Source organism: Chlorocebus sabaeus, chromosome 11 (genome assembly GCF_047675955.1).
Source record: "Chlorocebus sabaeus isolate Y175 chromosome 11, mChlSab1.0.hap1, whole genome shotgun sequence".
Classification (NCBI taxonomy): Eukaryota; Metazoa; Chordata; class Mammalia; order Primates; family Cercopithecidae; genus Chlorocebus; species Chlorocebus sabaeus.
The window spans coordinates 25329949-25402037 of NC_132914.1; the positions used below are offsets into that span (position 1 = coordinate 25329949).

Consider the following 72089-nt stretch of genomic DNA (forward strand, 5'->3'; position numbering starts at 1 on the left):
GTCTAGGGCGGAAACTTTCCCGAGTGTTTGACGATTGATTATGTGGTACCTGTTTTCTAAAAACAAAGAAAAGTGAGAAATGTAAATCTTAATAACTCAAGGCAAAAATCTCAAAGTGTAAGCACAGCTATTATCCACTCCCACAAAGAAAAGCTTCCTCTTACACAAATATTTGATAGCATAGAGCCCAGTAATTAAGAGAACAATCAAATAAGCTCAGGGCTTTGGTGGGGACTTCTAAATTATCGTCTGCCTAGAATTTATAAGCAGTGTAATCATTTGCTGCTTGGATATAACTCTGGATATAGCAATCTAAATGTCCATCCTTAACCAATTTTACTATGCTTTTCTAAGTATTTAATGAGAGAGATGGGTAATAATAATATTCAAATTGCTGGTTCAATGTGGCTTCATCAACTGTGTGAAAAAATTCTGTGTGTGTGCGTGCATGAAACACATTTCCTATATGTTTCCTTTCCTTACATTTTCTCTACCATACATCGGAGCCACTTGCCTATATGGCATAAGAATTCGTCAATGATCATACTCCACATTAAATTTAAGTGTTACTTTTATTCTAAGAGTTCCCGGTGTATGATGAATGGGTTCTTCTCTTTTTGTTGTTGTTGTTGTTTGTTGAGGTTTATTCTCATAATACACATGTAGTTGCTTTACAAAGTTAGCTATGTCAGGCCCAGTTCCTTAAATACTGTGCAAGAAGCAAACGGGGCCCAACTACAAAAAAAAGTTGCCCCTTGCTACTACTTATGTGAACATACTTAACTTTTGAAAAGGGATTCTCATTTACAGTGAACATCCACTGGGTCGTAATCCCTTTCTCTCAGACAACACCCAGGGAAGAAAAAGTCTTCTGGGCACCTGACCGGTAGGTTACGAACCTACCTGCTTGGCCAAACCCCACCAAGCAGAGCAGTGCCACCTCCGCAGATTTGCAGCCTCTACTGCTTCATGAGTGTAACAGTTTCTGGGACCACTAGGATTCCTACTGGCAGCAGAAGGGAAGCCGGAGGGAGAGAAGGCACAAAGGTCCAAAACTGCCTAGTGAGATACTGGTGAAACTTGAATTACACCAACCCCTTTCCTCCTTTCGTTCCTACGGGCAGCATAACTTCCAACCACGTATAGTTATTGAAACCACATGCCCTTAAGACTAAACCATGATCATTATCCAGCAACAGCATAGTTGATCAAAAACTTCCAGTGGGATGTTTGTTTGTGTTGGGCTTTAAAAAAAATACCCTAATTTGTAGTGGGACAGACATATTAAAGATCAACGTTTCCATTTATCAAGCATTTGCTATGTACCAGGATGTTGGCCAAATGCTTTTTTAAAAATGTGTTTTGTCTCTCCTTCTCACCAAAAACTTGCAAGAAATTTTACATCCCTGTTCTTCAGATGAGAAGATTAAAGCTCAGAAAGGTTAAATGACTTGTCCAAGACCATGCAGTTTTTAAGTGGTTGACTCAGGATACAAATCCAAACTTGGCCAGTGCCACGCTTGAGCTTTTTCACTTCACCTTGACGCCATGTACATGTTATATTAGGGCCAGTTTTCAGTGGCAAGTATTATTTCATTAAATAGGAAGATATAAAATATCCAATGTATACTATGTTCATGACAGTTATCAGCTATGTTGCTATTCACACTCATGTCGGTCATTTGATAACTGAAATTTCAAAGAAAATCGAAATGTGCTATATATGGAGTGTGTGTGTGTATATATATATATGGCATTTATATATATATAATGTATATGAAATTGTCTTATTTTGGAGGCAAGGCAATTATGTATTATATATACATATATATGTATCCAGATGATGTATATAATAATGCATACAATATATTGTTAAGTGGCTACAATTTTTGAATTCCTATCATTTTACAGGCATTGTTCTAGGTGCTTTTTGCATATAAATGTATTTAATCCTCACAGCCACTCCATGAAGTACATAATTTTATTATATCATTTTACAGATAAGGAAACTGAAGAACTGAGAGGTTATGTAACTAACTTGTCCGAGGTTATACAAATAGCAGGTGAAAGAGCCTGGCTTCAAACTCAGGTAATCTGACTTCCAGACCCATTCCCTAACCACTCCGCTATACTGTCTTTCAATATTTGCACCCAGATGTGTATACAATATGCATACATAAATTTATGGGCAGATATATACCATATGCAGCTCTCAAAATATGGGGAAAACAAAGGCATATAACTGACCTCTGTATCATTACCATCCTCATATTCTAGTTGCCTCCTAAGGCAACAAGAAATATTACTGATAGGAGAGGGCTTTACATTGCCCACAGTATTCAAGATTCTCTAATAAGTTTTGAGTCCATCTCAATCCCTCCAACATATTTGGAGATATTGGGGGAGTGCTAGGAGATATTAGGAGTGTACAATGTTTGACCTTAGCCTATTTTCACAGGGATCATTTTGAATTTATTTGGTCATACACATTAAAAATAGCAGAGACAAGTTACTTGGGAATCCTAAAGAAGAAAGAGAGGGATCTTAATAAGTATCCTGTGACAGCTGGGTGCGGTGGCTTATGGCTATAATCCCAGCACTTTGGGAGGCTGAGGCACGCGGATCCCAAGGTTAGGAGTTCAAGACCAGTTTGGCCAACATATTGAAATCCCATCTCTAGTAAAAATACAGAAAATTAGTCGGGTGTGGTGGTGTGTGCCTATAATCCCAGCTACTCGGAAGGTTGAGGCAGGAGAATCACTTGAACCCAGGAGGCGGAGGTTGCAGTGAGCCGAGATTACACCATTGCACTCCAGCCCTGGTGATAGTGAGAGACTCGGTCAAAAAAAAAAAAAAAAAAAAAAAAATCCTGTGACTTAGAGGGAAATTTAGGTGATGCAGGAGACCAAATATGTCATCTTAATGGTTATGAATTATCCATTTTTATATTTTTCTAAATTAGGGTAGTTTGTCAACCCTCACTCTGTTACTAAGAGAGTAACATACAATGTTGATTTTAAGTTTAACAATTATGGGCCCAAACACTGATACCCTTCAAAGGAACCTTAAAATACTTCATAAGAGTGCCCGATGAGACAGGTTTATTTACCTGTCTCGTCAAACGCAATGTGCATATCAAATTTTGAAGGTGAGCTTCTCTAAACCAACCAGTGTTGAAAAAGTATTTTGAGATTTTCTTCTCTCGCTTCTTCTCTTCTAAAATATATAAGGGATTATCTAACGAAGGAGAAATAACTGACAATAATCTTCCTTGGGCATTCTTAATCCCAGTAACACCTGAGATATAGACATCGAAACTATTAACTTTCCTAGGTCTACTGTACCTCTTCAAAAAAACTGAAAAAGACACCCTATACCTAACAGATGCCACACATTAAGCTCCTACTGAGAAAAAAAAAAAAAAAAAAAAAAAAAATTTTAAAGCCCTATTACAGATACATATGTTTTCATTTAAAAACTACTATGAAATCGAGTGTTCTTTTATTTAAACTTTCCCCTGTGGTTCTATGAATTAAGAATCGGTAGTACTATATTAACAATGGAAAGCCAGACCCAACTGAACTGGTGAAAAACAGTTGGTAAAACTGCCAACACTGGTTTTGTTGCCGACGTTGACTGAAATGGGAGGCAGCGTATATATTAAAGAATGAATTCTAGTTTTTAAAACTTTCCCATTTTGGTATGCATTTAGAATAAACTTCTCTTTAGCCACAGTTTTGAAAAGTGGAAATAATGTATAAAACCCAGATACTTTGCACAACCAAAACCACAGTCACATTGCTCTTATTATAAGTGAAAAGTGTTTATTATTCTGATTGTTAAATTTTTTTCCTTCCCGGGACAAAAACCAGACAGAAAAACAAAATTGATTCTATTCAAGTGAAACAACTCACAGTCGCCACATCTTGTCTCTTAATTTACTGTTTTTCAGTTCTACGTCTCTCCTTTAATTTTAAGTAATGAGTATATAATATGGGGGAAGTAGTTTTACACGTATACTTTTTTTTCAATATGTGCATTTGTTTCAGACTTAGCTTACACAATATACTCTGTGTTCTCAGTTGCTGTAAAATGTTATCATAAATATATATAAGAGGAGGTTTATATGCAATGAGATACCTTGATTTTATTTATAAAGAAAAGAGTAATGACTCATATGCTTCGCTGCTTCAAAACTGGTAACAGAACTAATTGTCAAGCAAGGAAATAATATTTTAAGCATGGGTCCCAGTAGGGTTTAGGTATTTGGATCTGTGAACTCATGATAACTCCTGTTTCTGTTACTTCTTTATAATTTTTGGTACCAAATACAATTTTGGTGGTATCACATTTTTGCAATTTGGTATCACCAGTTGCATTATATAATATGTGAAATATGGTGAACAAATGAAAGCTCAACAAAAGCACATAAAACAAAGAGGGTATTTAAAAATATCACTTAAACAGATGTCCTTCTTATTCGAATCTCAGAAGACTATTTGAAACCCAAATAGATTTTTAGTCTCTAAGTATCTGGGACTTCTGATCCCCACTTTCTTATGATGCTGATCAAATTTAGAACTTCATTCATAGGTTGATTTTTTTAAAAAGAATAAGTTAAATGTTTCCATTCAGACTAAACTATTTTGCAAGCACAAAATGGCTACTATCCAGGTAGTTTTTACTCCAGGACAGAGTAATCAACTGGATCACTACTCCACTGACCAGATTTGGTCATGAACCAGTTCTTTTATTTCAGCCATCTCTTTGACCATGCAATCGGTCCAGTAAATTTTCAGCTATATTTAATATTTTTTTACCTAAGCAAGTAAATGATCACACTCTTATATAATAAAAAATATATTTATTTACCTGTCTGAATCCTGCTGGCACCTTCTGAGTGCTGAGTGTTTACCTGGACATAGGGGCTAACAATACACTTTTCTGCCTTCCTATGACAGGAAATTGTAACACAGAAAGCCTTGTAAATTCTCCAATCCAAAAAAAAAAAAAAAATGAAAGAAATAGTGACAAGATTTATCCAAAACAAGATGAGGGGCAAGAGACATAAATGATAGGGACATAGACAATACCACGAATGAGTATGTATTGTCTGTGGAAATAAAAGTTGCTTTAAGTTGGTTACCCAATAATATACCTAGCTGAAAGGTCTAAGAATGTTGAATTGGCTTGAAAGAAAATGAGAAGAAATCCTCAAATTAACATCTAATAAAGGCTATTTTTGCAAGGTCTAGGTCTACATGCACAAAACACAAGAGAATCTGGATTACAGAGAAAAACAACAAAACTGACTAAACCATTGGAAGTAGAACCAACAAGGAAGGAGGAGACAGATGAAGGGCGATTGAATGACTTCTTTGCAAATCGTTTGAGATAAAGGTATTAACCAGCTGTTCTCCAACTTCAAAGAGAATAGAACTAGACATAATGCAGAGCCCTGGAATAGAAGGTAGAAGACTCAGAGATGAATTCCAGTTTATTAGAAATAAGAGTTATGGATCTTTGTTACAATTTTAAATGAAAATAACTGTGAAAATGAGACAGAAAGATAAGACATTGGGGAATAAAATGGAGCCACAAAATGTACATCTCACTTTAAAATTCTGTATTCTTATTAACACAATTTATGGAAGACCTACTTGTGCCAGGGACTGTGCTAGATTTGAGTCACACATTTCACTTCAACCTCTCTAGCAGCCAAAAGGAAGAAAAAGTGTCCATTTCAATATTTACAATTGTTAGGGAGAAGCCCAATTATTCCTGAAACAAAGACCAAACCAGAACATTTTACTGGGGGCCTTCTCAAGGGCACTGAGTAATATTAACACAAACTTCCTATCAGTGAAAACAGTAAAGAGTTTCTGAGGACCATTTCTTAGATTCCTATAGGGAGAAACACTCCTCTATGGGTGTCGCCTGCTGCTGCAGGTCATGCCAGGTAAGCCAAGAAGCAATGACCTGATCACTCTTTACCCAGGCCATTTCTCAGGGTTATGTTTGCAATAATCAGACTTGGAGGGATGATATAATGTCTCCCACCAAAACAAAGAGTGGGTGTATTTACTGCTTGCTATAAAAGTATCAGATTCTCCAAGCTTGGCTATTCATCTGCCATGTGATCCCACTGTGTGTGTAGCTTGTAATGCTTACCATTACTTAGCATACCACATTTCTCTTTCCCTGACAGCAACTCTGGGCCATTCTGCTTAGTCCATTCCTTGGGTGCAGCCCAATCAAAAGTGGGCCTAGGGGATTCAAGTTTTAATTCTGCTGGGAATATCTCTTGGGTTTAACAAGGTCATAGATCATAAGAATGATGACCACTTGGTTTAGTACACTGTTCACTGAGCTCCCCTACATGGCCCACATGGGTCAAAATGGGGAGCATAATGGGTCTCTGTAAGTTTTGTGAAAATGCATTGTCTCATGTGTACCTCTTCCTTCTAAACAAAAAAAATCTAAGTCTGGATCAGAGATGATTAGAGAAAAGGAAAGCTCTAACTGGTAGAGTGGACACATCAGTTTTGTGGCTGGAAAAGAAGAAGAATTCCCACACTTGGAGAGGGAATGGCCCAGACATAGAGAGAGAACACCTCAGACCAGGAAAGGTGCTAGGTGTGAGGTAGGAACAATTAATGCTCTCCTTGTCCCAGCACCACAGCCTTGCAAGTAATCACATGGTCTGCTTGAGACAAGAAGCTAAAGCCAGCAATATGACATGCTGCTGGTTCATCATCCCCATCTCTATGCTATAAAATCAGAGAAATTCATGAGGATCTGGTTGGCCCCAAACTGTTCTGCCATCAAGAGAACCTTCAGGCTGGGTACAGTGGCTCACATCTGTAATCCCAGTGACTTGGGAAGACAAGGTCGGAGAATCGCTTGAGCCCAGGAGATCAACACCAGCCTGGGCAATACAGGGAGACCCTGTCTCTACAAAGCAACAACAAAAAAAATTTTAATTAGGAGGATGTCGAGTCACATGCTTATAGTCTTAGCAACTGCAGGCCTTAGCTGAGGTGGCAGGATCCCTTGAGCCCAGGAGTTCGAGGCTGCAATGAGCTATGACCATATCGCTGCACTCCAGCCTGGACAACAGAGTGAGACACTGTCTCTAAAAAAAAAAGACAAGAAAGAGAGAAGCTTCAAACATAGACTCCTCTTGAATATGTACAAACACACAGATTGATACAACCTTGTTTCATTCTGGCTGATAAAAACTCATCTGCTTCTCCTGGTGCCCTAGCATCCTAAGGTTATGCCATGAGTAACATCAAGGCTGCAACTAGTTGGTAACACTACTCAGGTGGCTTAAATGAAACAAGGCATTGGTGATCCAAATCAAATTTCACAACACATCCCTGACTGCAGTGATCTGTGTTTTTATTCAAGGGAAAGTCAGCCATGAATGTCTCTCCATTACAAATGAGGATTGTTTTATTGGTAATTCCCTGTAGTTATGGACAACAATACCAAAGATCATTTAAACTTCTGTGAGTAATGATGGATAATTGACTGAATTTATACTACATCCTGGCCATCTAACATAAGACATACTGGTCCCCCTAAGATTTACTCACAGCTGGTTGAAACTAGGACCCTCTGAGGCTCGGATGAGATCTATAGAGAATTCTGGTTGGCCTCATACTACTGCTTAAAGTTTGGTAATAGAACCCTGTATTAAGTGCCATACAAAACAAATTGAACAGATTTGTTCCCAACTTCTGTAGGTCAAGTTTATCAGAGTGACCAACAAAGTGGTATACTCTTATAAAAATTCACTGGAAGCTAAGACTACGTAGGATTGAGGGATGAATTGCTTTAAGAAACAGTCCTCCTATAGGCTTTTGCATCCCTGCTCATCTTGTTGGGCCTGCCAAAAATGCAATGCCCTGATTGCTCTTTACCCAGACCATTACTCAGGTTGTTTGCAGGCAGCAACCTAGAGGATACGTAATGTCTCCCTCCTGGACAAAAAGCAGACTTGCTTACTGCTTTCTATTAAAATGGTGGATTCCCAAACTCAGTGTCTCCCCTGGGGAACCAGTGCAAGCATGATGATGCTCACACTGCTTGTTCTGCCATGGGGGATAGTCCTTTGTCTGACTCAGGAATCTCATATGTTCTGTGGCAACATCCATGAAACCATGGTAGGCAGACATATCAGCTTGTAACAGGAGGGTGAGATCAAATCCCAGTCCCTTAAGAAATGTCATACCAGAACACAATCCTGCATCATCAATTACTAGGGTTCCCACCCTCCACCCCAAGTACTTCCTTTGTGTTGGTCCCAGGTACTTTGTAAGCCCCAGAAGTTGTAGTCATTTTTTACTGTTGTTGTCACCTTCTATGAAAGCCATCTGTGAATGATATTTTTAAGGAGTCCTGGAAGTAATTTTTTTTTTTTTTTACCCTTTCAGCCAACCTTGATTGTCTGGCATACAAGATAGAGAGGCACTACTAATTGCCTACCCAATATCTATGTTCCTCTTTTCATTAAGAGTCATGATTTGGGTCAACAGTGTGTCCAGCTAACATCCTATATTTCCAGGCCTCTCCCACAGCTGGAGATGGTCAAGGGTCACAATTCTGGCCAATGAAAAAGTCTTTAAGTTGAGTTTCTATTAAAGCTCTTCAAAAGGCAAGCAGACTTAGAGAGCACATGCTTTTGCCCTTCCCCTTCTTACCTGAAACATGGGCATAATGTTGGAAGTTAGAGTAGCGATTTCATGGCTAGGAGTGACAAGCGCACGCTAAGGATGGCTCAGAAGGAATACGGAAGTGACCTGGATTCTAGAAGTGATTAGAAAGTTTTCCAAGACCCATTGACTGCCTACCTCTGGACTCCTCATTATGGGAGGCAAATAAAACCCTTATTTTGGGGCCAATATTTTGCTGTTTTCTGTTACCTGTAACTGAATGTCGTTATTAAGCTTTATAGATAGATATATATTTTTCTTTCAATCTAGCATCTTCCTCATCTTCTGAAAATCTCTCTCTATTTTTTAGGGGAGTGGGTTTTCCCACTACTTTGGTAGTATGGTCCTTTTCTTTCATGTTCTTCCTTGAAGATAGTGATTGGTTGAGGACTGAATATAAGATCTAAACTTATATCTTCAATGGTATGGTTCAATAGTATAGTTGCTCACCCCCCAGGGCAAGTGACTGAGAAAGAAGTGGACTCACAAAATAAACTGGTCAATCAGAGTCTTTGCTGGTTTTTGTCTGTCTTTATCTGTAGCTAGAAGAAATAGCTTTTTCTTCCGCTCAGGCCCCAAGCCGTGAGGATGTAAGCCCAGGAGCTGCTGTCAGCCATGAATCCAAGTTTATGCAGGCAACCAACCTAAAAGAATGAGTCAGATGCACAGAAAGAGAGAAAGAAAAGTTCCGAGGGCATTTGAGCCTATTATTCCAGCTCAAGAGGTCATCTGAGCTGCCTTTCGATTGTTCCTTTTTTGGTTCTTCCCTTAATTTTGATCCACTCTAGTATCTTTCCAGTAGATTTCACGAATTTTATTTGGCTCCAGTTAGCTCAAGTTCAGTTTTTGCCATATGCTAAAGAACAGTAACCAATATAATGGGGAAATGAAAAAATGATATAAAAACACATAGAGAGAGTACCTAACTCAGACTTGGTAAGAGCAAGGAAGTTTTCTGGAAGAAATTCTATCCATGCTGGGAGATGAAGGATGAACAGGTGTGAGCCAAAGGAAGCAGAGAAAAGGTGAAAGGAAGGAGTACAACTCCAAAACCCTGGATCCGAGTACCAGATGTGAACATGGTCTGCTCATTGGTGGAACTGCAAATAGGTTGACTTAGATTATGGAGCCATGAGGAGTGGCAAAGGGACAGGCAGAGGAGTAAGACTAGAAGATAAGTCCTATAGACATCTTTAAAGAAGTTTCTTCATCCTGCAAGTGTAAGCAGAGAAGGAAGGGATGAGATTTGGAATTTCTGAGGATCATTCTGGCTGCAATGTGGAGAATTGATAGAAAAATTAAAGGTGTGGGACTGTAAAAAGGCTGCTGCAGTGACACACAGAAACGCAGATGGCCTGGAATATGGTGCTATGGCAGATTTGGTCCTCCAAGAAGCAGATGCTAAGATGGAATTAGACATGCAAGAGATTTGTGTGCAGAAATGCCTGTGAGGGATGTGAGAACAGGTTTAGGCAGGCAGTGATGCAGTGTGATACCTAGGAAAGGAGAGAGGGAAGGAAGCAGGTTGGATGGGAAGGGCCTTAGATGGCACTGTGACTCTGAGAAAATCTTGTCTGGCTTGGTCAGTGTATTATCTGTTCTCACACTGCTATGAAGAACTAACTGAGACTGGATAATTTACAATGGGAAGAGGTTTAATTGACTTGCAGTTCTGCAAGCTATACAAAAAGCATGGCTGGGAGGCCTCAGGAAACTTAGAATCATGGTAGAAGGCAAAAGGGAAGCAAGCATGTCTTACCATAGCAGAGCAGGAGAGAGAGCGAAGGAAGAAGTGCTACAGACTTTTAAACCATCAGATCTCGTGAGAACTCTCTCACTATCACGAGAACAGCAAGGGGGAAATCCGTCCCCACGATCCAGTCACCTCTCACCAGGTCCCTCCCCCAGTATTGGGAATTACAATTCAACATGAGATTTGGGTGGGGACACAGAGTCAACCATATCAGTCGGGATTTGAGTATCCTGAATAAAGATTGTTCATAGAAAAGTTCTGTGTTGGGAGTAGAAGGGTTAGCTGTAGTAGCCCTACCATGCTCAGTTGTTGTTTGAAAGCAATCCAGAGAGACCATAGTCTCAGCAGGAATGCATGGCAGATAAGCAGTTTCTACTGCTGGAGGTGATCAGCCAACTATACTATTTAAAGCAGGTTCTCCCATAATTGCCACACTTGAGGACAGAGAAAGTGAGAAAAACAAACAGAACTAAGAGAAATTTAGGCATTCAGTGATCAGACTTGGTTGAATGAACAAGAGGTTTTTATATGAACAACTGAAATTATTCATTAAAGATTTTTGAGCAAGAGTTTTATAGTCATCTTGGCTAAGGAATTACAGCAAGCTCCCTGAAGATCAGCATAAAGATCATTTAATAGACACTACCCTTAAGTTTATTCATACCCAGATCTGGAGCTGATGTTGCAAGGAGAAATACTTTCGGAGCACCTACCATTTGCCATTTATCATTCTAGGGGCTAGGGACTCAGTGATACAAAAAAAGAAAAAAAAAAAAAAAGATCAAGTATGTGCTCTAAGAAATCAGGAATTCTAGAGGAGAAAGACAGATGCAAAGGAAGTCAGCAAGTTAATAACATCCAGAAAGATCAGACCAGCCTGGGCAACATAGCAAGATCTTGTCTCTGCAAAAAAAAAAATTTTAAAAAAGGTAGCCAGATGTGGTAGCTACTCCCAAGTTACTTGGGACGGCAGGAAGATCGCTTGAGCCCAGGAGACTAAGGCTGCAGTGAGCTATGATTGTGCCACTGCACTCCAGCCTGGGCAACAGAGCGAGACCCTGTCAAAAAAAAAAAAAAGATTGGAGAGTGGTAAGTGCTATAAAGAAAATAAAAGAAAGTACAATGATCATGATCAGCTAACTAGGGGGGTAGGGGATTACTTTGAACCAGGAATTAATTTTATTTAGGAAAGACCTTCCTTAATGGTGACTAATGTCGTTTTTTCCTCCTACTTCAGAGTCAGTTCTATGCCTTCTGGAGTACGCTACATTTAGCAATTTCTATGCACCCCTACTACCAAAAATTGGGAGCAAACTTGATCTCTTCTTTGGAATGAGAATCCTAGAAACATGGAATGCAAAATCCTCTGTACATCTCACCAGGAGACATCAGACCCTTATGTAAAAACCATTCCTAGAAGACTGCTTTGATACTCACAGTTCTAGAAGAGCACATGCATTTGGCTATTCAGGATCTAGCAACAGCTGCTTGCCCTTCCCTGCTCACTCATTGTTATAAAGATCAAATGAGGTGACAGCTACAAAAGGACTTCATAACCTTAAAAGGTAATTACATCAAGTGCTATTGGATTATTAAAACAACTGGTCCAAATTAAAGATGGTATACACTCGTAGAAATAACCAAGAGGTATTGAATTCCATTGTTGGATGTATTAAATAAAAGCCTAGAAAACCATCATTCTTGGCTAGACTATTAGCTTGGAACGTACTAGGTAGACAAACCTTTGCTGTCCCACTAACAGCATTAAAGCATTGAACAACAAAACACTTATATGTTTATGAAACTTTACCATAATTTCAAGAGAAAGGAAAGATAGTATGAAAAGTAAAATAGACTCATGGAATTGAATGTAACAAAAAAGTGTAAGAAATTATGACACAGAAACTGGAACTCTTCTGTCTTCTACATATAAATGCAAAAAACCTGCCTATTGGAAGTTCATGTAAAGACTTTTTAAGATTCAGTCATCCTTTAAAGTTGAATTTCTTTAAATGTGCCCGGTTAGCACTGGTGTTCATCATCATTCAGCTCCACAGTTTTCAGGAGAGAATGCTCCTCTAAGGCCATTGTCAGAACTTCCAGACTTGGTCCCTGCTGTAAATGGAGTTTTAGAAATGAGCTTACAGTTTTGAATCATGCAAAATCTTTTTTGAAACTGTTCACCCCATCTTCCTTCTACCACCAATACCCCAATATAATACAATACTAGCAAAATTGAGAGAGGATTACTTCTTAAGAAAATAAAATTAAAATACACCAGTTGAAATCTTAAAATACAACATTTCTATGATAATTGAAGACTAAAAATCTTCTTTTTTTAAATTTCGAAATGTTGCAAAAGACTAGCAAACTAGAATATTTAGTGCCTTTCTCCAGGGGCCACTTTCATATTGAATTGATTTGAAGCAATTGTCTGTGCTGTATTATGCTGCTGGCTGTAGGAGGAGAAAGGAAACTTCAGAGGAACTAATTCAGTGAACTGTGGTCCTGGCACACAATTAGGATGATGGTACTTTGTCTGACCAAGTTCCAGTGTGGTCAAGTCCATGGCTCCTACACTTAGCTGCCAGCTGCAGGTCGAAGTGAAGAAAATTCTAAAACAAACAATCCAGAAGTAACAAGTGAATTTTTGAAAAGAATTTTTAACTTTATTTTTTCTATTTGGAGAATGAGATTGACAATAAAAGTGTTAATAAGGAATTAATGTGTATTGAGAACTTTTTTTTGTGCCAGGTATTTATGGTGCTAAGCTTTTATATACATTATCTCATTTAATCTCCATTATAATCCTAAAAGACAAGTACTATTAATACTGTATATTACCAATGAGGAGACTGGAGCACGAAGAGGATAAGTAACTTTCCCAAGGTCACACAGCTCATATCTGCCTCATAGAAATGCCAGGAAAGGCAAAACAACAATAAATCTCAGTGGTATGCATTGATATTCAAGAAAATGGGACCAGATATGTGAAGAAAAATTTAAACGATTGTTGAATATTTTAAAGAATTTTTAAATTTGTTATTATAAATAAGCGGAAAATTAGATTATGAATAAATAATTAAAAATAACTCCAGATAGGTTTCTGGTTTCAGCTCTGACACATATAAAGGTTAGAAGTCATCACTCCAAAATTCAGTGACTTTTCTGGGACCCATCAGAAAACAGGTCTCAGGGCATACTATTACTCTAAAATCTGGAGAGCCAGGCACATCCAGAGAATCACAGTCAAGATGTGCTTACCTGAACCAGAAGATTAAGGTAAGCCATACATTTGCAGAAACATTTAAATGGTAATTTTGATGACTTGCTGGAGGCTGTGTGTGAACTAGGATGAGAGTTACAAATGTTCTTTCTTAAACAGCACCCGCCCAACTTTGGATTAGTATGAGTTAGAAATGTTCTGTCTTAAACAGCACCCACCCAACTTTGGACTAGTATGAGAGTTAGAAATGTTCTATTTTAAACAGCACCCACCCAACTTTGGACTAGTATGAGAGTTAGAAATGTTCTATTTTAAACAGCACCCACCCAACTTTGGTGACCCAGGAACCCCACCAGGTTCTCATGATGAAGATCCATATTCTCCTAGCTCTGGCAAGGTAGTAGATAGGTAATCACTGTGAAATAGCACACTCAGAGCCTTCTCCATAACAAAAGTCTATTGTACCAGGGCCTTATTCCTGCTGGGAGAAGGACATTTCTCCCACTGCAGTCCGCTCTAGCCTTGTGGTCTCATCTATCTCACCTAAGAGGGGGAAAACATAGTAGGGCTTCAAGGAAATGGATGGGGAACCCTGCAGCCAGGAAAAGGAGTGGGGAGCTAGGGGACAGGGAGCGACATAGGGAAACTATACCATAGGAGAAATGCTTGTGATGGTCTCAGATCCAAGACACAGGCCCGCTAAAAAACAGATTTCATCAGATTATAGAATGTTCTCCCCTCACCCACACTTTACCACCACCATAATAGGGTGTTTAGTACAATAACAGTGGATTATAGTGCAAGATAGAGATATTTCTCTGGGAAGAATATTTAGAGAAGCCCAAAGTCGGGAGAGACGAAAGCAAGAATGCTAGAAGAATTTAAAGCCTCTGCCATGTACAGCTACATCAAACACAGATCCAGCCTGACTCCTAGCTATATTAATATAAATACTCATGGGACAGCCCTATTTATCTCAGTTCCTAATATCCAGTACAACCTGCCCAGCTCTTAATAAAAAAATTACAAGGCATGCCAAAAGGCAAGAAAAACTCAGTCTGAAGAGAAAAAGCGATCATTAGAATTAGACTCTGATATTAGAGATTGAAATGATCAGATGGAAATTAAAATAGCTACGATTAATATGCTAAGGGCTCTAACAGAAAAGAAGACAACATAAAATAACAGATGGGCAATGAAAGAGAAAAGGGGAAACTGTAAGAAAGAATCAAAAGGAAATGTTAACAGTCAAATGCACCAGAACAGAAATGAAGAATGGCTTTGATGAGTTCATCAGTGATTGGATGTGACTGAACAGAGAAATAGTGAACATAGGTCAATAGAAACTTCCTAAACTGAAATGCAAAGAGGAAAAAAAAAAAGAATGAAAAAACAGAATAGAACATCCAAGAACTGTGAGATCATTTCAAAGATGTAACATATGCATCACTGGAATACCAGAAGGAGAAGAAAGTAAGAACAGGCAGAAGAAATAGTTGAAGTAATATTGGTCACGAACTTTCCAAAGTTAATGACAGACACTGTACGGGCTTGAAAACTGCGCCACCCCAATTAATTTCCACGCAGAACCCCAGAATGTGACCTTACTTGAAAATAGGGTCTTTGTGGATGTAATTAGTTAAGAAGAAGTCATACTGGATTTGGGTGGGCCCTAAATCCAATGAATGACATAGACACACACAGAGGAAAGATAGCCATGTGAAGATAGAGGCAGAAATTGAAATGATGCAGCTACCAGCAAGGAACGCCAAGGATAGCCAGCAACCAGATGCTGGAAGAGGCAAATAAGGATTCTCTCCCCAGAGAAGTTTCAGAGGGAGCATGGCCCTGCTAACAGCTGCATTTCAGACTTCCAGCCTCCAGAACTGTGAGGGAATACATTTCTGTTGTTATCAATGGCTCAGTTTGTGATAGGTAATTTGTTATGGCAGCCCTGGAAAATTAATACAGTTACCAAACTACAATTTCAGGAAACACAGATAACACCAAGATGAATAAATACTTTTTAAAACCCCTATCTAGGCATACCATATTCAAACTGCAGAAAACCAAAGTCACAGAGAAAATCTTTTAGAAGAAGCCAGATGACAGGAAATAAGCCAGAAAAGCAAAGGTACGAGTTACAGTGGACTTATTAGAAACCAGAGAAGCAAGAGAGTGAAGTAAAAAATTTAAAGCATTGCAAGAATAAATTCCACCATCCTGGAATTCTATACCCAGCAAACTTTGTCCTTCAAAAGTGAAGAAGAAAGACTTCCTAAGACAAACAAAAACTGAAGATATTCATTCCTAGCAAACCCGACCTACAAAAAATATTAAAAGAAATTCTTCAAGCAGAAGGAAAATGAGAAAGGTCAGAAACTTGAGTCTACTATGTAAAGAAAGGAAGAGAATTAGAGAAGTAATAAAAGAAAGTAAAATAAAGTTTTTTAATTATCAAGTGATCTAAAAAAATAATAGTTTGTATGAAGAAATAATAGTATGTTATTAATGTTTTGGGTGATTATAGCAAATGGTTAAATTAAATGAATGGCAGCAATGTCACAAGGGACAGAAAGGAAGAACTGGGAATACTCTTCTGTAGGGAACCTTCACTACATTTGAAGTGCAATAGCATTATTTGAAGGCAGACGTAGATTATTTTAAAACTCATATCTTAAAATATAGGGAAAACCACAATTTTTAAAAAACAGTGTGATTTATACATGAAGAGAGAAGATAAAATGAAATCATATAAAATGCTCAGTTAAACCAGTAAATGCAGGAAAAGAAGCGGCAAAAAGAAATAAGAACTTCAATAAAGAGAAAATAGTTACAGATATGGCAGATATTAATCCAATTACAGTTGACTCTTGAACAGTGTGGGGGTTAGAGGCACTGTCCCCACATGCAGCTGAAATTTTGTGTATGACTTTTGACTGTGCAAAAACTTAACTACTAATAGCCTACTGTTGACTGGAATTCTTAACAATAACATAAAGAGTCTATTAACACATATTTTGTATTATATATATTATATACTGTATTCTTACAATAAAGTAAACTAAAGAAAAGAAAATATTATTAAGAAAATTTTAAGGAAGAAAAAATTTATTTACCAATCATTAGGTGGAAGTGGATCATCCTAAAGGTCGTCATCCTCATCATCTTCACGTTGAGTAGGCTAAGGAGGAGGAGGAAAATAAGGTAGCAGTCTTGCTGTCTCAGGGGTGGCAGACATGGAAGAAAATTTGTGTATAAGAGAAGCCAGGCGTGCAACTCGAAAGTGGACTTCTGGGTCAGGGCAGAGCCGGCTTTCACGTGGAGGCGGGGAAGTTTGGCCCACCGGAATGATCGCCAAGACACAGAAAGTAGACCTGGGCCCTGGGCTCCTAGAGAAGAAAAAGAAGAAAGTGGTCAAAGAACCAGGGACTCAATACTCAATTTTAAATAATGATGATATTTTGCCCATGTTTCTCCTATAAAAGCCACAGCCCCCTCTAAGAGTGGGTCCCCACAAAACTGCCACAATTGCTTTGATTATCCCATTTATGCTGGAGGTTACAAATTATTTTGTGTGAAAAGTCAGGTCTTAGTGATCACCTGAGATGCCTCTAGTGAAGAAAAAGAAGAAGAGAAAGGTGTCAGCACCCTTTGCGAGGAGCACGTAGAACCTGAGACCATGCTGCGTGCCAGATGGACAGAGAAGTCATCCAGCCCAAGGAAGCAGGTGCTTGGCCACTTGGAGTTCTTCAGTGGGAGAAGAAAAAGAAGTCACCTCTGGCCATGTCCCATGCCTCTGGGGTGAAAATCTCCCCAGACCCAGCCAGAGTGAGGAGGAAACCAGAGTTGGCAAGAAGCTCAAAAACATAAGAAGGAAAAAAAGGGGGCCCAGGACCCCACAGCTTTCTCAGTCCCGGACCCTTGGTTCTGCGAGGTCTGGGATGTTGTGGACACTTGCTCAGTGGGGAAAGAGGGTGGGGAATAGGTAGCCTTGGGGCAGAAGCGGAAGCAGAAGAGCCCCAGGGAACACAGTGGGAAGGTGAAGAAGAAAAAAAAAAATCCACCAGGAGGGAGACGCCCTTCCAGGCCACTCCAAGCCCTCCAGGTCCATGCCCTAGGAAACGAAGTAAAAAGAAGCCAGTCAAAGCGGAGGCTCCGGAATACATCCCCATAGGAGATGGCCCTAAGGCTCCTGCGAAGAAAAAGATGAAGTCCAAGAAGAAGGTAGAGCGTCAGTCATTGAGGAGCCGGCTCTGAAAAGGAAGAAAAAGAAGAAGAGGAAAGAGAGTGGGGTAGCAGGAGAACTTTGAAAGGAGGAAACAGACACGGACTTAGAAGTGGTGTTGGAAAAGAAAGGCAACATGGACGAGGCGCACATAGACCAGGTGAGACGAAGCACCTTGCAAGAAGAGACTGATCGCGAGTCAGGCAAAACGGAAGCTTCTGAAACCTGGGAGTAGACGGGAACCCAGTTTGGCCAATGGGATACTGCTGGTTCTGAAAACGAGGAACAGAAACTGAAATTTCTCAAACTTTTGGGTGGCTTCAAAAACCTGTCCCCTTCGATTAGCCCCCACCCCCACCCTCCGGCCCCATCCAGCCCGATTGCAAGGTCCAACATAGCCCTCAGCAAGAAGGTGGCCGACACCCTGCAGCAGAGCCTGCAGCGGGACTACGACCTGGCCATGAGCTGGAAGCACAGCCGCGCAGCCGGCCTCAGCTTCTCCACCACCCCCAGCTTCTCCACCACCCCCAACAAGATGTTTTATACTGACAGGAACGCTTCCAAGTCAGTCAAGCTGGAAGATTAAACTCTAGAGTTTCGTCCCCCTAAAACTGCCACAATTGTTTTGATTATCCCATTTATGCTAGCGGTTACAAATTATTTTGTGTGAAAAGTCAGATCTTGGTAATGACCTTGAACAACAGTAGGATATAAATAACTCCAATAAGCTTAGCGTTCCAATAATGGAACACTAGGCATAAGTGGGTTATTCAGTTGTGCAGATGAAAGCCATCTGACAGTTGGCTCACATTGAACACCTGTGGAGATTAAGGACAAGGACAACTATCTTGATAGGCTCGGATGAACTGTGGCTAGGCAGCTCACGTTTCGGGAGCCAGGAGAAGAAGTAAGAGGCTAAAACCTCTTGTTTTCTGTGTTAAAACATTCTGTCCCTGTCTGAGATATCAATGTGTACAGATAACCTTTGGTGAGTGTTTAGCAGGTGCTAGGCACATACTGGTGTTTTTCTTAATGTATTTAATTTTCATAATGATGAAATGGGTGCTATTATTATCCCCATCTTATAGATAGGCAACTGAGGTTCAGGGATAAAGTAATAAAATTGCCTGGGGTCACCCAAACACTAAAAAAGAGAGAGAGAGAGAGAAACCACACAGTTCAAACCTGTATTGTTCAAATGTCAACTGTATATCAATAATTCCTTAAATGTGAATCGTCTAAATACACCAATAAAAGACACTACTGTCATAGTGGATAATAACAAGATACAACTATATGTTATCTACAAGAAACCCACTTTAAACTTAAACACTCAGGTTAAGAGTAAAGGGATGGAAAAATATATAACATGCAAAAGTAATCAGAAGAAAGCTGGAGTAACTAAATTAATTTCAGACAAAGCCAACTCCAGAATGAGCAACATTATTAGGAATAAAAAGGGGTACCACATAAGGATAAAGGGAACAATTCTCCAAGAAGACAACAATCTTAAACATGTAAGCATTACCAAGAGCGTCAAAATACGTAAGACAAGACTAATAAAAATGAAAAGAGAACTAGACAAATCCATTGTTAGAGGTACAGACTTAACCATCCCCATGTCACTGTTATGGGTGGAGAATCCCTTTGATAGAGCCAGTGGGAAAAAAATCAAGGCTATAGATGACCTGAGCAGCATTATCAATCACCTTGATCTAATGACATCTATAGAATACTCCATCCAACAGCAGAATTTACTTCATCTCAAGCTTCTGAAGAACATTCACCAAGTTTTGAATGAATAAACACCACGTTTTGACCGTAAAACACACCTCAACAAATTTAAGAACATAAAGATTATACAAAATGTGTTCTCTGACCACAGTTTAATTAAAGTAGAAATCAATAGGAAAGATGTCTAGAAAAGTCCCAAATATTTGGAAATATAAATATTTAAAAAGCATACCTCTAAATAATTCATGGGCCAAAGAAGAAGTTTCAAGAGAAGTTTAAAAACATTTTGAACTAAATGAAACTGAAATTATAATTTACTAAAATTTGCGGGGTGTAGCAAAGAAATGTTTGGAAGAACATGTATGGCATTAAATGCATATGTTGTAAAAGAAAAATATCTAAAATGTGATACTTCAGCTTACCTTAGAAAATTAGAGAGGAGAAAATTAAGCCTAAAACAAGCAAAAAAGTTAATATTTCATCAGACATCAATAAAGTTAACAGAAAAAAAGGATAACAAAGAAATACTATGAAAAACTATATACCAATAGATTGGATAACTTAAATGAAATGAACCATTTTCACATGGAAAACACAGACTACCAAACACCAGTAGATATAGATAGCCTGAATAACCTTAGAGCTAGTAAAGAAATTGGATCAATAATTATTAACCTTTTAAAAAGGAAAGCAGGAGGCCCAGATGGTTTCATTGGTGAATTCTACCAAACACTGAAGGAAGAAAAGAACATCAGTTCTCCACAGTCTCCTTTAGAAGCCGAGGGAATACTTCCTAACTCATTCTATAAGGCCTTGCCCTAATACTAAAATCAGATGGAGACATTACAAGAAAAGTGACAGACCACTGTATCTTACGAACAAAGACAGACAAAAAATCCTCAACAAAATATTAGAAAATCAAATCCAACAATATATAAAAAGAATTATATCCCACGTCCATGTAGGAGTTACTCTAATTATGCAAAGCTAATTTAACTTTCAAAACTCTATCAATGTAATCTGTCACAACAACAGGCGGAGAAAACATTGTATGATCATATCAATTAATATAGAAATATATTCTGCAGAAACCATACTTAAAACAGACCATAATGTGGAAAATACCTTACAAGTTTTAAAACCATAATTTAGTTTTAGGCCTCTTAATCAAAAGTGGATAGTGAATTTATTTTCAGCTGTCACAAGAGCTTTGCACCTGACTTTTGAAATTAACATAGTCTACATATCTAAATACATGCTAAAATATTAATTTCTTCTGTTTTTATTATTATAAAATTGTCTCATCTGTTTTTTAATATATGGAGGTATACAGCAGTTTGATAAAAGCTATGGGCCCGAAAACGCAAACATACAAAGAATGTGCTCATATTATTTCAGAGTTCTGATTTAATTTTACTCTTTTACAACAACTTAGATCAATGGTCACATCCCTTATTATTGTATCCCATTTTGCTTTAGGACAAAAATCACAAGATCTTACTATTGTGCTGAGACTCTGATTTTTTAAGGAATCTTTCCTTTAAAAACTGTAAGAATTTTACATTTAATTTAGGATTTTACTCCATAGCTTGATCAAGATTAAAATGCAAGAAAGGAACCTGAGAAAAAAACAACCCTGCAATAACTAAAAAGATTAGCTACCTTACATGTTCATCTAAAGTAGTAAATATTATAAAGTCCTGGTCTTAAATTCATGCATATATTCGTTCATTCATTCCACTAATGCTATGACCAATACTAGACCACTTTGGGTTTGCTTTGGTTTAGGCACATGTACTTCTTCTGTACCTGAATAGACTACTAATCTCTCTTCAAAACCTTATTATTTATGCTTATTTTGACTGTGTGAGCCAACAATTGAAACTTATTTTTAAAGATGAAAGAAAATTGTTTTGATCAATTATCAGAGATTCTAACAAATAAACTACCGAGGTGTTGTTGAGGATTCTCTGTATTACCTTAATTAGTAGTAACTTAATTATCAGTGAGGATAAAGCAAGGGAGGCATATAATATCGCCCAGGGAACTGTCTGACTGCTGAGCTCAGATTTGAGGAAGATAAGCACACTTCACAAAGAGGTGAGATAAGAATGAATACCAAAGAATGACATGAATATGTGAAAACATTATCCAAAAAAATAAAAGTCCAGAGTAAGTTGAGATTATTGGGAAAGGAAAAATCCTTGAAGCCAACCAAATAAGATTTTTAGCTACTTAGCAGAAAAATAAAAGGGAAGAATTAGGTCTCTTGTTCAAGATAATTTACATAATTTTGACAGATGAGAGGGTGGTAGGCCAATGGCATCATTCTTATACTGTTTCCATCTTTCTATTAAGAATAGTCTTACAGGCCGGGCGCGGTGGCTCACGCCTGCAATCCCAGCACTTTGGGAGGCTGAGGCTGGTGAATCACGAGGTCAGGAGATCGAGGCCATCCTGGCTAACACGGTGAAACCCTGTCTCTACTAAAAATACAAAAAATTAGCCAGGCGTGGTGGCGGGTGCCTGTAGTCCCAGTTGCTCGGGAGGCTGAGGCAGAGGAATGGCGTGAACCCAGGAGGCGGAGCTTGCAATGAGTCGAGATTGTGCCACTGCATTCCAATCTGGGCGACAGATAGAGACTGTCTCAAAAAAAAAAAAAAAAAAAAAAAGAATAGTCTTACAAAACTGGAAAGTGTAGAGTAAACGTGGCCAAAAGGCGGTTGAAGTCCAAAATATGCAGAAATAACAAGAGATTACCATTGCACTAAAATAATCCAGACCTTCCCGTTCAGATAAATCACATCCCAGGGTACTATAATACTTGTAGATGACCTAGTAAATTATAGTTACACCTTGGTGGTTCCAGAACTCCGTCCCCCAAAAATACCAAAATTCATGGACGCTCAAGTTCCTTATATAAAATGACTTGGTATTTACAAATGGCCTACACACATCCTCCCGTATACTTTAAATCATCTTCACATTGTTTATAATACCTAATACAATATAATGCTATTTAATAGTTGTTATTCTGTATTTTTAGAGAATAATAACAAGAAAAAAGCTTTCATGCATGTTCAGTACAGATGCAACTATCCATTTATTTTTCTGAATACATAGGTTGGTTGAATCCACTGATAGAAAACCCATGGATAAGGAGGACAGACTATCCCATTAGTAATCTCCAGAAATCATGATGATCTATGTGTGTCTATCTGTAAAGATCTCTAATGCATGTCTTCAAGTGAAATAGGAGTGAAGATGAATTGTGTGATCTCATTTATGTAAGAAAGTAATAATATACATACATATTAATCTATATTTATTTAAAAATAGCTAGAAGGATTATATCAGTATTCACCACTGGTGTTATTCAAAATATAAAAATGAGTCTGGGCCTAATGGCTCACACCTATAATTCCAGCACTTTGGGAGGCCAAGGCAGGCAGATTGCTTGAGCTCAAGAGTTTGAGACCAGCCTGCGAAATATGATGAAACCCTGTTTATACAAAAAGTACAAAACTAGCTGAGTGTGGTGGTGCACGCTTGTGATCCTAGCTACTTGGGAGGCTGAGGTGGGAGGATGGGTTCAGCCCAGAAGGTGGAGGCTGCAGGGAGCTGAGATCACGCCATTGCACTTCAGCCTGGGTGACAGAGCAAGACCTTGTCTGAAAAAAGATTGTATATAATATATGTATATATATTTATATAATATATAAATGAAAGGTAAATATATATAAAAATGAAAGCAAAAACAATAAATAATAAGGCATCTATGTAATAGAAAAGCATGGAGAATGAGAAAATGGAAATGAGAGGAAATGCTCAATTAGACAAATAGTAAGTCCCTTTCCCTTTTAAGATTATGTATACACACACACATACCCCTATGTATAAGCAGGATGCGGTGCAAAATTAAAATGTTTGCTCCATGTTCAAAAATTACCAAAAATTTTAATCCCGATACAACATAGAATTAAACCAAGAGTGGGACCCTTCTATGCATGTAGCCCTGTGGAACTGCAAAGGTTGCATATTCATGATATGCATAATGTCCCATATTTCTGCATATATACACATGCACATACATGCATACACATAGTTATATACATATGTATGCAAAGGTGTACCATATATATTACTTTCTTCTCTAAAGGTATAATCTTTGCATATATATACACAAATGTATACCTATCTATATTTCTTGTGTGCAAAGACTATATCTTTAGAGAAGAAGGTAATGTATGCCATACATCTGGAGGTCCATTTTTGAATGCTAAGATGCCCTGTGATCCAAGTATTTTGTAGTCATTCCTTCCCCCTACTAGCCTGGATGCATCATCCCTCCCAGTCTTCTTATCCAGAGCATCTCTTCCTATTGCCTGTAACTCATATTTTCAGAGTCCTAGCTCCCCCTTGTAGTACTCTTTATATTAATAGCAAACATCAGAAGCAATGATTAAAAAAACCCTCTAAGTTAATTAATGGGGTGCAAATTATATGTGAGGAGTTTGTCATAAGATTGAAATCAAGACCTATGTATTTACCTCTTCTCTTCTACATTTTCCCAAGGTAACATTACTACTCATGAGAAAGAAACATTTTCTAGGTACTTATTATGCTATAACTGCACTACAGTCTCAGCCAGCAGAGTGTGAATAAGTTCTAAGCCTTCTTCATAGCTTCCATATCACGCTGAGGGATGACAGATAAATAAATTAATGCCAAGCTCTGTACCACTAGGGAATTTTGAAAGAAGACCCAATGCAAATGCTGTCCAGATGAAACATACGCTTTTATAACAAATGAGTTCCAACTGCCAGGGTTGGAAGGTACCTAAATCTTAAAATGAAGCAAAGCATCATCTATTAAATAATTACTCTCTGTTAATCACTATACATGCACGTTTTCAGTTTATCTTCCTAATAATCCTAAATTAATTTCTATTAATATCTTTATTTTATAGATGAAGAAACTGAGGAACAAAGCCGTTACATATTTTGTCAGTTCCACATAGACTAAATTTTGGATCCAGTTTGTTTGACTTTAGAAAATGTAAATTTACTGTCCAGATTATACTGTTTCCTGGGCCTTAAATGTTGTCTAATACATTTATCGTTTTAAGGAATCCCTTAACACCTAACCCAGTGGTTTTCCAAGCCTATCCTTGAATTTCTTCTATTGGGGAACGAACTCCTGTAAACTAACTAATTCTAAGTTCAGACACTATTTCTTTATATTGAACCGATATCTATTTCCTTGTAACATCAATTTATTAGCTCTAGCTTTACCATTCACGAGAACATGTCTGATTTCTTTTCCATTTAATAGCCCTTCAGGTATTTGATGAATAAATTGAGCTAACTTTCATTGCCTATGAACCTTCTCTTCCATAGGTAATATTTCAGGTACAACTCATGGGGAATCATTTTGAATTTCCTTACTCAAAGATTATTCCCTTTCAAATGTAGTCTAGTTTGTCAATGTTTCCCAGAACCTCAGAACTGAATGTAACACACCAGAATTGTTCCAGCCAGCTCTGGGAGCAAGACAATCACTTCCCTCATTCAAGCCATTACAAGTCTATTACCACATTCAAAAAGGCCATTAGCTTTCTCAGCAGCCACATCAGATTGCTGGGTTTTATTGAAATAAAAATCCATGAACCTTTGTTATTCAGGTGCCAATAAGCCATGCGCCTTTCAGTTGACAGGAATGCAGCTGTGTGTGTGTTTGTATGTGTCTGTGTGTGTCAGAGAAAGAGAGAGAGATCCAAAGGTTACGACCTAAATTTACTTATATTAAGTTTCATGCTGTTAGATTTGGCCCTTCTTTGCAGATGTTAGAGTTTTTGGTTTTGGCTTTTGTGAATCTTAATTCCATCATACATGGATTTCTCTCTACTCCCAAAATAATGCTCACATGCAAATTTGATGAGCATTCCTTTCTATCTTCATCTAAGTCGCCAACAAATAATGATAAACTAGACAAGACAGAGCCCTTTGGCTTGCCTCTAGAGATCATCCTCTAGGTTGACACAAGTACTTTAACATTAGTTTTTGGACATACAACTAATAATCTATAAAAATACAAGAGTATGTAGCCCATAGTCCTTCATTCTCTCTAATGGTATTCATGAAAGACAAAGAGACTGAAGAGAAAATGGTGGTTTATTCCTGGGAAGTGCTCTCTTGACAGCACAGCTGATTTACAGGTTTTCAAGTCAGGAGAGTTGAGCAGCCCTCCCACAGCTCCCTAGGAAAGTACGCTTTCCCTCTTTGAAGTTGAATTGAAAACAAACTTGGGCAATCAGCTCAGATTTTCTTTGTTCTTCATTTAGTTTTGGAAACAAAACAATAAAATTCTTCAGCAAACCACCCCTATCTCTCCCCTACACATACAAACTCTGTGTTAGGAACCAGAGTCATAAGTAAGGTTTATTTGCAGGATCATCCACATTTATTTTTTATTTTATCCCATTTACCAGTGTGTTATGAGCAATAAGCCACTGAACTAGGCAGGGAGCTAAAATGAGGAAGCAAGTTCTTCGCTTGCTGCCCATCAAGCAGTGACCTAGGACTCTAGGCAAGTGTCAGAATTTTGAAGAAGATGAATTAAAAGCGTTACTTACCTGTGGTTGTTTCCTGGTTGACTAATGCCTCAACATTTCCGGAAGGAAGGAAAAAGAAGTCTCCCAGTCCACATAAAGCCAATGACAGGAGATTCAGTATCCTCTCTCCTTCCCTGTGTAGGCTGGGAAGAAAAAATGCTGTCTGGAGCAATTCAGGAAGAGCTACCATACAATAAAATACAGATTATTTGTCATAAAATTTTAAAAATTTTCCTTACACTTTACTCTCATCATGGTATATCATATGAACTTGTATTTAAAAGACTTTTATTCTAGCCCATGTTTCCTCCCTTCAACTTATCTTTGCCACACCATCCCAGTAATCCGAAATTTGGTTTGTTTCTATTGTGTGTGTGTGTGTGTGTGTGTGTGTGTGTGTGTGTATGCACATTGGTGCATGCTCTCACTGCTTGCTCTCTATAGCCCTGTCTACTTCCCTCACTCCAGCTGATTTGATGCTTCTTTTGCTGTAACTGTTGGCCAGCTCTGCACCTTGGCTCTCCTGAGAAGAAGAGCAGGTGAACCCTTCTCTGTGGTCTCAGGGTGACTGGTGACATCTGCACCAGCAGCAGCAGCAACAGATAAATCCCCTGGGCACATAGGTGGGGAGGAGAGGAGAAAGGGGTCTGCTGTTCTTCACACCTCCTCAATCTATTTCTATTTTTTCATCACCTGCTTTTTTTTTCCTACTCCACTTCTCATCAATTTTTCATTCTTGCTCTTTTTTCTCTTTTAAGTCTTTAATTCCCTTTTTGCTGTTTCATAAAAACTGGCTTCTCCTGTCTCTTTTTGTTTTTCATTTGTTTGTTTTTTGAGACAAAGTCTCGCTCTTGTCCCTGAGGCTGGAGTGTGATGGCGCGATCTCAGCTAACTGCAACCTCCGCCTCCTGGGTTCAAGCCTCTTGCCTCAGCCTCCTGAGTAGCTGGGATTACAGGCACCTGCCACCATGCCCGGCTGATTTTTGTATTTTTAGTAGAGATGGGGGTTTCACCACTTTGGCCAGACTGGTCTTGAACTCCTGACCTCAGGTGATCTGCCCACCTCGGCCTCCCAATGTGCTGGGATTACAGGCATGAGCCACCGCACCTGGCCTGTTTGTTTTGAGACGGAGTCTCACTCTTGCTGCCCATGCTGGAGTGCAATGGCACGATCATGGCTCATTGCAGCCTCGACCTCCCTGGGCTCAGGTGATTCTCCCACCTCAGCCTCCTAAGTAGCAGAGACTATGGGCATGTGCCACCATGCCTGGTTAATTTTTTGTTTTGCTTTTTGTAGAGACAGGGTTTCACTATGTTGCCCAGTCTAGTCTCAAATTTCTGGGCTCAAACGATCGCCCAGCTCAGCCTCCCAAAGTTCTTATTTGCTGTCTCACCATCCTATCTATGTCTTCAGACACCTTTCTTCTCCCATCTGTATCATCTCCTTTCTTCTGTGTAGTCTGCAGGCTCTCACATTCATCCTTTCCTGTTCAATCACCAAATTGTTTACATTCGCTCATCTTCAGTCACTGACTTTTTGGTTCACAAATATCGTTTTTCTTCTATTCTTATTAGTAAGTTTATTCTTGGATGAAAGTTTAGGAATTCATATTTAGTACATTGGAAACTTTGACAAAGACATAAAAGATACACTACCATCTAAGGCTGCCAGACTTAGTAAGACAAAACAAAAGAGTCACGCACACACACTCACACGTGCAATTTAAATGTTAATTTCTGACTTTTAAAAACGAATGATTTAAGTATAATTAAAAAAGAATGATTTTTTTTAGTATAAGCATGTCCCATCAGTACATTTATACTAAAAATTTATGTCATTTATCTGAAATTCAAATTTAGCCGCGTTTTCTATATTTTATGTGGCAACCCTACCACTACTACACTTGGTCACGTTCTCTGTTAATAAACAAATACTTACCAAATCCACACTGTACACATGAATAACATAGTAGGCAATGTGAAAGACATCACATGTGTATAAAATCAATGCCTGCCCTCCAAGAATTCATAATGTAGAGGGTTAAGGCTGAGGCAGGAGAATGGCGGGAACCCGGGAGGCGGAGCTTGCAGTGAGCTGAGATCCGGCCACTGCACTCCAGTCCGGGCTACAGAGCAAGACTCCGTCTCAAAAAAAAAAAAAAAAAAAAAAAAAAAGAATTTTTGAAAAAGTAATAAAGAATCAGAAAACAATGCAAATAGCATATAATTAAAGGTTTAACTGGTTCTAATTAGAAGTCTAATATAAGTTCAGGTATTCATCTGGGTGGAAGAGCTCAAAAATTATTCCCAGAGTAGAAGATGTGCTCTGGGTTGAAGGGGTAAAATTCATGCTCCACAGTGGGAAAATAATTGTTCCCAGGTATTCTCCCACGCTTTCTCACCTCTGACTTTTCATGCTATGCCTTTCTCCAGAAACCATCTTATCTGGACTTTAATGACACATACCTCTTGGGGCAGATCTCCCCTCTTTAAACACTCTATCTCACTCTCAATTTCCATGTTGATCGTACTCTACGTTGATGTTCTGGCTAATTTTGGACATATCTCCTCAGGAATTATCTGCTTTTTGACAGAAAATGCTATGTCTGTACAGAGTGAAACCCCACAAACTTCGATGAAATTGAATGAGTTCATGAGTCCCAGACTGTTTCTGAGTCTTCAGTGATTGTTCTTTCATCTGTTAATACACACACCTATCAGCACATGCACACACACACGCACATACACACCCCAGCATGACCACAACTATGACTTTCACCATTAGGCTTCTTATAGGCAGAGTTGGACATTTTTCTTCTGTGCATTCATAGCTTCCAATGTCTCTGATATATGCAGATGTGCTATTACACTGCAATTATTTGGACACACATTAATTCCTTCCACTGGCCTGGAAACTTGTTGCCCTTTGTAGTCACTGTGTTTTCTCAGTTAAGTGTTGAAAAACAGAGTGGACAAAAAACTCTCTAGGAGAAAAAAAAAGATCTTTTTTAAAATTTCTGTTTGTTGTTATATTAATTAAAGTAAATCATGTACTATAAATAACAATTATAATATGTATTGAAGATACTATTTATAATAAAATAAATTATAGATGACATATAGATGACCTGAAATACGCATGTCATCTGTACATTCTTTTTGGATGCATATAATTTATCTTCCCAGTTATTATAAAACCTTCATTTGAGATGCCACCTCAGTATAATTTATTTTAATGTATATAGTACATAAATATGTTACTCAGTTTTAAAATAACTGTATTTTTATGGTAATATTCAAGAAAACAATACTTATTTATAGGGTTTGGATCTGTTTGGAATTATTGTTTTGTAAATATTCGTTCTTGTCTATAGCAGAAATTTTTTCATGATGCTGAAAGTCCTTTCTGCAAGCCTTTGTTAGCTGTATTTGGAAGATCTCCAGGCAGCACAAATTACTAAGAAACAATACAGGAATTCAAAAGCATGTTTATTTTCACTGTAATATGGAATTCACTGCCACACATAGGTATTTTGAGGCCTTTACTCTCACTCATACAATAGGAGGTGTTCCTGTAAAAAGTTGTAATAATTTACCATAATTTTCTTCTTTTGTCTCCAAAGACTTTTTAATAGTATGCCTTTTAGGGGTGGAAAGCAAGAAGAAAAACCCAGTCAGGTACAATTAACTCCTTATGCAATGCAGTGATGCTCCACCAGGGTTGCAGATTAAAGTTGATATAGAATTTTTAAAAATTTTCCATGCTGCAACCCACCCCAGACCTGCTGAATTCGCATTTCTACAGGGGGCCCTCTAGGCGTCAGTAATTTCAAAAGTTGTATAGTGAGTCTGGTACTCACCCATTTGAAACCACTACTGCAACTTTTACTCAAGGGAAATAATCTTCAGGAACTAGAAGTATATTTTATTTGAGAAAATAATTAGAATTATGAAAAATATGGTGGATGCAACATACTTGCTTTTCACAAATTATATCTCTTCTTTTCAACGGAACTAATTATTCTGCATTTTGATTAGGCTTCTTCTTATTCATAAAAATAACTGAACAACTGACCTAATAGCACAGTTAATTATAATTATGAAATTTCATCAATTTGGCTACTGGTTATTTCTAACCAATTATTCTGATTATCTTTTAACAACTAAATAGGATTGGGTATTCTGCAATTGAAACTATTTTTCAGTAGGTTTAAAGAAAAAAAATTCGTGTCTTATTGACTTGGAATTTATTAAAAGAAAAATCATTACCATGATAAACAGTGACAATTATATATTTATATGTAATAAATCAACTCTGCAATGTGTTATTGATCTTCACATACCCCAATCCTTGTACTACTAATCAACTATATCACATTTCATTTATGTATTTATGATATTTATTATAAACTTCTATAAATCTATTTAATTCTCCCAATATTTCCTAAATATATCTTAAGAAAATAAAAAGAGATGATTTGCTTCCTTGATGAACAAAACAGACAACAATCCAATTATCAACCCTAATACATTGAAATCAATCACATAAAAAATTGCATAGTGTTTTTTGGAATGGTTATGGAAAGCATTACTTTATACAAATTCTCCTCCTACAACTAAAACAAATTTACCCATCTTTACAACCGTGGATCTGGCAAATTTTAGGATCGACAAGAATGACAAATCCCTCTGATCTTTGTGTCACAAATGTTTTCAAAACAACTTTTATGGATTATTTTGGCATCCATTGTATTATATAGTAGTTAATTGACCTCGTTTCAAAATAAACAAGGTCACTGTGTGAATTGAAATCTTGTCTGGATAATTCCATGGTGTTTTAGGATGGAAGTACATTACCCCCTCTAGTGGATAAAGGCAAAACACATGTCCTTGATGGGTTGAAAAGACAGACTGGGTTTCCTTAAACCGTCATCCCCTCTTAAGAGGTTGATGGATTAATTTCCTTACATCATACTTCATTCCAAGCATATTGTTCAGAAAAAGGTGCAATGTCACGCATATTTCTTGTATTAAGATGTAACAATGGTACTTGGAATTGAACACAATGCAATAAGGGAAATGTAATTTGTGCCAGGCATTCTGTCTCATATTGAAAAGAATGGACTTACGGGACCTCAACCTAAAGTGGCTACTTCTAGTGATCAAAGCACCATGCAAGCATGTTCTTTCTAATCAAGAAAAAGAAAACAAAGGGAGAAATCAAATTCACATTTCCTCAACTAAGAATGTTTAATTGTTAGGTAAACTTGAAGTACAGTTTTAAAAATTCAGTTGAATGAGCTAGCCTTTGGACCACAGCATCTTTGTTCATTTAGGAAGTTGTTTAGAGTCCATTATTTATACTTTTCTATAAAAGAAACACATTTGTTTTTAGTTAATAACATAATATATGATATATATGTGTATATGTATCTACACACACACACACGCACAAATTTGGGAGCTGGTTTATTTTCTGGAATTTATCTATCGGCAAATGGTCCATTAAGTTCTGCTCAAATACGAAGATGTCAGGTCATTCAACCCATTGTGATGATTGGCTTTAACTTCAGATAAGTAGAATAAACACATCCCTGCTCAAGTATAAACTAGTTTTGCTTTCTTTATTGTAAATCATCAAAGCCACATTCTCAAAGCCAGTGTTTGATGAGCGTCTGTCATTATCGCGTCTATTGTGTTTATCACTAGTGAAGTGATGGCATCCTCAGTTACCTCATCACTAACAGACATAGTAAAAACATGCTGCAAATGATTTGGAATTACCCCTGATGTTTTTCCCTTCATTGGGCCAACTTCGGTTGACCTATTTAAATACACTTAAAGACATTTGCAAAGAGGATAAATCTGTATTTGTACCTACTTATAGATACTCTGAGGCAGCCCACATAAGTGAGGACGATCTGATGTCCTTGGTATTCCTCTTTATTTTCAGGTACATGGCTGTTATCCAATAGGCAAAAAGTTCAGGGGGAAACATTTTAAGCTCCTTTCAGGGAAAAGTGAAATCATCAGCCAATCACATAAATTGTATATCAAAATAAATCTGGAAATATTTACAAAGCAATTAATACCTTTATCAACTACCACCACAAGAGGACATGTTATAATTCACAAAATCATTTATACCTTAGAAGAACTTAAAATGTAGTTGGATAAAATACTAAGATTACATAAACTAGAAGATTTAGTAGCAGGAACAAACAGATAAATATATACATTTCTATAGTGGTTTCTCAAATAGCGAAGTATTCACAAACAAATTATTGCCTCGGTTTCTTTATCTGCAAAATGAAAATAAGATCTACTTATGTCACAGAATTATTGGAAAGTTTTGATAGGACATGGTATTAAAACCAGCAAAGAGTTTGGCATATAACATGAAGTCAATAAATACTCATTTACTTGATCCTCACAAAAACCCTTTATGGTTGAGAGGTTAGATATGATAAAACGTTATTTTACAGTAGAAAATCAGACTCAGAGAAGTTTTAAGATCGGTCAGAAGCTACGTAAAGCTCAAATTTGTAGCTATGTGTGCATTTGTAAAACCATTATGAGCCATATATGGAAGGATAAGAATGAAGAGTGATTTAGAAGTGGCAAGTAAACCATTTTGACTGAAACAGAAGCCATAAAATGAGTGGCTATACATAAAAGGATGGCAAAAATAGATGTGGACAATTTTTATTTATTTATTTTTATTTATTATACTTTAGGTTCTGGGATACCTATGCAGAACGTGTAGGTTTGTTACGTAGGTATACACGTGCCATGCTGGTTTGCTGCACCCAAAACCCATCATCTATCTACATTAGGTATTTCTCCTAATGTTATCCCTCCCCTAGTCCCCACCCCCAACAGGCCCTGGTGTGTGATGTTCCCCTCCTCATATCCATGTGTTCTCATTGTTCACCTCCCACCTATGAGTGAGAACATGCATTGTTTGGTTTTCTGTTCCTGTGTTAGTTTGCTGAGAATGATGGTTTCCACCCTCATCCATGTCCCAGCAAAGGACATGAACTCATCCTTTTTTATAGCTGCTTAGTATTCCATGGTGTATATGTGCCACATTTTCTTTATCCAGTCTGTCATTGATGGGCATTTGGGTTGGTTCCAAGTTAGAATTTTATCTGAAGCTCAGCAGAGTCAAAGGCCTGTGGCAGCACAAATTGTAACTGAGGTACAAGAAGGGCCTGAAGCTAAAGTTTAGAAGTCTTTACATTGCACCAAAGGCGTGAACAACATGATCAAAATGATATTATAGTGGCAGTTTTCAGAATGGTTAGGAAGGCAAAAAACACTGACAGCAGGGAAATAAGTTGTTAATATATTAACTTAGAATGAGATGGCACACAAGGAAGAACAACAGGATTGTAAAAGGAGACTGAAAACAAAAAAAGTGTGGTCAGTAATGCAATATGGGACATGAGAATGAGATTGGAATGTATAGTAAGGTGATTTTGAGGTTTCAGGTCTTGTGTTTGTAACTACTTAACAAAATTAAAGGAGTTGGTTTGATCGAGAAGATGAAATTCTCAACTTTAGACTTGCCGAACACATATATCTTAATATGTTGAGCATTTTCTCCATGAAACTAACCGGATTCTGCCACTAAAGCATTTGGTGCATAACATTTTTTAAATGCTGAGGAAAATTTGTTCTCAACCAATGAAATGACTCTAGGGAATCCTGTATTTCCGAAGTCGACTTCCCTTTTTCAAGGCAGCTTTTGCATACTTCACCAGTTGTGGTTGGGGTTGGACACCTGTGGGGACCACCCTTGCCAGTTTTAGGCAAAGCTGTGAAGTAGCAGAGTCGGATTTGGCAAATGTCTTTTCCCTTTCCTGTGCCTCTTTCCCTGCTTTGGGTACTATCAGCTTGATATTCTGCTGCTAACTGGAGGTGGCTACTCAAGGACACTCCTCAAGATTTTCACCACATAGAAGCATGCACGGCAGGTAGATGGTGGTCTATCAATTTTAGTGGTAGGCATAAAAGGGGTAAGTGAATGAATGAAAAAAATTAATGAATGAATAAAACATTTGACAATTCATATGCACCAAGATGTTGAATATTTAATTTGGGCATCCCTCTCTAAATTATTTGTGTTAAAAACATTCATCTGAAGATGTGCACCCATAGAAGGAATCATTACTGGCAGATTTCACATGACAATGAAGACTGAATTTAGAGAGCACGAGCCTCTATTCCAACTTTAAAGCACATGATAAAGACAATCATCTCCACCCAAGAGTTGACTCCTTTTGACAGAGGTCCTCATTTTAGTTGATGCCACCCGTTATTTAGCCATTGTTGGGGGAAATGAAATAATTTTTTTTTTTTTTTTTTTTTTTTTTTTTGAGACGGAGTCTCGCTCTGTCACCCGGGCTGGAGTGCGGTGGCCGGATCTCAGCTCACTGCAAGCTCCGCCTCCCGGGTTCACGCCATTCTCCTGCCTCAGCCTCCCTAGTAGCTGGGACTACAGGCGCCCGCCACCTCGCCCGGCTAGCTTTTTGTATTTTTTTAGTAGAGACGGGGTTTCACCGTGTGAGCCAGGGTAGTCTTGATCTTGTGACCTCGTGATCCGCCCGTCTCGGCCCCCCAAAGTGCTGGGATTACAGGCTTGAGCCACCGCGCCCGGCCTGGGAAATGAAATTATATTACATAAAAATAAAATTGTGTCTGATGGGTAGCAGCAGCTACCTAAAATATGGCCTAAAATATGGTTCCACTGTCAGTAACTCTCTTTACCATATGCAATCTGAGTAGCCACGGTCTGATGTAAATGTCAGTTTTCACTGTGGCTTCCCAGTATGCTGGGAGATTCCACTCACCAGAGTTGCCAAATAGCATAGCCAAGGACCGTCAATATGATGATTTAATTTGGGCTTCTGTTGCTTTGGTTAGTCATTGACAAGAGAGCCTTGACTAAAAATGGAACCAAGTCTCAAGTGTTGTTAGTAGCACTGTACTGAAATAAATTATATAATGTTCATGGTGGCTGACTTTTATTGCTTTGAAGCAAACATGTTAATAATGTTTCTTTTAATCAGTGATGAATAGATGCATAATAAATATTTGGAAACAGTTCTAATGGAGAGCCAGGTATTTCCATTTCTCTGACTCCTTCTAATTTTTGATTTGTGGCTGGAATTCTTGAGAGTGACTTAGTTTCCAGCCCTAGTTGAATAATGGCTTTTTTTTTTTTTTTTTTTTTCAGAGGTTTGGGTGCTTCTGCTTGTGGCTGTGCATGTGGCTAAGAACAGGAAACACTGCTGAGGGGACGGAAAGAGCATTAATCAAGTGTTCTGAATCACCAAAGAATTTGAATGAAATGCTGCTGTTAGTTATGCCAGATTTTAATGGCATTCCCTGGATGACTATGTAGCTGTTATTACTCATATCCTTGGTTAAAATGATGAGTTTGTGTATATATAAAAAAAACTATACGTGTAATCTTAGTATCCAAACATGTATGAGTGTGGATTTTGAGTGCAAAAATAAGAATAGTAAAGTATGTATTATGTGAGTCTCATAACTCACAAAGTGCCAATACATCAGACTCCAAGATGTGACTGGTATGTTAAAGAATAGCTTAGATAATAAGTACGACATTATGTTTATTCATTAATTTATTTGTATTTTAAATATGTTTAATAGAACAGGGTATTTTTGTAAGTATCTTCAAGTATAACAAACCATTAATAAATAAAATTACAATCATAAATACTAAAATACACATTCTCAATAGGTTTTGATACCCTTTAAAAATGTACAGTTTTGGCCAGGCGCGGTGACTCACGCCTGTAATCCCAGCACTTTGGGAGGCCGAGGCGGGCGGATCACAAGGTCAGGAGATTGAGACCATCCTGGCTAACACGGTGAAACTCCGTCTCTACTAAATAAATAAATAAATAAATAAATAAATAAATAAATAAATAAGCTGGGCGTTGTGGCGGGCGCCTGTAGTCCCAGCTACTCGGGAGGCTGAGGCAGGAGAATGGCGTGAACCCGGGAGGCAGAGATTGCAGTGAGCCGAGATCGCGCCACTGCACTCCAGCCTGGGCGACAGGACTCCGTCTCCAAAACAAAACAAAACAAAAAGTGCAGTTTTATTCAATTGGTGCCTATTTTTGATATCTGAAGCCTTATTATTCCCCTGTGACAAATCTTGAAGAAGGAGTAACTGAAGTTCCTATTACTTACCAAGAACAGCAAGTTTAATGGATTTCAGAAAATAAATAAATTAAATAATAGAACTTGAAGTTTGTATGTCATTCAACTTGTTTCACAAGGAAATTTAGGCCTTAAGTTTGTGTAGTCCAGTAGATATATATATATTTAGACATAGAGGGAGAGACAGACAGACAGACAGAGAGAGAGAGAGAGAGAGAGAGAGAGAGAGCGCCTCCAAAACCATAGATGGACTTATGTATTTGAAAATAATTTTAAAATTTTATTTATGAGTATTAATTCCTTTAAAATTATAAAGCAACCTAGCTCTTCACGGAATCAAATACTCAATAGAACATTTTTAATATCATTTCACATTTGACTCACCCATTAAAAACTTCAGTGTTTAAGTGTTGTTTGTAATGACCTCTTGGAGGTTCTCAGTGTCAACGCCCCAAGGTTCACATCTCGTTTTGTTGTTTTATTATAGAGACAGAAATAGAGAGCCTTTATTTATGTTGAAATCTCCTAATCAGGACCCCTTGCCACAATAATAAGGTGCATACATAAGAAAGAAAAAGTCTATGTAAAGAAAAAAATATAATTATGTACATTGCAAGTTTATTTTTTAAAAAGCCTGAAATATAAAATGGCAAATAATAAAAATAAATATAACAAATAATAAAAATGCTTTTCAGTTTCATGTCTGGTTAAGTGTGAGGAATATATATAGGAAGTAAAAATAGCTGTGAAAAATGAAAACATAAGGAAAGTTAGAGATCCCCTAATGTAGGGGAGGACCTAGAAAAAAGATGGAAGAAGTGATCAACCTGCATTAACAGACTTTCAGGGAATAATATTCTAATCATATTGTTTTAGGATGTTGCTGCTGAGATTTTAAAATCACATTGCAAATGTATAACCTTGAACATAAACATCTAAGTATTTTTCCGCCCAGATTAACTAGTTCTGAGAGAACTGGAGGCCAGGACTTGCTCACACAACTGAAGTTCCTTATTCCTCTTACTAGAAAAACAAACAAAAAAAGATGGTCCAATCTTTGGCCAGGAAGTTGGAATTAAGCTCATGCAAACTTGAAAATGTTGTTTTCTCTCAGCATTTGGTAGCCTAAAGCAAAGGGAGAGGAAGTTCACGTTTTATGTGCCTTATCCCTAAGTACTATCTCCCCTGCAGCAGGATGACTGAGTTGAATATCTAGGTGCATCGTTGTGTTGTTAATTTCTCCCTTTTCTCCTCTGTACTTTGGTATAGGGCTGTCAGAAAGAAAAACACATGGCATGGGCTTAGCATCTGGCTGAGGCCTAACTAAGCAGCACTGCCAGACATCAGCATACATCATTACTGTGATAGTTATGTTTAAATGTGTGGTGGTGCCATTGAAGTTAAACTCAAAGTTAGCTATGAAAATACTGTGTAGGAAAGGTTGAAATATTGACATTGCTAAAGAAAAAAAAATGTAGTAGAACTGTACCTTCAGTAGTCTTCAGAATTATTTTAATTAGCTTTACCTACTTCCTAATTTGCTAGCTGCCTATTTCTTTTTTTATTATACCAGATATTTTTAAACTAGGCTCTATTTAAAGCGTCAAGATAGGCAAAGAGTGGAAAATCATTACCGGAACGCTTGGTTGTGGAAAAAAAAAAAGATTTGCATCTGCTATTTTCTTATTTCTTCCTTCAAGGGATAGTGTTAACAACTTTTCAGAAATTCTAATAATGTTCCTGGCCAATTCAGGGTTGATAGGGTATAATAACTATTTCATGGATCATAGAATAAGGAAATCTCATGCTTCCCCCCCTGCCCCATGGGACTTCATGCCCATTTTAAAACAAAGTAGAAAAAGTGCCTTTTAAATGGACACAGGATTGAAAGAAACCAATTTCCACCTCTAAAAGTCATAACAGAAAAAATATCATCACTAAACCACGGTCAGACATTTTGGATGTGGCTCCTCTGTCAACTCTTGTTCCAAAAGGCAGTCTGGTATTTTTCTACCCTTCTGCTCAATGGTTTCAGTGAAGGTAGATGTTTTCATAATGTACCTAATTAAACTAATTTATTACACTCCATGCTTTAATTTGTAAAATGTCGGCTGGGCATGGCGGCCCACACCAGTAATCCCAGAACTTTGGGTGGCTGAGATGGGAGGATCACTTGAGCACAGGAATTTGAGACCAGCCTGGGCAACATAGCGAGACCCTGCGTCCTCACAAAAGAAAAAACATAGCTGGATGTGGTGGTGTATGCCTGTAGTTTCAGCTACTTAGGAGGATAAGAAGGGAGGATCACTTGATTCCAGGAGTTTGGGGCTACTGTGAGCCATGTTCATGCCATTGCACTCCAGTCTGTGTCACAATGATGTTGGAATCCAGTCTGGATACATTATGAAAATATCTATCCTCACTGAAACTGTTGAGCAGAAGGGTAGAAAATACTAGACTGTCATTTGGAACAGGAATTGGCAAAGCTGCCACATCCAGAATGACTGACCATGGTTTATTGTTTCAAAAAAAAAGTCTTAGCATTAATTCTTCAACCATTGATATTGTCTAGATTCATAACAACTTGTTATTATATGTGATAGTTATATTATTCTTCCCAACAATGGTTCTCATGTATTATAAATTCATGCTCCCCCACCCCCAAAATTCATGTCCTTTGCCTTGTAACTTCCCATGCCTCACTAGGTGGAATACACCACCCTGTCACATCGTTAGGTTGCTTAAATGACTTGATTTGACCAATAGAATGTGAATAAGTGTGCTGTACTTCTGAGCAGAAACTGTAAATGCATTTGGATGGTTCAGTTTGGGCTCTTATGCTCATGTCTCTGTCATGAGAACAGCACTGCAGATAAGGGCAGCTCTTTTAGACTGGGCCCCTTAGCCTTGGATGTGAAGATATGTAGAGCAAAACTGAACAGATCTAAACAAAGTTCACTAGAGCCATTATTAACTGACACACCCATGAGCCAAAAATAAATGTCTGATGCTGAAAGCCACTGAGACTTAGGGGATGTATGTTACTCCAGCAAAAATGATTAATCAACCATAACCACTGAAAAAAAAAAAGATTTAGTGACTCAAGTTTGTTTGTAGAAAGAATGGAGAAAAGTGGCCTTGCAAAGTGGGGTAGAGATGAGTAGAAAATGAAGTTAGACAAAGCTTTGATGTACGTTTCAATGGCATACTTTGCTACTCACCCACTCGGAACATTGGACACTATATTAATTTTCTACTGCTATTTAGAAATTACCCCCAAACTTAGCAGTTTAAAATAATGAATATTTATTATATCACAGTTTCTGTGGACAACGAATCCAGGTGTGGCTTAGCTGCATGTCTTTGGCTCAAGGTGTCTCATGAGGTTGCAGTCCAGCTGTCAGCCAGGGCTGTGGTCTCATCAGACTGGGATTGAAGGGAGAGGATCTATTTTCAAACTCATTCACATGGTTGTTGCAGGCATTGGTCTTTTGCCACATGAACTTCTCCATAGGACTACCTTACAAGATGGCAGCTGTTCTCCCTCAGGGTTTGTGATCCATGAGAGAACAACACAGGACACTCAACATGGAAGCTGCAGTCTTATAATCTAATCTTAAAAGTGATAACCCATTCACTCTGTCATATTCTATTCATTAGAAGTCAGTCAAAAAGTCCAACCCACCCTCAAGGGGAGGGCCTTACACAGGGGCATGAATATCAGGAGGCTGGAATCACTGGGGTCATCTTAGAGGCTGCCTCCCGGAAACACAGCACTTGAACTCTCTGAGCTGCAATTTCTCAACTTGTAAAATGATGTTATTGTACCTACCCTGCTTACCTAACAGAATTCTTACAGGGTCAAATGAGAAAATATATTTACACATTTAAGCTATAGCATATATGCATAACTATACATATATTTTATAAAGCACTATGCAAATTTAGATGCCTTTATTAGTCTGGGTTTTCTGAGAAGTAAAATCCCAGATGGGATTAAAGGTACAAGGACTGTATTAAGGGAAATGTCTGTGAGTGGAAATAAGGTGGGAGCTGGCACAGATGAGGGTGGGATGGGGGAAGTGTTGGGGAGTGGCTGGGAGAACCGTGAGACACCATTGATCCTAATGTGAGACAGAGGTGGAAGGAGTGTTGACTGGAAGCTTACTAGACCACCATGTCATCTAAGGAAAGTGGTAAGACTTTTTGGGGCATCCTCAAACCAAAGCAGCCCATCAAAGGAGTTTCAAATCTCCCAGAAAAGTGTCTGTCTTAGTATCCCTGCCAAACTCAATCATTGGCTGAGAGCAGCCGGGGGGAGATGGGGCCTTGGTGCAAACACAGTGATGCTTTCTATCTCCTTTGTAGATCCCATTCTTATTTTCTTTGCTTGAGTTCTATCTTGGTGTCATTTCTAGTATTTCTCGTTCTTCTCGAACACGGGACATCCTGAAACTTTTGCCAGGGACACTGCTGAAAATGAATTTCCTGCCAGTGCTCTTGCTCTGCCTGTTGCAACACCCTAAACTCAGGCTGCACCTCTTTGGATTTGACTGCTGAACTGTACCACCACCTATTGACTATTGACACACCCTCCAGGACCAGACTTAACTCCCTGCATCTACATTTGGGTCTATTCTTCCAGGGATCAATTTCATCCCAATGTTGGTTTTCATTCTAGATCTGGGATCTAGGCACTGTCCCAGGCTACTCCAACCAGTATTTGTTAATAACACTTGAATCCAGACTTCTCATGTTCTAATCCTTGGTCTGTCACTGCTATGGTTTGGATATGGTTTGTTTGTCCCCAACAAAACTCATGTTGAAATTTCATGCCAAATGTGGTGATGCTGAGAGGTGGGCCTAACAGAAGGTGTTTGGGTTATGGGGGCAAATTCCTCAAGTGGCTTTAGTGCTGTTTTGCAGAAGTGAGCAAGGGACACGCCTCAGGTCTTCTTCTCTCTGCTCATGTCTGCTTCCCTTTTGGCCTTTTCTGCCATATTGTGGCACAGCACAAAAGCCCTCACTAGAAGCCAGAGCCATGCCCTTGAACTTCTCATCCTGCAGAACCATGAGCTAAATAAACCTCTTTTCTTTATAAATTATGCAATCTCATGGTAGTCTCTTGTAGCAACATGAAATGGATTAATAGTCACTTTCAAACTCTGTGACTTTTGGTGAGTTATTTAAACTCTCTGTGTCATTGTAAAATGGAGATGACAATAGTGCCTATCTCAAAAAGTATTTTGTTTTGTAAAGTTCTAAGACAGTGCCAGGCACATAGAAAGCATTCTATAAATGTTAATAATTTTTATTATTTAGCTTCTTGAAGACTTCTCAATGTACAAACTAAAATATGCTGTACCATTTTGAGTCCTGTGGCAACTCCGATTGATGTCAATCTAGTTTCAAGCTTGCATAAGAAAGTAAATAATTTCAGAGAGAGAAAGAGAGAACATTTTTCTTAGGTACATTGGTGCAACTTCTAAAGGTCTTATTAGTTTAATCCCAGGCTGTTTGTGCTTGCTTACTAACTCTGTTTTGGACTCTGAGGCTAGTTGGCTTTATCCTCATCTCTTTTCTCAGTCTTGGCTGGATGTTTCACATGATTTACTGCTGGGTCCTGCTCCCAAGCTTTGCCTCCTAAAGTCAAGTTCCAAATACCAGGTCCTGGAGCTGAGCTCAGCTCAATTGCAGTCAGACAGATTGGAGTAGGCAGGAATTGAGGAACTACAGTGCTCATTTTTAGGTGTTTTTGTTTGTGCCATTTGGTCCCTTCTTCATTTACTTTCACAATAAGTTTATTTTCTTAATTGCCTTGTTACTGCCTGAAATAGGACCATCAATAAAGAACAGTGGTGTAGGGTTTTGTCCGGAAAAGATGGAGGTGCTTTTGCTGGTCCAATTTGTTACTGCTGTTTTATTTTATATTATACCTGTTCCCAAAGGCACAAATTCAGTATTGTATTTAGGTTTTGTGGACACTGAATGGAGAGGTTTAATTAAGAACACTTTTCAGAAACAGCCTTGTAAAATAACACAGAACTTCCATTGCCTCCTTCTCACTCACAGTTGTGATCCCCCCACCCCTCCTTTTATCACTTCATTATCTCAGGCCAAAAGTTGATTTGGTCAATTTCCTGTTTGAGTGTCAGCCAATCTCTTGAAGCTATTTCAGTATTGTGGCACTTAAAACACAAGGTTTCCCTGTTAAATTTCCACCATTTTAACACTTCATCTATTGTTTCTTTTTTTCCTAATGACAAGCATCAATGAATGTTTTCAAGTCTACCACTTAATATAACCCCATGTGTTTTTGATACCCTAAACTCCACTAGCCTGTGTTGATAGTGACTAATCCTCAGAACTGTTAAAACATTCTGTGCAAATAGAGGTACATCAGAGGAATTTTTTATGTGAAAACTTTATTTAGGGAGCCACTTTCTTTCCTGTATTTGCTTATTCAACCTTTCCATTTCAACTTGTTTTGAAATACTGTCAAATGACATAAATCAGAGTTTCCTTTTTCAGTTTTATTAATCTAGCCTGATAAAATGGCACCAAAATTGTTGATTTAACGTTCTCAAGAGTAGCTATCCTTGATATAAAAACACCTAACCTTTTGTCAATTTCAGAGCTGTAAAGAAAAGTCATTTTGTTCATCTCCTTGATATATTTTGGGGGAAGCTAAGTGTGAGAGAAGTTATGTGATTTGGCCAAGATCATGCATTTAGTTACTGAGACAATGGTGTTTTTTTAGTTTTTATTTCTAATTATTTTAAGTACATAATATTTCTATATATTTACAGGCTACACGTAATGTTTTCATATAGGTGTATAATGTATATTGATCAAATCAGGATAATTGGGGTGTCCATTACCTCAAACCTTTATTATTTCTTTGTGTTAGAAACATTCCAATTCCATTCTTTTAGTTATTTTTAAATATACAATGAATTTTGTAACCTACAGTCACCTTATTGTGCTACCAAATACTAGATCTTATTCATTCGATCTAACTACATTTTTTACCCATTCAGCGTTTCCACTTTATCCTCCCCCACCCTACTACTCTTCTCAGCCTCTGGCAACTATCATTCCACTATCTCCATTTCCATTTTTTTTTTAGCTCCCATGTATGAGTGAGAGCATATTTGTCTTTCTGTGCCTGTCTTATTTCACATAACATAATGTCCTCCTGTTAGTTCCATCATGTTGTTGCAAGTGACAGGGTTTTATTTTTTATGGCTAAATAATGTTCCATTGTATACATGGATCACATTTTCTTTATCCATTCATCCACTGATGGACAATTACGTTGCTTCTATATCTTGGCTATTGTGAATAGTGCTGTAATAAATACAGGAGTGGAGCTATCTCTTTGAAATACTGATTTATTTTCTTTTGAATATATGCCCAGAAGTGGGATTGCTGGATCATATGGTCATTCTATTTTGAGCTTTTTGAGGAACCTCTATACTGCTCTCCATAGTGGTTGTACTAATTTACATCCCTACCAACAGTGGCAAGGATTCTCTGTTCTCCACATCCCCACAGCATTTGTTGTTGCCTGTCTTTTGGATACAAGCCATTTTAGCTGGGGTGAAATGATATCTCATTGTAGTTTTGATTTGCATTTCTCCGATGATTAGTGCTATTGAGTGTTTTTTCGTATATCTCTTGTCCATTTGTATATTGTCTCTTGAGAAATATCTAGTCCAGATCTTTAGCTCATTTTAAAATTGGATTATCTGGTTTTTTACCCCCCGCTGAGCTTTTTGAGCTTCTAGTATACCCTGGTTGTTAGCCCCTTGTCAGATGACTGGTTTGCAAATATTTTCTCCCATTCTGTGGGCTGTCTTTTTACTTTCTTTTAAAACTTCCTTCACTGTGCAGCTTGTTAGCTTGATGTGATACCATTTCTCCATTTCTCCTTGTTTCCTGTGCTTTTGAAGTCTTATTCAAGAAATGTTTGCCCAGAACAATGTCCTGGAGTGTTCCCCTGATGTTTTCTTCTAGTAGTCTTATAGTTCCAGGTCTTTATATTGAAGTTTTTAATCCATTTTGGTTTGATTTTTGTGTATGGTGAGAGGTAGAGGTCTAGTTTCATTCTTCAGCATGTGGACATCCAGTTTTCCCAGCACCTGACCATGGTATTTTTCAGTATTGTGGCATGCTATCTCCCTCAACGTAGAACATGACAGTGTCCACATTAGTCTCTTTAATTCCCTTCCTCACTTGTTTTTGTTTTTCAATTCAGGAAATTGAATTTTATTTAAGCATAATTTTCAAGCAGTAAAATTAACCAAATTTTATCAAATTTGATAATTCTTGACCAATGTGTACAGTTATGTGACCACCATCCTAATTAAAATACAGAACATTTTCATCACTCCAAAAAGTCCTCTCACGTCCCTTTTGCAGTCAACCCTCTTTCTCTATACCCTGAATCATGGTAGCCACTGTTCTGATTTCTCTGATTATATTTTGCCTTTTTCAGAATTTAAAAAAAACTGGTATCTTACAGTGTATGTTTTTTAATATCTGGTTTTTTTCCACCCACATTATATACATTGGTAGTTTGTTCCTTTTTCTTATTGAGTTATATCCTATTGTATAAATATACTATAATTTGTTTATCTATTTTCCAGCTGATGAAATTGGTTTTCAGTTTCTGACCATTATAAATAAAGGTGCTATAAACATTTATACAAGTCGTTATGTGGTTATATGCTTTCGATTCTCTTCAGCAAAAACTTAGGTGTGTAATTCCTGGGTCATATATTAAGTATATGCTTATCCTTGTAAAAAAACGGCTTCATTGTTTTTCAAATTGGTTATAGCATTTTGCTTTCTCCGCAGCTGTGTATAAGAGTTCCAGTTGCTCCACATTCCTGCCAACACTTGGTATGGTCATTCTTTATTAATAATTTAGCCATTGTAACTGGTGTGTAGTAGTATCCCATTGTGATTTAACTTTCTCCAGTGAATAATGACATTGAGCATAATTTCATGTGCATTTTTCCATCTGCATGTTTTCTTTGGGGAAATGTTTATTCTAATCTTTTGCCCATTTAATGAAATTGAGCTGTTTGCCTTCTTATTATTAAGATTTAAGAACACTTTCTGTATTCTAGATTTTGGTTCTTTATTAAACATATGATTTTTAAACGTTTTCCCCCAGTCTGTGGTTTGACTCTACATTTTCTCAACAATGTCTTTCAAAAAGAACAAAAGACTTTAATTTAGATGAAATCTAATTTATAAATTTTTCATTTATGATTTGTGATGTTTATATCCTAAGGAATCTTTGCTTAACTCAAGGTCACAAAAAATTCTCTAATGTTTTCTTCTAGAAGTTTTGTAGTTTTAGGTTTTACCTTTGTGCCTATGATCCACTTTGAGTTAACTTTTTAGTGTGGTTTTGAGTCAGTTTTGAATCTTTACTCTTCTCATCACATCACTTCCCTCTGCTGATTCTATCATCTGCTTCATTTACTTCTTGGATCAGTATCTTCCTCTGATTATGCAACTTCCAGGTGACAGACACTTTATACATATATCACTTAAGGTTGCTATAGATGGTTTCTGCAAGTGATCAAATTATTCTCCCTTCAAAAAGCTCCTTATAACTGGGGAGAGTGACTACAGCAAGATGATGGAATGGGAATTTCCAATGCTCTTCCTCTCACAGAAACATTAATTTGAACAACTTTTCACATATAAAAATACCTTCACAAGAGCTAAGGAATTCAGGACAGTGATTACAGCAGATGGGTAGAACACAGAAGTAAGAAAAGATACATTGAAGATGTAGAAAGGGCAGTTTTACATTATTCATGTAATTCCTCCCCCAACCCGAACCCATACAGTGTGGACAGAGATGCCCTCCCTGTGGGGGAAGAAGAGTAAAATAAGTATCCAGCTTTGCTACAGACTATCTTAATCTTACCAGGTCTGCCCCAGAGAACCCTGATGCTAGGCTGAAAACTGTGGCCCCAGGCTCCAGGCCCACTTCAATTCCCGGCCAGTCCCCACAACTCCAGGCTCTAGATGGTCCCCACAGATGCATGTTCCAGGACATCTCCTACAACCCAGGTACCAGATTGGCCTCCGTGGATTCAGGCACCAGGCCCACCTGCCCACTGACCCATCCACCAAGCCAGCCAGTCCAAGGATTCCAGCAGCATGTGCCCATGGGTGGCTGCTGCATTTGATTTGCTTGTATTTTGTAGATGGAATCTCTGAATTGAATGATTGGCAAAGGGCTTTCCTTGCTGAAGTCTGTCTGCAAAGACTGGAAGAGGTGTCTACTTATTAAAATGCACAGACACCAATGCAAACCCACAAGAATCTCAAATAGGCAGAAGAACATGATACTACAACGATAATGGAATAAAGCACAAATGCCCAACTCAAAAGAAATGAAGATCTATAAACTGCCTGACAAGTATTTAAAATAATAATTTTAGAGAAGCTCAGTGAGCTGTAAGAGAACACAAATGACTAAAGAGAATGAGGAAAACAATACATGAAGAAAATGAAAAATTCAAAGATATTGAAACCATAATCAAGACTCTACCAAAAATTCTGAAGAACACAGTGATCTAGAAGAAATGAATAAATTCCTAGAAACATACAACCTACAAAGACCTAATCACGAAGAAATAGAAAATCTGAACAAACCAATAATGAGTATGGAAGTTGAATCTGTACTCAAAAATCTCCCAACAAAGAAAAATCCAGGACCTGATGGCTTCACTAATTAATTCTAATAAATATTTCAAGAAGAAATAATGCCAATGCTTCTCAAATTCTTCCAAAAAATTGAAGAAGAGGAAGCACTTTGAAACTCATTTTATCAGGCCAGCATTACCCTGATACTAAAGCTAGACAAGAACACTACAAGTGAAATAATTTACAGGCCCATATTCCTGATGAACATTAGAACAAAAATCCTCAACAAAATACTAGCAAATCGAATGCAATAGCACATTGAAAGGATCATACACCATGATCATATGCAATTTATCCCTGGGATGCAAGGATAGTTCAACATGTTGAAATCAATAAATGTAACGTACCACATTGCCAGGCGGATAAAAACATGATAATCTTAACAGATGCAGAAAAAGCATGATTTGACAAAACTCAACAGTTTTCATGATAAAAAAAAAACTCTCAACAAATTAGGTATAGAAGGAATATACTATAGCATTATGAAGGCCATATATGAAAAGCCCACCACTAACAGTATACTCAGTGGTAAAAGTTGAAACCTGAAAGCTTTTCCTATAAGACTAGGAACAAGACAAAGATGCTTACTCTTGTACTTCTATTTAGCATAGCACTGGAAGTCCTAGACAGAGTAATTAGGCAACATAGAGAAATAAAAGGCATCCAAATTGGAAAGAAAGAAGTAAAATTGTCTCTGTCTGCAGATGACATGATCTTAAATATAGAAAACTCTAAAGACTCCATCTGAAAACTCAGAACTGATAAATGAATTCAGTTAAGTTGCAGGATACAGAATCAACATACAAAAATTGTCTGTGTTTTTATTCACTAAAAACAAACTATTTGAAAAAGAAATTAAGAAAAATTTATTTACAATAGCATCAAAAAGAATAAAATACTTAGGAATAGAATTTTTCCAAAGAGGTAAAAGATCTGTACACTGAAAACTATAAAATGCTGATGAAAGAAATTAAGGAAAGACACAAGTAAAGGGAAAGATATTTTATGGATTGGCAGAATTAATATTTAAAATGTTCATACTACTCCAAATCATCTACAGATTGAATGCAATCTTATCAAAATTCCAATGGCATTTTCCACAGAAATAGAAAAACAATTCTGAAATGTATGTGGAACCACAAAAGACCCCAAATAGCCTAAGCGATTTTGAGCAAGAAGAGCAAAACTGGAGCAGTGATGCATCCTGATCTCAAACTGTACTACAAAGCTACAGTAAACAAAACAGTATAATACTGACATAAAAACAGATATAAAGGCCAATGGAACAGAATAAAGACTCCAGAAATAAATCCACACACTTATTGTCAACTGATTGTTGACAAATTTACCAAGAATGCACAATGGGAAAACGATAGTCTCTTCAACAAATGCAGTTGAAACACTGGATGTTCACATGCAGAAGAATGAAATTAAACCCTTATCTCACACCACATACAAAAAATAACTCCAAATGAACTAAAGACTTAAACATAAAATCTGAAGCTTTAAAACTACCAGAAGAAAACACAGGGAAAAATCTTTATTACACTGGTCTTGGCAATGCTTATTTGATTATCACCCCAAAAGCACAGGAAACAAAAGGAAAGATAGACAAATGAAATTACATTCAACTAAAAACTTCCGCACGGAAAAGAAAACAATCAAGAGTGAAGAATAGAATGGGAGAAAATAATTGCAAACCACATATCTGATAAGAGGTAAATATTCAAAACGTATAAGAAACTCAACTCAGTAGGAAGAAAACAAGTCACCTTATAAAAAATAGGCAAATGAACTGTATATCGAATTCTCAAAAAAAGGCATACAAATGACTAACAAGTGCAAGACAGTCCCAGCTTGCAATGGTTCAACTTTTGGTTTTTCAACTTTATGATGGTACAAAAGCAATACACATTCAGTAGAGATTGTACTTAGAATTTTGAATTTTCATGTGAAATTCTTTATAATAACTTTATTATAAAATAAGCTTTGTGTTCAATAATTTTGCCCAACTGAATGCTAGTATCAGTATTCCGATCACATTTAAGGTAGGCGAAGCTAAGCTATGATGTTTGGCAGATTACATGTATTAAAAGCATTTTCAAGTCACAATATTTTCAACTTATGACAAATTCATTGGAAGAGAATTCCTTTGTAAGTCGAGGAGGCCCTGTATATGATAAAAATGTTTCACCTCACTAATCGTCAGGAAACTGCAAATCAAAACCACAATGAGATTTTACCTCATTTGTTATAATGGCTATTCTCAAAAAGACAAAAGATAACAAGTATTGACTAGAATGTAGAGAAAAGGGAACCCTTGTACACTCTTGGTAAGATTTTATGTTGATACAATTATTATGGAAAACAATACAGAGGTTCCTTAAAAATTAAAAATAAAACTAAGATAGAATTCAGCAACCTTAGGTACTACTTATGAAAGCTGAAGATTTGAGAATTCCATGCAGCCTTATCCCCTTGATCTTGTTCAGCATCTTTTGTCCCTCAGTGGAAGACTAAACTCAAAAACGTGGGAATGCCCTTTATAGAGACATAAAGGTTTTGCGATATAGCCCAGGCATACCTTTCTTACCATAAGTATAAAGAGAGAGAGTGTCCTCCCTGAGTCAGTGAGAAGGAGCTGACATCCTAGCACACAGTGTGGTGCCCTTACAAGATATTCAGCTTTATAATCTGCGTTCTGACATAAGGAGGAGTTCATGAATCCATAGTGGGTGTCCCATCTTTTGGGGAAAGTGGTACTAACTGTACTTCTGTCTCAGCTTTGGTTGCTACAGCTCAGGCAGCCAATGGCATTTTCATGAGCCATGATCACAGCCACAGTGAGCTACAGTAAGAGGAGAATCAATCACTTAGAAGATGGCAGGGAGCAGCTCGCTTACCTCGAGGGACTTCTCAACAGCTTACCCATGGAGGGGATCTGTGCCTAGTGTCAACAAAACAAACTGAACAAACGCTGGATTTGAGAAATGTGAAATGGGTAGTTTACTTAGTGCAAGATTGTTTTCTGAAGCAAACTGAGAACATCTCTATTTCTTTTCAAGCTCACCATACCTCTCAAAACTGGGAGGACTGTGATGAAGTACTTGTTTCATGTACTTTGAAACAATTTTCTGTCACTGAATTCTCAAACCTTAATGAATCTGCTTGGACCAACAAATAAAAACGTAAAGCAGGTAAGAAGATTTTATTGAAACAAAATAAGACAACCAGATTTAATCTGCAGAACCATAAATTTACATATAGCTTTCTAGGACACTATCATATTGAATGAAAATACATGGAGCAACCTCAACAGATCTTATAATTTTTTTAAGAAAGACACTTGAATGCAGGAATCATGTTCTCAGGTTCTCCTCTGACCGTCACTCCCAAGCACTTTGAAAGTTCAATAAATATTACTAGACTAATCTCCCTTGAGGTATACTGATCATAAGCATAGATTGTTACCAAATCCAGAGAATATGGGCAATAACTATTCCTAAACTTCAGTATTCATACATTGCTATTTTTCTGTCTCTCCATTGGAATTATTTACATTCAGGTAATTCTATCTGAAAATAATGGATGCTCCTAAAACATTATACTAATACAAATTCCCTTCCAAGGAAACTGAACTCCAGCCTCTGCAGCTGAATGAAGAGGAAATTCTTGCCATTTGAATGATTAGGAATTAATATTCTTCACCTAACTGGACCTTAGCCAATATAATTATTTAAGACAAGATTTTATCCGTTCTTTCACATTGGTTTTATTGTGAGCCAAGGGGAAAAAACATTATTCTAAACTCTTCAGCATTTTCCTTTTTAAAATAGTGAGACCATGTCAGAGTGAAAATAGCATGATTTAACAAAAGTCATACAGACAATAACACCAGATTTGTGTAGACATATATAAAAATAATCACTACCCCAAAAAACAGTATCAATCAGAGAGGTTAATACATTTGAATGTTGAGATTTAGCAAACCATGGATCTATGGAATTAAAGCCATATAGCATCTCTAGAAGGTGTTTCATTTTATTGTTCCAAGTTAGGCTGCAAAAAGACAGAGGGATTAATTAAGTCCTATATTGGACAAGACTAGAACATGAATTAAAAGGCTCCTAACTGTAAATCCACAAGGAGCACTTACCAGCTGAAGGTCACGCTGCTGGTCACACAGCTTCATTACTCACTTTAAACTGTAACCTAACTAGACGGTGGTGAGTCAGGTTTGTTTCCTTTCCCTTCTCCTCTGGCATCCCTGGGGGGCTTCTCAATTCAAAGAAACTCCAGGAGAAACAGGCCACTTACTGTGAATAATCTGAAACAATCTATAAGTTCAAAAGCAGTTGAAATTCCTAGAAGAGATTGAATGTTATAAGAATAAATGGGTTAGTATTTTAAAGACAAAACTGCCCTTGTTTAATATCAAGAGAATATTAGCGGGACACAGGTTTTACTGTAACTTTCATTATTTATGTAACTGTCTATATTCACTCTACACTTCAGGAAATGGAGCCCATGCATTCATAGTCCAAGTAAATTTTGAAACAGTCTTTTCTCTTTCTTTTATGTCTTTCTTTTTTCTTTTTTTTGAAGGTAACAATAGCAGCGTTTGTAAGTGGTAGTTTTCTACTTATGCCACAAATAGGCCAAATACGCAGTATGCTTTCTTAGAACACCTAGACAAATTCAGTCTATTTCTCCAGGAGGGCAAGATTATGTGTATTAAGACACATTTCTTTAATGCAAAAGCAGAAAATTTGTAAGTTATCAGAAATAAGAAGAGTGTTATACGTGATGGCTGTAGGGAAAGAAAAAGGAATTGTTTTTTGCACCAGACTATTATAACTTAAATATTTTGTTTCAAATATATCATCTTTTAAAAAATTGTGATGACACCCTGCTGAGCCTCAAATCTACTTCCAGTCATAGAGACAGACAATTGCATGTTTGGAACTTCTTTCAAGAAACTTTGGCTTCCAGGAACACCATCAAAGTTTTACCCCCACAGGAATGAACATCTTTGAATACATATCATCATTGAAAGAGAGAAAGGAGAGAAAATGTCACATTCTATATTTATTTTAAAATTTGTATAATGAAAATACTGTTTCTCAAGACAACACATGGAACTCAAAAAAAGTTACATGCAAGTAGAAGCCAAATCAGAGAAATATGTCAAATTTAATTCATCTCAGTTCTAATATATATTGAGCTCTTTACTTTGTAAAACACAATGTTAGTGGAAAGGCAAGTAAAATACAATAGCTTCTCTCAAAGAGTTTGTAATCTCATTGAAGTATATAAATACTAATAATAAATCAAAATGCTAATTTTACAGAAATGTAAAAAAGTATTTAAGAACGTAAAGGAGAGATTTTTCCATCTAATTGAGTGTATCAGAAAAAGCTCTAAAGACTGAGCAGTAGTTTAGAGGATACATGGGATTTCAACATGCAAAAATAACAGAGGGGGCCTGGGTCAGGGGAGAATGAGCAAATCACAAATGGGAAAAATTCTGTTTAGCAACAGGGTGGAGTCAGTCTAGATTGGTTGCCAAAGGATAGAGAAAATAAGTGTGGGGAAATAACTGTAAAGGTATTTGGGACCAAATCTGGCTTTGAACATCTTTCCACAGAGTTTGTCCTACCTCAGTGGGTCATCTGGAGCCTGTGTTTTGGGCAATCTCATGGAAAGCCATTATCTCCCGTGTATAGAATATTCCAGACTGGGTATGGAGGTACCCAGTTTGGGGGCTGTTAGAAGAGCCTTGGAGTAAGATAAAAAATGGCACGAAGTAGGGTGATGATGATAAAATAGGTGGGTCTAAATGATCTTGTGTGGGTAACATTGGTAAAAGTTTGCAGCTAGTAGACATGGGAGACAAGAATAAAGGAGAGGTTTAGCAAGCAGTTGTGAAAGTGAGTCTGGAGCTTGGGGAGAAGGAAGGGTAAAGCAAGTCAACTAAAATTTTCTCCATATAAACCATATGTTTTCTATAGGAATCTTGTTTTCTATCTGAATATTCCATCAGAGGTTATTATATAGCACCACAAAGCAACCTGAATGGTACATACCATGGGTTTTAAAATGAATCTCTTCATGATTAGTAGAGTCTATTGATAGCATAGATTGGCTTCATACATGAAGCTTTTATCAAAATTATGGATTTGGCTTTGTAATTTTACCACAAGGTCATGGAAGGAAATTGTAATTTTTCCTTTTTACCTTCATGTCATTGTGAGTTTGATTATTTTAGGATATATGACAAAAATAGTTTATTTTAACAACTATTAATTTGAAACACTCCCAGATGCTCTGTCTTAAAATACAGTGTGAGATCTAAAATGCAAATCACATGTTTTTTTTTTTCTTTTTTTTTCTTTTCTTTTTTTTTTTTTTTTTTTTTTACTATGCTTTAAGTTCTAGGGTACATGTGCACAATGTGCAGGTTTGTTACGTAGGTATACAAGTGCCATGTTGGTTTGCTGCACCCACCAACTCGTCATTTACATTAGGTATTTCTCCTAACGCTATCCATGCCCCCTCCCCCCACCCCCAACAGGCCCGGGTGTGTGATGTTCCCTGCCCTGTGTACATATGTTCTCATTGTTCAGTTCCCAACTATGAGTGAGAACATGCCGTGTTTGGTTTTCTGTTCCTGTGTTAGTATGCTGAGAATGATGGTTTCCAGCTTCATCCATATCCCTGCAAAGGATATGAAGTCATCCTTTTTTATGGCTGCATAGTATTCCATAGTGTATATGTGCCACATTGTCTTTATCCAATCTATCATTGATAGGCATTTGGTTGGTTCCAAGTCTTTGCTATCGTGAGTAGTGCTGCAATAAACATACGTGTGCATTTGTCTTTATAGTAGAATGATTTATAATTCTTGGGGTATATACCCAGTAATGGGATTGCTGGGTCAAATGGTATTTCTAGTTCTAGATCCTTGAGGAATCGCCACACTGTCTTCCACAATGGTTGAACTAATTTACACTCCCACCAACAGGGTAAAAGCGTTCCTGTTTCTCCACATCCTCTCCAGCATCTGTTGTTTCCTGACTTTTTAATGATCACCATTCTAACTGGCATGAGATGGTATCTCATTGTGGTTTTGATTTGCATTTCTCTGATGACCAGTGATGATGAGCATTTTTCATGTGTCTGTTGGCTGAATAAATGTATTCTTTTGAGAAGTGTCTGTTCATATCCTTTGCCCACTTTTTGATGGGGTTGTTTGGTTTTTTTCTTGTTAATTTTTTTAAGTTCTTTGCAGATTCTGGATACTAGTCCTTTGTCAGATGGGTAGATTGCAAAAATTTTCTCCCATTCTGTAGGTTGCCTGTTCACTCTGATGATAGTTTCTTTTGCTGTGCAGAAGCTCTTTAGTTTAATTAGATTCCATTTGTCAATTTTGGCTTTTGTTGCCCTTGCTTTTGGTTTAGTCATGAAGTCTTTACCCATACCTATGTCCTGAATGGTGTTGTCTAGGTTTTCTTCTAGGGTTTTTATGATTTTAAGTCTTACATTTAAATCTTTAATCCATCTTGAGTTAATTTTTGTACAAGGTGTAAGGAAGGGGGTCCAGTTTCAGCTTTCTATCTATGGCTAACCAGTTTTCCTAGCACCACTTATTGAACAGGGAATCCTTACCCCATTTCTTGTTTTTGTCAGGTTTGTCAAAGATCACATGGCTGTAGATGTCTGGCATTATTTCTGAGGCCTCTGTTCTGTTCCATTGGTCTGTATATCTGTTTTGGTACCAGTACCATGCCGTTTTGGTTACTGTAGCCTTGTAGTATAGTTTGAAGTCAGGTAGCATGTTGCCTCCAGCTTTGTTCGTTTTGCTTAGGATTGTCTTGGCTATACAGGCGCTTTTTTGGTTCCATATGAACTTTAGTTTTTTTCCAATCTTGTGAAGAAAGTCTTTGGTAGCTTGATGGGGATGGCATTGAATCTATAAATTACCTTTGGCAGTATGGCCATTTTCATGATATTGATTCTTCCTATCCATGAGCATGGAATGTTCTCCCATTTGTTTGTGTCCTCATTTATTTTGTTGAGCAGTGGTTTGTAGTTCTCCTTGAAGAGGTCCTTTACATCCCTTGTAAGTTGGATTCCTAGGTATTTTATTCTCTTTGTAGCAATTGTGAATGGGAGTTCCCTCATGATTTGGCTCTCTGTTTGTCTGTTATTGGTGTATAGGAATGCTTTTGATTTTTGCACATTGATTTTCTATCCTGAGACTTTGCAGAAGTTGCTTATCAGTTTAAGAAGATTTTGGGCTGAGACAATGGGGTTTTCTAAATATACAATCATGTCATCTGCAAACAGAGACAATTTGACTTCCTCTCTTCCTAATTGAATACCCTTTATTTCTTTCTCTTGCCTGATTCCCCTGGCCAGAACTTCCAACACTATATTGAATAGGAATGGTGAGAGAGGGCGTCCTTGTCTTGTGTTGGTTTTCAAAGGGAATGCTTCCAGTTTTTGCCATTCAATATGATATTGTCTGTGGGTTTGTCACAAATAGCTCTTATTATTTTGAGATACGTTCCATCAATACTGAATTTATTGACGGTTTTTAGCATGAAGGGCTGTTGAATTTTGTCAAAGGCCTTTTCTGCATCTATTGAGATAATCATGTGGTTTTTGTCTTTGGTTCTGTTTATGTGATGGATCACATTTATTGATTTGTATATGATGAACCAGCCTTGCCTCCCAGGGATGAAGCCCACTTGATCATGGTGGATAAGCTTTTTGATGTGCTGCTGGATTCAGTTTGTTGGTATTTTATTGAGGATTTTCACATCGATGTTCATTGGGGATATTGGTCTAAAATTCTCTTTTTTTGTTGTGTCTCTGCCAGGCTTTGGTATCAGGATGATGCTGGCCTCATAAAATGAGTTAGCGAGGATTCCCTCTTTTTCTATTGATGAAATAGTTTCAGAAGGAATGGTACCAGCTCCTCTTTGTACCTCTGGTAGAATTTGGCTGTGAATTTGTCCGGTCCTGGACTTTTTTTGGTTGGTAGGCTATTAATTATTGCCTCAATTTCAGAACTTGTTATTGGTCTATTCAGAGATTCAACTTCTTCCTGGTTTAGTCTTGGGAGGGTGTATGTCTCCAGGAATTTCTAAATTTCTTCTAGATTTTCTAGTTTATTTGCAGAGAGGTGTTTATAGTAACCTCTGAAGGAAGTTTGTATTTCTGTGGAATTGGTGGTGATACCCCCTTTATCACTTTTTTATTGCATCTATTTGATTCTTCTCTCTTTTCTGTCTTGCTAGCAGTCTATTTTGTTGATCTTTTCAAAAAACTGACTCCTGGATTCTTTGATTTTTTGAATTTTTTTTGTGTCTCTGTCTCCTTCAGTTCTGCTCTGATCTTAGTTATCTCTTGTCTTCTTCTAGCTTTTGAATTTATTTGCTCTTGTTTCTCTAGTTCTTTTTATTGTGATGTTAGGGTGTCGATTTTAGATCTTTCCTGCTTTCTCTTGTTGGCATTTAGTGCTATACATTTCCCCCAAACACTGCTTTAAATGTGTCCCAGAGATTCTGGTACATTGTGCCTTTGTTCTCATTGGTTTCAAAGAACGTATTTATTTCTGTCTTCATTTTGTTATTTACCCAGTAGTCATTCAGGAGCAGGTTGTTCAGTTTCCATGTAGTTGTGCAGTTTTGAGTGAGTTTCTTAATCCTGAATTCTAGTATGATTGCACTGTGGTCTGAGAGACAGTTTGTTGTGATTTCTGTTCTTTTACATTTGCTGAGAAATGTTTTACTTCCAATTATGTGGTCAATTTTAGAATAAGTGTGATGTGGTGCTGAAAAGAATGTATATTCTGTTTGTTGATTTGGGGTGGAGAGTTCTGTAGATGTCTATTAGGTCCGCTCAGTGCAGAGCTGAGTTCAATTCCTGGATATCCTTGTTAGCCTTCTGTCTGATTGATCTGTCTTATGTTGGCAGTAGGGTGTTAAAGTCTCCCATTATTATTGTTTGGGAGTCTAAGTCTCTTTGTAGGTCTCTAAGGACTTGCTTTATGAATCTGGGTGCTCCTGTACTGGGTGCATGTGTATTTTGGATAGTTAGTTCTTGTTGCATTGATCCCTTTACCATTACGTAATGGCCTTCTTTGTCTCTTTAGATCTTTGTTGGTTTAAAGTCTGTTTTATTAGACAGTAGGATTGCAACCACTGCCTTTTTTTGCTTTCCATTTGCTTGGTAGATCTTCCTCCATCCCTTTATTTTGAGCCTATGTGTGTCTCTGCACGGGAGATGGGTCTCCTGAATATAGCACACTAATGGGTTTTGACTCTATCCAATTTGCCTGTGTCTTTTAATTGGGGCATTTAGCCCATCTACATTTAAGGTTAATATTTTTATGTGTGAATTTGATCCTGTCATTATGATGTTAGCTGGTTATTTTGCCCGTTAATTGATGCAGTTGCTTCCTAGCATCGATGGTCTTTACAATTTGGCATGTTTTTGCAGTGGCTGGTACTGGTTGTTCCTTTTCTTGTTTAGTGCTTCCTTCAGGAGCTCTTGTAAGGCAGACCTGGTGGTGACAAAATCTCTCAGCATTTGCTTGTCTGTAAAGGATTTTTTTTTTCTCCTTCGCTTATGAAGCTTAGCTTGACTGGATATGAAATTCTGGGTTGAAAATTCTTTCCTTTAAGAATGTTGAATATTGGCCTCCACTGTCTTCTGGCTTGTAGGGTTTCTGCCAAGAGAACCACTGTTAGTCTGATGGGCTTCCCTTTGTGTGTAACCCGACCTTTCTCTCTGGCTGCCCTTAACATTTTTTCCTTCATTTCAACCTTGGCAAATCTGATGACTGTGTGTCTTAGGGTTGCTTTTCTTGAGGAGTATCTTTGTAGTGTTCTCTGTATTTCCTGAATTTGAATGTTGGCCTGCATTGCTAGGTTGGGGAAGTTCTCCTGGATAATATGCTGAAGAGTGTTTTCCAGCTTGGTTCCATTCTCCCCATCACTTTAAGGTACACCAATCAAACATAGATTTGGTCTTTTCACATAGTCCCATATTTCTTGGAGGCTTTGTCAGTTTCTTTTTACTCTTTTTTCTCTAATCTCACCTTCTTGCTTTATTTCATTACTTTGTTCTTTAATCACTGATATCCTTTCTTCCACTTGATCAAATTGGCTACTGAAGCTTGTGCATGTGTCACGAAGTTCTCATGCTGTGGTTTTCAGTTCCATCGGGTCATTTAAGGTCTTCTCTACACCAGTTATTTTTGTTAGCCATTCGCCTAACCTTTTCTCAAGGTTTTTATCTTCCTTGCGATGGGTTAGGACATGCTCCTTTAGCTTGGAGAAGTTTGTTATTACCAACCTTCTGAAGCCTACTTCTGTCAACTCGTCAAAGTAATTCTCTGTCCAGGTTTGTTCCATTGCTGGTGAAGAGCTATGATCCTTTGGAGGAGAACAGGCACTCTGGTTTTGGAATTTTCAGCTTTTCTGCTCTGGTTTCTCCCTGTCTTTGGGGTTTTATCTATCTTTGTTCTTTGATGTTAGTGACCTACAGATGGGGTTTTGGTGTGGATGTTCTTTTTGTTGATGTTGACACTATTCCTTTCTGTGTGTTAGTTTTCCTTCTAACAGTCAGGTCCCTCAGCTGCAGGTCTGTTGGAGTTTGCTGGAGGTCCACTCCAGACCCTGTTTGCCTGGGTATCACCAGCAGAGGCTGCAGAACAACCAATATTGCAGAACAGCAAATATTGCTGCCTGATCCTTCCTCTGGAAGCCTCTTCCCAGAGAGGCACCCGCTGATATGAGGTGTCTGTTGGCCCCTACTGAGAGGTATCTCCCAGTCAGGCTGCACGGGAGTCAGGGACCCACTTGAGGAAGCAGTCTATCCATTCTCAGAGCTTGAATGCTGTGCTGGGAGAACCACTGCTCTCTTCAGAGCTGTCCGACAGGGACATTTAAATTTGCAGAAGTTTCTGCTGCCTTTTGTTCAGCTATGCCCTGCCCACAGAGGTAGAGTCTAGAGGCAGTAGGCCTTGCTGTGCTATGGTGGGCTCAACTCAGTTCAAGCTTCCTGGCCACTTTGTTTACCTACTCAAGCCTCAGCAATGGCGGACACCCCTCCCCCAGCCAGGCTGCAGCCTAGCAGGTTGGCCTCAGACTGCCGCGCTAGCAGTGAGCAAGGCTCCGTGGGTATGGGACCCACTGAGCCAGGCATGGGAGGGAATCTCCTGGTCTACTGGTTGCTATGACCATGACAAAAGTGCAGTATTTGGCCAGAAGTGTATCATTTATCCAGGTACAGTCTGTCACGGCTTTCCTTGGCTAGGAAAGGGAAATCCTCCAACCCCTTGCACTTCCTGGGTGAGACGATGCCCTGCCCTGCTTCAGGTTGCCCTTCATGGGCTGCACTCACTGTCCAACCAGTCCCAATGAGATTAACCAGGTACCTCAGTTGGAAATGCAAAAATCACCCGTCTTCTGCATCGATCTCACTGGGAGCTGCAGACTGGAGCTGTTCCTATTTGGCCATCTTGGAAGTGACTCCAATTGCATGGTTTTAATACCAGCTTTTCTTTTACTCACTGGCATAGGGAAGACCCTGGTTGCCTATCTCCCTTACATGCTTAATGACAACTTTTCAAAAATTGGGTTTCTAGATATTATTCTTCTGACTTTGTGGTTTAGTTGGGTGGGAGAGTATAGTTTGACAAAGGTTATTCTTCAACATAATGCAGTTCTCAAGTATTTTAATAATTAAAAATTAATTTCAATGAGCAAATACCTCTTTTAAAATGCAAAGGTTTTAAAAACCTTTGGAGAATTAGTTTTATCAGGCATTTATATATTCATATGAATTAACCTAATGATCTAATGTGTCAGGCCTAGCTGATATAGTGGAAGTAGATATTTTGGTGGGTGAGGAGCTAAAGCAGAACTAATTGATTTTAGCAAGACGAGAGACAAGACGTACAAGACGAGAGACAGGTCTAGGTAGGAAACAGGAAAGCACAGAAACAGAGGGAACTGAGAAGCTAAGGAGGGGAGGAAACAAGAGGAAAGAGAAAAGAACACAAGGAAAAGTATGAAGTCTCCTAAAATGCATTTTACTCTCATCTGTTTTTCTCTCTATGTAAATGGATTGTAGTTGAACTGGTTACTTGCCATAGTACATAGCATGCATATCCCATTTTTAGGTAGAAAATTTAACCAGGAATGTTAAGATGGGCTTATTGTCAAAATGAGGATTATAACAAATATTATCTAAGAAACATAATGTTAGCAGTTAGTCTCCAACATTTTGGAGAGAAATAAAAAAAACTCTGTGCAGCAGGCTAATTTATTTAGTAATGTATATAAGCTTGCAGTATACAATTATTGTCTAGTGGCACAGCAGGGGCCCATGTTACTGAGAAAACATCCATGGGGACTCCTGAGGTTAACCTATGGCAAGAGGGATGCCTAGGACACCTCATCAAACATTTTTAACGTTTTTCAGGCTTTGATAATCCTTGTTGTGTGTTCCAGAATAGAGTGCTAAGGTCTCTGGCAAACATTGTTCAACTGTTTCATTTGGAAAAGCCTTTCAGTAGCTACGTGTGCAAATGGGTTTTCTCTTATTTAGGAAAGAGTAAATTCTGCTAAACCTCTTAATTTTCATAATAGAATGTTTATTTTCCTACCTGTTTATTTAGTGTCCAAAGGATCTGCCCACAAATCAACAATAAAGTTACCATCATTCCAGGCTTTCATTAGTGAGAATAACTTACTTGTCTCATTTTCTGGGCCTATCAAAGGCCTTGGTGGGAGAAATGGTTTTTAGGGACACTCACTTGAAGGACAATCTATGAAGTCATTCCTTTAAAAATTCCCAAAATCTCTGAGTTATTATTATCAACAGATGACCATGTATTTTGAGCACATCACCTCTGCCTTCAACAGATTGGCCTACGTTGGATTGGATTTTACTGTAAGGTTTTTAGCTTTCAACAAAGTCACCTAAAGCATGGGACTCCTGTAGGGGCTGTGTAATTGTGTGCATGAGAACATCATTCATTCTTCTGCCCTTAAGAACCTGTTACTGATGTTTATGTTCTTGCTTCTATTGATCACATCTGGCAGAAATATATATTTTCACCACATTTGCACCATTTAGTAGAGAAAGGACATCCCCTTTGCTAAAAATTCTTTTTGTTCCAGTTTTGTATTATTTGACAACTGAATAGTACTCTAGAAACCATTTGGTAAGCTTGTTTCTGGTCTGAGTTCCTGGAAACCATTTGGTAAGCTTGTTTCCAGTCTGAGTTGCATAGCCAATAATTAAGCGACCTTCAGCAAATTATTTAATGCTCTACCTCAACTCATTCCTAAAAATTTTTATTTTAAGAAATTTTCAAGGCCAAGGCAGGCAGATCACAAGGTCAGGAGTTTGAGACCAGCCCAGCCAAAATGGTGAAACCTGCCTCTACTAAAAATACAAAAATTAGCCAGACATGGTGTCACGCACCTGTAATCCCAGCTACTGGTGAGGCTGAGGCAGGAGAATCACCTGAACCCAGGAAGTGGAGGCTGCAGTGAGCCAAAATCGCACCACTGCACTCCAGCCTGGGTGATAGAGAAAGACTCCATTTCAAAAAAAAAAAATCACATTTCTTATTGAAAAAATTACAAAACATGGAAAATTATGAAGAAAAAAATCTCAGCAATGGATGATTTATGAAATTATCCATTTTACTATGCATTATGAATATCAATGAGTTATTCCATTTTTTAACAAATTGCTAATTTGCTAGAGAAAATTTTTATCTCAAGTTGGCTTTTATTAAGGGCACTTTTAAGGTCACAGCAAAATTGGGCAAAAAGTACAGAGATTTCCCTTTGCCTCCACACATGCACAACTTCCCCCATTATCAACATCCCCCACCAAAGTGGCATGTTTGTCACATTCAATGAACTTACATTGACACATCATTATCACTCAGTCCATAGTTTACACTGGGATTCATTCTTGGTGCTGTATATAGGTTTTCACAAATGTATACTGACAGGTATCCACCATTACAGTATCATACAGAAAAGTTGCCCTGCCCTAAAAATCATCTGTGCTCTTTCTACTCATCCTTCCCTCTTCCTAACACACACTGATTTTTTTAATATCTCCGTAGTTTGCCTTTATAGGCAATGTCATATAGTTGGAACCACACAGTATGTAGCCTTTTCAGATTGGCGTCTTTTACTCAGTAATATGCATTTAAGGCTCCTCCATGTCTTTTCATGGCTTGATAGCTCATTTGTTTTTAACACTGAATAAGATTTCATTGTCTGGATGTACCACAGTTTATTTATCCATTCAACTACTAAAGGACAATTTGGTTGCTTCCAAGTTTTGGCAATTATGAATTTGAATGCTATAAACATCCATGTGCAGGTTTTTGCATGGACATAAGTTTTTAACTCATTTAAGTAAGTACCAAGGAGTGCAATTGGTAAGAGTATGTATAGTTTAGTAGGAAACTGCCAAAATGTCTTCCAAAGTGGCTGTACCATTATGCACTCCCAACCACAGTGAATGAGAGTTCCTGTTTCTCCACATCCCCACCAGCAGCTGGTGGTGTCAGTGTTTTGAATTTTGGCTATTCTAACAGGTGTGTAGTGGTATTTCATTATTGTTTTAATTTGCAAGTCTCTGATGACATGTATTGGTGAGATGTATAGATTTATTTGCCTTCTATATATCTTCTTTGGTGAGCTGTCCAGGTCTTTTGCCTATCTTTAAATTGAGTTGTTAGTTTTCTCACAGTTGACTTTTAAGGATTCTTTGTGTATTTTAGTTAAGAATCATTTATCAGACATATCTTTTGCAAAGATTTTCTTCCAGTCTGTGGTGTGTCTTCTCATTCTCTTGAGATGTCTTTTGAAGAGTATAAGTTTTTAACTTTAATATAGTTCTACCTACCAATTATTTCTTTCATGAATTGTGCCTTTGGTGTTGTACTTAAAAAAGTCATTGCCATGCCCAATACAAACGGTCATCCAGATTTTTTCCAATGTCATCTTCTAGGAGTTTTATGCATATATACATTTTACATTTAGGTATATGATCTATTTTGAGTGAAGTTTTTGTAAAGGCTATAAGGCCTGTGTTTAGATTATTATTTTTTTCTTTTTCAGCATTTGCTGAAAGTACTATCTTGGCTCCACTGTATTGTGTTTGTTCCTTTGTGGAAGATTGGTTGACTATGTTAATATAGGACTATTTCTGAGTTTTCTGTTCTGCTCGATTGATTTATTTGTCTATTCTTTTGCCAACACCACGCCATCTGGATTAGTGTACCTGTTTAGTAGCTTTGATGTCAAGTAGTGTCTGTTCTCTGACTATTCTTCTCTTTCAAAATTGTGTTGACTATTCTGGGTCTCTGCCTTTCTACATAAACTTTAGAATCATTTTGTTGATATCCACAAAATAATTTTGGAATTTTGATTCAGACTGCATTGAATCTATAGATCAGTTTGAAAATGTTGAGTTTTCCCACCTATGACCATAGAATATATCTCTATGTGTTTAGCTCTTCTTTGATACATTTCATCAGAGTTTTCTAGTTTTCCTTATATAGATCTTGTACATATTTTGTTAGATTTACACCAAAGTGTTTCATATTTATGGGTGCCAATGTAAATTGTAATATGCTTTTAATTTCAAAGTTTACTTGCTTATTGCTAGTATATAGGAAAGCAATTGACTTTTGTATATTAGTTTTATATCCTGCAACCTTGCTATAATTGCTTATTAGTTCCTGGATTTTTGTTGATATTTTCAGATTTTCTACATAGACAATCATGTCATCTTCAAATACTTTTTGATGTTTACCCTTCCAATCTGAATGCCTTTTATCTTTTTTCTTATTTCCTTATTTTTTTCTTATTTATTTATTTATTTATTTATTTATTTATTTTGCATTACCTCAAGCCATTTTTAGCAGACAGTTTGTAGTATCGAATGAAATTATATGGGAAATGGCTTTTAAAATAACAAAGTGTGGAGCCTTTATGTTAGCATGGGAAGTTGCTAATAGTTACAGCATCTCCCTCTTCTAATTTTATATAAAAGTATTCAGGCAGGCACACAGAACCACACAAAATCATGACAATTCTGAATACCAAGACTATTGACTTTTTAATGACTAATGTAGTAGAACAAAATTCATATTTGTTGAGCTAAGTAATGATTAATAACTAGTAAGATCTTGTGTAAAATTAATATTAACCACATTGATCTCTGAAACAGCTGAGCTAAGCCAGAAGATGAAAAGAGATTTCACTCGGTCCCCTACACACCCAACTCTACCATGAAATAGAGCTTGAGAATAAGACAACCACCTCCCCCAGAACCCCCTCCACCCATCTCCTGGGACTGATTTCTGATGAGATCACACTCTATTCTTTCAGCAGCCCTCATCCTACATTTTTTTGAAGTCTACAATTGCTAGTACTGCAGCTCAGCCTAGAGTGGAAGGAGAGCAGTATGGCACTGCATTCTGAAAAATGAAGTTGTCAGAGACAGAGAGTGCCCTGGAAACAATGCATTCTTGAGTTTTATATTTACTATATTCTTCTGATGGAAAACAATGGTAAATGCTTTGTGCTACCCTGAAAGAAACTTTCTTCATACCATGCTAAGAGGCAGTAGGAGTAGGAGATTTCTGTCCAGCAGAGCCATATTTGTATATTTCTGTCATATATTTAAAACACACACATACAAAAAACTAACCAGGGGCTGTACACAAAAACCTGCCATCCTGTTAAAATCTGAGAAGATTCTAGCAATCCCCAAATAACGAATGAAGAGTACTGAAGTAAATCTGCATGCCTCATGCATTGGCAAATAGCATATTAGGATTACTCCACATTTCTGAGAAATGGTAAATGGGTGGTGGGAGGAAAATGAACAAGGAGTTTCTATGGTAGTTAATTCCTGAAACTTTGTAATAAATGCAATCAACCTGTCTCTTTCCTTTTGTTGGGAAAAAAGCAAAAAAGAATCATGAATGGCACCATGATGATCATTCACTACTTCATTAACTTTGGATGCAAGTTGCCATATGCATAGAAATTATTTCTAGGAAGATAAAAGCTGGCGTTTAGCCAAAGGTTGCCCCTTAATTTGGATGTGCTCACTTGCATGATACTTAACCTTTCATGAGTGCATTGGGGGCATATTTCCCACAGCATGCTATCCCAGAAGCTCAGTGTCCTCCAGAATGACTGTCTATAGATCTGGCTGCATTAACTCAGAAATGAACTCTACTCTCAGGTATCCAAAATGAAGTTCTATCATATAGATAAATAGTGAGCTAAATGTGTAAAAGCCCATTATTCAAGTAATATCAATATTTCCCAACTAAGTGCCTTTTTCTGCACTGCAGGCAACCTTGATAAAAGCATTTCTTTTTTTCTTAATCAAAAAAATCATTTGAAAATAAGAAAATTTATATATGATTCTCTGACATTAGATGCTGTACATTATGTTTCCTCCTTAAGAAATATGTATTTTTATCCCAGCATATATGCATAGAAAAATGTTCTAAACAATTTTTTTTTATATTTGGGAGGTATATTGTACCCGTTTAGAGCAAACATGTGAATTCATTCTTAGTCAAATGAGGAAGTTTCATAATCTTAATAAGCTCATCTCAGATGCAATTTTAGAAAAACACATGGCCCTTCTCAAATCTTATGTCTGCTTTTAATTTTGAAAGGTGAGAAGGTCAAGAAAATCTAGGTCATATAAAAGACTTGCTGATGTAGTTGCATTTTGTATTAGATGTTACCACTGTTACAGTTTTCTTGCTTTCATTCCCCACCTTTTCCCTGCATATCTGTTCTCTTCTATGCTTTCTTTCACTGTGCACCCATGGTTCCCCCACAATTTTTTTCTGCATTCATTTTTATCTTTTTGCCTTGTTTTTGCTTGTTTGTTTTGTTTGTTTGCTCTTCTCTTTCCAATGTATCCATATGCATGTGGCGAAGCATATATATGTGTGTGTTAATATATGTATATATGTATATGTGCATCTGTAAATCTTTGTCTATTTAAAAAATATGTATGCATGTGTATGGTTGGTTTGGGGATATGGTATGTAGATATTAGGCTCTGTAAGGACACTTGGGGAATGGAATAATTGTAGTTATTGTCTGAATGCTTGATGGATTTAAAATGTATGACGTGATGGAACAAGTCATCTTGGAATTTTCTCCCTTCCCATTGCCTTTTAAAGTGCAGAGTAAGGAATCTTTTTATGTGCCAAACTTTGGCAGAATGTTGAAGCATTATGTCCATAGTTGTTCACAGCTTCATGTAGGAAGACTTCCTATATAGCCTTCCTATTCAACAACTTTAAGAAAAAGATCAGTGATCAAACACACAATCTATTCATTATGAAATGAATCATTCATTTAGATGTTCTCACAGACTTGATACATCATAAATATTTGGGAAGCTACATCGGTGATGTCATTTCTCCAGATATTTAAAACTCTCCAGAAGGGAGGAATTATGTGAAGATGATTCTGCTGTGCTTTCAGGAATCACTTCTACTAAAAATGCTTCTACTATTTTAAGTGATCTTTTAAAAAAAACATTTTATTTAATTTTTGTGGGTACATTGTAGGTGTATATATTTATGGGTTACATAAGATGCTCTTATTTTAAGTTATCTTGAGGCAAGTGATAATATTTTTCTTGACCTTCGAAGGAGACAGTTCATAAAGAGTTTCTAGAAATTATTTTCTTCAACTGCATTTTAAGTTCTTTGAAAGTATAAACTGATTTTTTAAAGAACAATTTTAATGTTGATTTAAAAAGGGTAAAGCTCTGTGATCACTACAAACATTGATTAATAAAGAATGCAAAAAATATAACAGGATTTGTTATAATTTAGGACAAACTGATCCAAAAATTCACAAAAAAAGAGACAATGTAAAAGAATAGCCAAGAAAATTGTAAGAAAAAATGATACTGGGAATTTGCCTTATCATATACCAATGCAAAATTTTAAATATAGGCATTTAAATAGTATAATTTGAGCAAAGAGTTAAACTCATACCTATGGGATAGAATAGAGAGACCAGAAAGAGATACACATATGGAGACATTTAGAAATGGTTGCATTCACAATCAGGAGAAATTAGGCAATAAACAGTACGTAGTGTTTGGAAACTGAAAATTTGTATAAAAGTTGTTAGACAACTATGTAAAATACACAAAAAATGAAAATGGATTAAACAACTAAATAATAAATAATGAAAATATTAGGAGAATGTGGAGAAGATATTATTATAATCTTGGTAAGGTGAAGATTTAATAAGGCAAGACCCAAATTCAGAAGCCATAAAGATAACCACAGATTTGGGTGCATAAAGATATTAAATGTTTATATGCTAGGACACCATAATTCAAGAAAAAAGAGAAATAACAGACTAGGCAAACATGATAAAATTATATAACCAACAAGGGGTTAAAATTCACAAGCAATAATAAAAAGCAGTCCAGTAGAAATATGAGAAAAGGACAGACATAAGAAAGTCATAGCATATATATGTGTAGACAAATCCACAGCCAATATCATACTGAATGGGCAAAAACTAGAAAAATTCCCTTTGAAAACTGGCACAAGACAGGGATGCCCTCTCTCACCACTCCTATTCAACATAGTGTTGGAAGTTCTGGCTAGGGCAATCAGGCAAGAGAAAGAAATCAAGGGTATTCAGTTAGGAAAAGAAGAAGCCAAATTGTCCCTCTTTGCAGATGACATGATTGTATATTTAGAAAACCCCATTGTATCAGCCCAAAATCTCCTTAAGCTGATAAGCAACTTCAGCAAAGTCTCAGGATACAAAATTAATGTGCAAAAATCACAAGCATTCTTATACACCAGTAACAGACAAACAGAGAGCCAAATCATGAGGGAACTCCCATTCACAATTGCTTCAAAGAGAATAAAATACCTAGGAATCCAACTTACAAGGGATGTAAAGGACCTCTTCAAGGAGAACTACAAACCACTGCTCCGTGAAATAAAAGAAGACACAAACAAATGGAAGAACATACCATGCTCATGAATAGGAAGAATTTCGTGAAAATGGCCATACTGCCCAAGGTTATTTATAGATTCAATGCCATCCCCATCAAGTTACCAATGAGTTTCTTCACAGAATTGGAAAAAACTGCTTTAAAGTTCATATGGAACCAAAAAAGAGCTCGCATCTCCAAGACAATCCTAAGTCAAAAGAACAAAGCTGGAGGCATCATGCTACCTGACTTCAAACTATACTACAAGGCTACAGTAACCAAAACAGCATGGTACTGGTACCAAAACAGAGATATAGACCAATGGAACAGAACAGAGTCCTCAGAAATAATACCACACATCTACAGCCATCTGATCTTTGACAAACCTGAGAGAAACAAGAAATGGGGAAAGGATTCCCTATTTAATAAATGGTGCTGGGAAAATTGGCTAGCCATAAGTAGAAAGCTGAAACTGGATCCTTTCCTTACTCCTTATACGAAAATTAATTCAAGATGGATTAGAGACTTAAATGTTAGACCTAATACCATAAGAACCCTAGAAGAAAACCTAGGTAGTACCATTCAGGACATAGGCATGGGCAAAGACTTCATGTCTAAAACACCAAAAGCAATGGCAGCAAAAGCCAAAATTGACAAATGGGATCTCATTAAACTAAAGAGCTTCTGCACAGCAAAAGAAACTACCATCAGAGTGAACAGGCAACCTACAGAATGGGAGAAAATTTTTGCAATCTACTCATCTGACAAAGGGCTAATATCCAGAACCTACAAAGAACTCAAACAAATATACAAGAAAAAAACCAAACAACCCCATCAAAAAGTGGGCAAAGGATATGAACAGACATTTCTCAAAAGAAAACATTCATACAGCCAACAGACACATGAAAAAAATGGTCATCATCACTCGCCATCAGAGAAATGCAAATCAAAACCACAATGAGATACCATCTCACACCAGCTAGAATGGCAATCATTAAAAAGTCAGGAAACAACAGGTGCTGGAGAGGATGTGGAGAAATAGGAACACTTTTACACTGTTGGTGGGATTGTAAACTAGTTCAACCATTATGGAAAACAGTGTGGCGATTCCTCAAGGATCTAGAACTAGATGTACCATATGACCCAGCCATCCCATTACTGGGTATATACCCAAAGGATTATAAATCATGCTGCTATAAAGACACATGCACACGTATGTTTATTGCAGCACCATTCACAATAGCAAAGACTTGGAATCAACCCAAATGTCCATCAGTGAAAGACTGGATTAAGAAAATGTGGCACATATACACCATGGAATACTATGCAGCCATAAAAAAGGATGAGTTTGTGTCCTTTGTAGGGGCATGGATGCAGCTGGAAACCATCATTCTTAGCAAACTATCACAAGAACAGAAAACCAAACACCGCATGTTCTCACTCGTAGGTGGGAACTGAACAATGAGATCACCTGGACTCGGGAAGGGGAACATCACACACCGGGGCCTATCATGGGGAGGGGGAGGGGGGAGGGATTGCACTGGGAGTTATACCTGATGTAAATGACGAGTTGATGGGTGCAGCACACCAACATGGCACAAGTAGACATACGTAACAAACCTGCACGTTATGCACATGTACCCTAGAACTTAAAGTATAATAATAATAAAATAATAAAAAAAATAAAATAAATAAAATAAAAAAATAAAGTATACAATGACAAAAATAAATCATTAGTAATCAGGGAAATTCAGGTAAGCAAATAAATGCGCATACACATATATCACTAATCAGAGTGTCAGAAAATGTAAAAGTTATACTATCTAGTATTGACAATGATAGCTATTTTAGACACTAACACTCATACAGTATAGGCAAATTGGTTAGCATTTTGGGTAGATTTTTTGTTGTATTTCAAAAATGGAATTATTCTACTTTAAAACTGATCTTACAAAATATATATATGTATGTACTCAGATATGAATGTGCAAAGATATTCATTTCCACGTGGCTTATAATAGTGAAAAACAACAAACCACACAAGTATTTATATTAAGAGGAATGATTAAGTAGTTTATAGTATACAGTATATTCACAGAATTGGAAATAAAATGTGTCAGTTAGAAAGAATGGAGATGTATATATTCTGAACATTTGGCAATCTCCTAGACATACGGGTGAAAAAATCAAATTGCAGAATAATACAATCGGAGAAAAACAAATTTTACTTATATGCATGTGTGTATGTACACACACATACACACACACAAGCGCACACACACACACATATATAAATTCCATAAAAAGGATAAACTTCACACTGTTAGTAGCAATTGCTCCTTAGGGAGGAAAGTGAGAAATGGGAGTAGAGAGAGAAAGGTGATTTGGGACAGAAGCGATGGAGTTCTTTCATTTTTAGTCCAAGTATTTCTGTGTATGTTTTTGCAATGTAGATATATTTTCATTACTTACTTAAATTTAAAACAATACATTTGTTGCCAAAAATTCAAAATCTGATGAACAGTCTTATCAGTCATGTTTTACCAACTGATTATGTTCCAACCTGTGGTAGAAAAGTTATGCTCACATTGAAGCCGAACTAAATACCACAAAGACTGTCCAAATTGTGGTTTAGTCACACAACTCCTAGAGCATTAATAGTCTTATTTTGTTGCCATCACCAAATCTTGAAATCACAATGCCTGATGTTATTTTCTCGTTTCAGACACGATGCTGTATCATGTCATTAATATCCAATTGCTATTATCCGTACATTTAAGAATTACTCCATTACTTTACTCAAAACGTGCTTTTCACTTCTTATCCAAATTACACTTGTTAGGATTTTAAGGAGCTTTTTTTTTTTTTTATCTGTCTTCACCTAATTTATTTTAAATGATTTCTATTGTTTGAGATTGAACAGGTTTAATCTCTCCTTATTATATAAGGCATATTAACCAAAGTTTAAAAAAAAAAAAAAAAAGCAAGAGTGGGGAGAAGGTAGAAAAGGTAGTATCTAGAACAGAGATTTCGAATCATTTTCTAAGGAGAGGTCAACTTTCATTTTCTAAATTCTTATGACAACTAAACTCTCTACCTGTCAAAGGCAGGAGCACTAGGGGCGGAGGTAGAGATACACAGTGACAGGAAGAGCCTCTTTCCTCTCAGCAAGATGGCCTTACAAGTGAAAGAAGTGAATGCCTACTCAAAAACTGTGTTTATGCTGTGGAAACCAGCCTGAGTGTCAATTCCTGATCTCCATGTTGGGAGGTGAACTAAGAGCCTTACTGACCATTTAAGGGACCGCTGAGGTGAACGAGCTAGAAAATTTGGCCTCATATTCAACAAAGTGGAGACTTCTTGAAGGCAGAGATTTCGAATGATAATGAAACGCCATTATACCTTTCATGTAAATGAATAAATGAAAAAACCATTATATTCTGAAAATAGTTGAATCAATTGTTATTATGTTAATTGCATGATTCGCCAAAGGCAAAAAAGATGGTCTGAGACAGGAGGATGCAGAATGTTAAACTGGTTCACCAATGTTTTCCTGATGAAATGCCATAATTGATATCCTAAGAGTCTTATGAATGATTTTTCAGTTGTATTTTTGGGGGCTCCTAGAACACTTATGTCCTTAGTGGGCAACATGTTGCAAATTATACAATTCATTCTTCTTCTTGAAATATAGTTATCTGGAGTCATGAATGTTTTATCAAACTAAGGGTATTCATTTGTTTTCTACTACTAAAGCCTGGTCAACCTAACTGCGATGTCTTGCTAAAATTCTCAAGAATAGTACAGACTTA

The 72089-nt window shown here is 37.4% G+C and overlaps 1 pseudogene; it reads left to right on the forward strand.

Moving 5' to 3' along the window:
• The first annotated feature begins 17049 nt into the window (after positions 1 to 17049).
• Positions 17050 to 18513, forward strand: LOC103218754 (lysine-rich nucleolar protein 1-like; annotated as a pseudogene).
• The last annotated feature ends 53576 nt before the right edge of the window (positions 18514 to 72089 follow it).